The sequence below is a fragment of the Dermacentor albipictus genome, chromosome 7 (genome assembly GCF_038994185.2).
Source record: "Dermacentor albipictus isolate Rhodes 1998 colony chromosome 7, USDA_Dalb.pri_finalv2, whole genome shotgun sequence".
In the NCBI taxonomy this organism is placed as follows: Eukaryota; Metazoa; Arthropoda; class Arachnida; order Ixodida; family Ixodidae; genus Dermacentor; species Dermacentor albipictus.
The window spans coordinates 96,848,287-96,920,375 of NC_091827.1; the positions used below are offsets into that span (position 1 = coordinate 96,848,287).

Consider the following 72,089-nt stretch of genomic DNA (forward strand, 5'->3'; position numbering starts at 1 on the left):
ACCTTGTGTGTATAACCAACCTAGGTTATCTCATATTTGGTTATAGTGATAACGTACAGCTGGCGTTTGCAGGACCTGTTCTTACAGTCCCTGTAGCGTCCCCTTGAAGGACTCCACGGTGGGTGGCTGGCGTTATTGCCGAAAATTCAATCCCTTTATGGCAACCTCTTTCCCTCCACTTCCTGATCGCCCTCACAAAAGAGGGCGCACCGATGAAGTTTTCCAGTTCCTTGGACGTCAAAGACCGAACTTTCCACGTTACCATGTGATCCATTCATAAAAATCCGATAAACAAGTACGAAACATCTCCCCTTTTCTAGTTTCCAAGTCCTTAACTGATGTCCTTGGTCCAGGCTACAAGGTATCAAGGATGGCAAGTGGTGACCTCCTGTTAGAGCTCCATGATCCGAAACAATACGAAAAGTTGCCCAGTCTAGTATCATTTGGGGATATTCCATTGACAGTAACTCCACAGCGCACTCTGAATACCACCCGCGGCGTTGTCTCGGATGATGATCTGCTTCAGCTGACAGAGGCTGAGCTCCTGGAGGGCTTCAGTGAGCAGAATGTTGTCAATGTCCGAAGAATTAAAATGAGAAGGGATGGTAAAGAAATTCAAACGAAGCACCTGATTGTCACATTCGGTTCAAGTATTCTGCCCGAGTCTGTAGAGGCCGGGTACATCAAGCTCCGCGTCAGACCATATGTGCCAAATCCCCTAAGGTGCTTCAAATGCCAGCGTTTCGGCCACAGTTCGCAGAGCTGCTGGGGCCGCCAAACATGTGCAAAATGCAGTGCCCTTGAACACGCCACTGAAGCTTGTGATAACTCTCCCCACTGTGTAAACTGTGGCGGGAATCACGCCGCGTACTCGCGGTCGTGCCCCTCCTGGAAGAAGGAAAAAGAAATTGTAACCATTAAAGTAAAAGAGAACATATCGTTCAAAGAGGCACGAAGGCGAGTAGCATACTTGCCAAAGAAAAGCTTTGCCGAAGTGGCGCGTCAGGGGGCAGCTCCACAACGGCCTCCGGCGGCTATCCGACCCACAAACAGTGAGTCGGCAGTCACGCCATCTGCCCCCGCGGCAGTTGCTGCTAGCGCTGCTCCGTCAACCGAGGAGAAGGGATCATCGACCCCGAAGGTGGGCGCAGCCGAGGCTGCCTCAACCTCCCAGGTCCCCTCCAACGCTGCCAACAGCCGGCGCAGCCAAATCCCTCAGGGAGCCCCATCCGCCTCCGGGCTGGTGGGCGCAGGGGTCTCGCGTTCCGAGGTGAGACTCTCTCGAAAAACTTCTCGCTCTCAAGAGCGCGTGTCCGGCGCCTCACAAGAGGCAATGGACACAACACCTATCCCCACGGCGCCCCAAGCGCCCAAGGAGCGGCGAGGCTCCCTCGAACGCTCCAAAAAAGGCAGAACCCCGGTTACAGGGCCTCGCAAGAGCTCTGTAATCTAAGGCATCACCTCCGTTTCCGTAAACACAGCACAAATTCACTTTAAATATGGATACACAAATTATACAATGGAATGTCAGAGGTCTTCTGAGAAACCTTGATGATGCCCAAGAACTCATCTACCAACACAATCCAAAAGTGCCGTGTTTACAGGAAACGCACCTAAAATCAAAACACACAAACTTTCTCCGACAGTATATAACTTTTCGCAAAGATCGCGATGATGGTGTCGCATCATCGGGCGGCGTTGCCATTATCATCCATAAAAGCATTGCGTGTCAACCTTTACAGCTACAAACGCCTCGTGAAGCAGTGGCGGTTCGAGCTGTCCTTCTAAACAAACTTATCACTATTAGCTCTCTTTACATCCCCCCACATCACAAATTAACGAAACATGAATTCCAATCATTTATAGATCAATTGCCAGAACCTTATGTTGTTCTGGGTGATTTCAATGCACAGAGCAGCTTGTGGGGAGACTCTCGTATCGATGCGCGAGGTCGTCTCGTTGAACAATTCCTTTTTTCGTCCGGTGCGTGTCTGCTGAATAAGAAGGAGCCCACTTATTACTGTCTCGCAAACAGAACCTTTTCTTCAATTGATCTTAGCCTAGTTTCCCCGTCAATACTGTCTGAACTCGAATGGCAAGTTAAAAACAATCCTTACGGAAGCGACCACTTCCCAATACTGCTTAGAACACCCGAAGAAAAGGAATATCCACCACAGGCTCCTAGGTCGAAAATTCACACTGCCGACTGGGAAAAATTTCGAACTCTATCTTATATTTCGTGGGATGACATGTCCTCGCTAGAAATTGACGCTGCTGTCGAATATTTTACAGCCTTCATAATAGATGCCGCATCTAAATGTGTATCACAAGTAAATGGTCTGTCCTGCAAACGGCGTGTCCCGTGGTGGAACGACGATTGTAGGATAGCACGTAAAAATCAGAACAAAGCGTGGGGGTTGATACGCGCCTCCCCCACTGCGGAGAATCTTATTAACTTTAAAAAAGTTAAATCACAAGGCAGGCGAACCCGCCGGCACGCCAGAAGAGAAAGCTGGCAAAAGTTTTTATCGGGCATCAACTCTTATACAGACGAATCGAAAGTCTGAACAGGGTTAACAGGATAAAAGGACGACAAACGTATTCACTCCCCCTGGTAAACCCACAAGGCGATGCCCTGCTTGAACAAGCAGACTCACTTGGGGAGCACTTTGAGAGTGTATCAAGCTCCAACCATTATTCGCAATCATTCCTGAAATGTAAAGAAATAGAAGAATGCAAGCCACTCATCAATAAATGCCGACAGAATGAACCCTATAATTGCCCATTTAGTGCTGCCGAGTTGAAAGCGGCCTTGAGCGCATGCAAGAGTTCCGCACCAGGATCTGATAGAATCATGTATGAAATGCTCAAAAACTTACACAATGACACGCAACTTACACTACTTACACTTTTTAACGCTATCTGGGACGCAGGGTACCTCCCGACCGCATGGAAAGAAGCCATTGTGGTCCCTGTTTTAAAACAAGGCAAAGATCCTTCCTCAGTGGCAAGCTACCGCCCGATAGCCCTAACAAGTTGCATGTGCAAGGTATTTGAAAAAATGATAAATCGGCGACTCATCCATTTCCTTGAACAGAAAAAAATGCTTGATCCCTGTCAGTGTGGCTTCCGAGAAGGGCGCTCCACAACTGACCATCTTGTACGTATTGAAGGAAATATCCGAAACGCGTTTGTACACAAACAGTTCTTCTTATCAATATTCCTCGATATGGAGAAGGCGTACGATACGACCTGGCGCTACGGGATCTTGAGAGATTTGTCAGAAATGGGCATTCATGGTAATATGCTAAACTTAATAAGAAGCTACCTGTCCAATCGCACTTTCCGGGTAAAAGTTGGCAATGTCCTGTCACGTCCTTTTACACAAGAAACTAGTGTACCCCAGGGTGGCGTGCTCAGTTGCACACTCTTTATTGTTAAGATGACAACACTTCGTGCATCTTTACCACCGCCTATATTGTATTCCGTCTATGTGGACGACATTCAAATTGGTTTCAAATCCTGTAACCTCGCAGTGTGCGAGAGACAGGTACAGCATGGTTTGAACAAGGTGTCAGGGTGGGCAGAGAAAAATGGATTCAAAATTAATCCTCATAAGAGTTCTTGTGTTTTGTTTACAAGGAAGAGAGGCCTGGTTCCGGATCCGTGCTTAGAAATGTGTGGACAACAGATACCTGTAAACAAAGAACACAAATTTCTAGGTGTCATACTTGACTACAGACTCACTTTCGTCCCCCACATTAATTATCTTAAAGGAAAATGTCTGAAAACAATGAACATAATGAAACTTCTATCCCAGACTACATGGGGTAGTGACAGGAACTGCTTAATGAATCTCTATAAAAGCCTCATTCGATCGCGACTAGACTATGGCGCCGTGATTTATCACTCTGCCGCCCCGAGCGCACTAAGGATGCTAGACCGAGTCCACCATCTAGGAATCCGATTGGCCACTGGCGCTTTCAGAACGAGTCCCATACAAAGTTTATATGTAGAATCAAATGAGTGGTCACTTCATCTGCAGAGAACATACATCAGCCATACATATTTTCTGAAAGTCCACTCAAACCCCCAACATCCCTGTTTTAATACCATTAATGACATGGCATGTGCTACACTCTTTCGCAATCGTCCGTCCGTAAGACAGCCTTTCTCGCTGCGTGTGAGGGAGCTTAGCGAAGGAATGAACGTTCCACTCCTCGAGCTTCGCCTAATGCATCCAGCCAAGCTGCTACCTCCTTGGGAGTGGCAGCTCATACAATGTGATATATCTTTCGTGGAAGTCACAAAGCATGCTCCAGAGATTGAAATCAAGATGCATTTCCGGGAACTCCAGCACAAATACTCCTGCACGGAGTTCTACACAGACGCATCAAAGTCACACGACGGGGTGTCCTATGCAGCCGTCGGTCCATCCTTCTCGGAATCCGACGTACTGCACCCGGAAACTAGTATCTTTACGGCTGAGGCCTACGCACTGCTGTCGGTCGTAAAGCATATAAATAAATCAAAACTCCAGAAATCAGTTATATATACGGACTCCCTCAGTGTTGTGAAGGCCTTGATGTCTTTCTGCAATCACAAAAATCCAGTATTTAATGAGCTCTACTCCGCACTGTGCAAATCATATACGTCTAACCAACATGTGATCATATGCTGGGTGCCTGGACATAGGGGCATCGAGGGAAACGTTCTAGCCGACCAGATGGCGACATCAATCTCATTACATGCATTCAGTCCTACTGCTTCGGTCCCTGTCACAGACCTGAAGCCTTTCTTAAGAAGGAAACTACGAAGCCACTGGCAACGCATGTGGGACGAAGAAATAAATAATAAACCGCATGTAATAAAACCACAATTAGGTTTCTGGCCTCCTGTAACAAAATCCCGCCGGACAGATGTCCTATTCTGTCGTCTAAGAATAGGACACACTTTTGGCACACATAACTTTTTACTCACGGGAAACGAGCCTCCAACCTGCGGTAGACGCGGGGAGAGGCTGACCGTCCTCCACGTCCTCCTGGAGTGTCGGGACGCCGAATATGAAAGAAAGAAACATTTTCCCTTAGCATACCGACAGCACATCCCCCTTCATCCTGTTATGTTACTCGGCCCAGAGCCTTTATTTGACACCAACGCAGTACTAAGCTTTCTGAAAGATGTTGTCTTGCATGCTTTTAGCCCCACATGTTCGTAGCGGGTCCTCTATTCAGAGGATGCCGCTGCGATAGCTTTTTCGTATCGCACATGCCTCTAGGCCCTTGTGTTTCAAGGGCTCTGGCGAGGCAGCAGTGCTCCAAGTAATTTTAACATCCTATATTTTTCTACTTTGCATCATTATTCTACGATGGATTCTAATGTTCATAGTATTCGCCATTTGTCATCGCCATAATTTTATAACAAGTTAATTTTACGCACTTTACAGCGAATATTTTTAGGCCACTTTACAGCCAAGTCACATCTTCCATAATACATCGTCAACATTACCACTTATCATGGCGCTCTTTGGCCAAACCTGGCCCTTGCGCCACAAAAAACCACACATCATCATCATCCAACGACTAAGAGAGGTATTAAGCTGCCTTACTATGGCTGGCCTGCAGCTTAACGTAAAAAATGCTTGTTTGCTGCACGTAGAAGGCGTGCTTCCAGATGCTGCAAAAGTCCGCGCAGTTGCGGAGTTCCCCAAACCCACCAAGCTGATGACACTACGCAGTTTCGTGGGCCTCTGCTCCTATTTTCACCGCTTTGTAAGAACTTTGATATTATCATCGCCCCTTCGAATCAACTGCTGGCTGGAGAGATCGCCCTATCCGCCCGGTTGAGATCATGCGATAACGCGATCACGACTCTTCGCCATCAGCTCACCTCTCCTCCTATTTTGTGATATTTTGACCCCACTGCCCCAACTGAGGCCCATACATAAGCTAGTAGAGTCGGCCTTGGGGTGGTTCTTGCCCAATGAAAACGTGGTGTTGAGGAAAACGTCGGTGCTTATGCTAGCCACACGCTGACAAAGTCGGAGCTAAACTACTCAGTTACAGAAAAGGAGTGTTTAGCCATACTCTGGGCCCTTACGGAAATTTCGACCTTACTTATACGGCCGCCAATTTGACTTAGTAACGGACCACCATGCACTGTGCTGGCTCTCCTTATTGAAAGACCCCTCTGGGCGCCTCGCGCGCTGAGGGCTCCGTTTGCAAGAGTACGACATCCGGGTCGTGTACCGCCCTGGACGTAAGCACACCGATGCCGATCCTCACTCCCGTTCGCGCATTTCACCTGGCGCGCGCAATCTTTGCCGCCCTCAACTTTGTCCTCTCAGCACTGTCCCATCGATGACATGCGCTCTGAGCTGAGCAAAGACCTGTCGATTTCTTCGCTTTTGGACTTTGTCGCTGATCCTGCCACTGTTACAGCATCTAGGACACTACGGCTGGAGCCGCATCATATTGTTGTTCGCGACGAACTCCTCTACCGTCGCAGTTATCTCCTCGAGGGTCGGCAATGGCTCCTTCTAATACATCCTCACCTTCTGGCTGATTCATACGCATCGTTTCACACGGATACCCAATGTGCACACCGTGGCGTGTTAAAGAACTACACCCGCCTTAGGCTCCGGTATTACCGGCCTGGCATGTACAAGTTCGTTCGCACGTACATCCGCTGCTGCCTTGTACCGGGGCTGGAAACCGCTGGGTTATCGTTGCAGTGGATCATCTCACACGCTATGCCGAAACCGCTGCACTTCCATGTGCCACTGCCCAATACTTTGGATCAATCATACTGCGGCATTTGGTTCTTCGTCGCGGAACCCTTCGGGAACTTCTTAGTGTTAGAGGCCGTGCTTTCGTATCTGAAGTCGTGACGTCGCTTCTGAAGGAGTGTTACATCATCTACAGGACCACTAACGCATACTGTCCGCAAACAGTTTCAGCCATACTCTTGATGACGTGCTCGGCATGTGCGTCGCGTCCGACCATTCACACTGGGACGCTGTGCTTCCGTTCGTCCCGTTCGCCTATAATACTACCACCACTGGTCTTTCTCCATTTTTCTAATGTACGGCCGCGAATCTTCCCGCACCATCGAGACCATTCTACCCTACCAGCTTGATTCATCAGAGTGTGTTCCTGTCTCTCAAGCTGCACAGCATAATGAAGAACGCAGACAATTCACCCGCTCTCATTCCACCGCAGATCATACACACCAGAAGCTTCGTCGTGGTGGCTCAGATCCCCCACGCTTCCCTTCCGATTCATTGGTTTGGCTGTGGGTTCCACCTTTAGCTCTGGGCCTTCCTTCTAAGCTGTGCTCATGATATCGTGGAACGTACCGTGTTATTGCACACACTTCTCCTGTGAACTATGTAGTCGAGCCTGTGTCACCGTCTTCAGATCAGCGTCGTCGCGGTCGCGAAACTGTTCACGTAGATCGGCTCGCCCTTCTACGATCCCTCTATGCTACCTTATGCTTAGATCGCCAGGATGGCGCCTATTTCACCGGGGGAGAAAAGTAACGAAGTAGAAGTGCCGGTTAGTCCGGTGCATCTCCACCGTTTGAAATGTAACGAAAAAGTGCCGTTCAGTCAGGCGCATTACAAGGGCATTACGCACGGGGCCAGTTCGGACTGCTCGCAGGGTTTTGCATACTGCATCGAGTTGGATCTTTGTCCCTAGCTGCTTCCCCTGTCAATAAACACCTTGAAAATCTCTCTCTCTCTCTCCCCCTATATATATATAGATATATATATATATATATATATATATATATATATATATATATATATATATATATATATATATATATGTGTGTGTGTGTGTGTTGTAACAGGCGTGTATTTCTCAGCAACGTGGGCACGGCGTCTCGATAAAGGTCACTAACACAAGCTAACCAAAGCCAGAAAAACCGACAGACCAACATACCCACGAACGTCAACTTCTTTCTCTGTGCTGGCATAGAACTGGCGCTTAAGTGCTCCGGTACAACACTCCCCGGGTAGAAAGGAGCCAACGTGGCGACCTAGGCAGAAAACAGCAAATGTGGGTGGTAGCATGGTTTAAGTCATGCGACATACAATACAATACAATCTTTATTGTGCATAAGGAAAAGAAAGTACATATAGCAGGCCTACCAAAGCCTCAGCGGGCTTGACTGGTAGTGCCTGACTGAAAATTGCACAGGGTTAATAGCGGAGTTAGCTATTAGCGAGTCGGAGCAAAATGTTGAACAGTTATACAAAATGTTACTTCAAACATCGACAATTCTAAGTTGTTTCTCTTCTAACACAGGCGTTGGCAATTTATTAAATATGGCTGGAACATAGTATTGCCGCGTTCTCCTTCCGCACTTTGTCGCAGTCTTGGGGATGACGTAGGGTTCCTTCGGTCTTAAGGAGCGGACAGGCGTATATTGTGTTTTAAAATCGTTATTCCAGAAGTGTTTAATTACAACACTTTCGATAATCAAAGAAGTGAAGTTTGGCAAATTCAACAACCTAAAGACGTCTGTATCTTGCTTTGGACACAAATCGTAAACCACTGTTGACAGCAGGGAACGTAAAATTGAATTAATTCTTGAGCTCCACCTAAAAGTACAGTGGCCATACACAGTCAAGCCATAACGTAGCACACTGTAGACTAAAGCATGCACAATAATTTTTCGAACGAAGATTTGCATAAGACATCGCGTATTGTATAATACACAGGAGACCGCGCGCAGCCTTTTACAGATCAAAAAAAAAATCAAAATCATGTTTATTTTTCCAAAGAACTTTGGAAGGAGGCCCGAACAAAAAGTGGAAGCTAGTCCACTTGACGGGGGTTCGGGCCCCCTTTTACAAGGCACAGCGAAGGTGACAAGTTGACAAATAAACAATATAATCAATTATACATAACAAGATAATAACCAGTTTACAGCACAGGCGCACAGGCAATAGCACAGGCGTACAAATGAAAAGAAAACAATCTGATCAACATATAAGTGAATTTTACATTTTCTTATAAAGTCGTTATTCGACATATACAAAAAAGTTGCGGAGCCTTGTTCTGTTAGTATTTTTTATCGTTAATGTCTGTTTGTGTGGATAATTTATTAGCATAGGAAGAGAACAGCGAAGCATTTGCTCCCCATAGGATGTTCTCGCAAATGGTATTTGCCAGGGTTCCGTGCTACGAGTGTCATGTATCGGCGTTCGAATTGTCAGGTCTGCAAGGGAAGCTAATAAATTTCCAGGATTGTTGATTCTTTGTTTATATCTTATCGCCAGATGATACGAGTAAAGATTGTGAGTAGAAACTAAATTAAAACGATTAAAAAGTGGTTTAGTATGAGCGTGGTAATTTGCATTGGCTATATGTCGAAGAGCTTTCTTTTGGAGTACGAATATGCGATTTAAGTTCGTTGTTGTGGTTTTCCCCCAGACGAGGATACAGTAATTAAGATGAGAAAGGAACAGAGCATTGTAAATTTTTAGTTTAACCTCTTGTGGTAAAAAGAAACGAAACTTTGCTAAAATACCAAGACTTTGCAATACGGGTGATAACGTGATTGATGTGCAGATCCCAGGACATGTTTTTATGAAAATGGACACCAAGTGCCTTAACAGAGTCGACAACTTCTACAATGTCATTACCGAGGAGAAGATTACCTTCTAGCACAGCACGTGATTGTTTGGGTGAAAACAGAATTGCCTTTGTTTTATTAACGTTTATCTCCAATGAATTTAGCTTGCTCCAGGAGTTCAATTTGTCAAGGCAATCGTTTATATCGAGGTGAAGTGTCGTAGTGTTAGAGTTTCGGAACAGTAGTGTCGTGTCATCCGCATAAATAACAAATGTCGGTTTCGAGCTTATCTTAATTATGTCGTTAATGTAAAAGTTAAATAGAAGGGGACCGAGGATGCTCCCTTGGGGAACACCAGCATTCACATTTTTAAATGAGGAAAGAGAATCACCTATCACTACGGCTTGCTTACGAAATTTTAGGTAAGAGGTTAGTAGTCGTAGGGGTGCGCCTCGTATACCATACAGTTCGAGTTTTTTTAGCAACGTTATGTGGTTCAGGCGATCGAAGGCCTTTGAAAAATCTATATATATACCAGCTATAAATTCCTTCTCTTCAAAAGCTTTTAAAATTATTTCCTTTTGGTTTAATAAAGCGAGTTCTGCTGATCTGCCCTTACGAAAGCCGTATTGAGCGTTAGTTATTAAGTTGAAGTTAGAGGCGAAATTTTCGATTCTACCATGTATTATTTTTTCTAGTGCTTTTGAGAACACTGGAAGAATGGAAATAGGGCGATAGTTAGAAAACTGGTTTTTATCCCCTCTTTTGTGAATAACAATTACTTTAGAGAGCTTCATCCGCTCAGGGAAATTTTCAGTACTAATGGCTTGGTTATAAATATGTGCGAGTGGTGCTGCAATTATATCAATGGTGTACTTAACAGGTTTTAATTGTAGGTTATCCAGATCGCAGACATTACTATTTTTGAGCAGGTTAAATGTCATTTTAACCTCATGCGCACTCGTAGGGTTCAGATATATACTATTTTTATTACTCTGGATTTGATTAACAGCCTCAGGATAGTGGGACGTGTTCACTAGATTGACAAAAAAATCATTGAATGCTTCAGCCAATTGGCCGCCCTTTAAAACCAGACCATTTACGCTTATCTCTTGAGCAGTTTGAGCCGCAGGTGAACGATTCAATAATTCATTTATCCTTTTCCATACATCTGCCTTTGCATCACGGTCCAAATTAAAAGATGTAAATAGGTATTCCCTTTTCGCATTACGAAGAAAGGCGGTTGTATTGTTTCTATGTTGCCTAAATTGTTCCCAGTCATCAGGATTTCTCGTGGATAAGAACTTTCTATAAAGTTTGTCTTTCTTTTTTATCAGTTTAAGGCAGAAGTTTGAAATCCAAGGTTTCCGCGATCGGCTGGATTTTTTTATAGTAATTAAAGGAAAAGACTCATGGTAGGCTTCTTTAAACAAACGTAAGAATGTATCGTACGCTTCATCAACTGTATCTGCGTGATATATAGGGTCCCAATCTATCCTTTTTAACTTAGAGCGAAATGTTTCAAGCGTGATTCGATTAATGTTTTGAATTTTCCGATTATCTGAATGTTGTGTGGCAATCTTATGGTGCAGCAACCTAATAAGCAGAATATAGGTAAGTGATCGCTAATATGGGAGGCGAGAACACCACCTATATTATCATGCGGTGCTAAATTGGTAATGAATAGATCGATTAATGTGCTTGTGGCCGATGTAATGCGTGTCGCCGTGTTAACCGTGCAGTGAAAACCATTCGAATCTAAAAGCGTCTGGAACGTGTGCCGCGGGGTGGATGCGTCCAACATATTAATATTAAAATCTCCGCCAAGGACAAGTGTCAGTTCATTTTGGTTTGCATACATGAGCAGATCTTCAAGGTAGGCAAAGAAATTGAGTAAATTCCCATCAGGCGGGCGGTACATGACAGCAAACATATGATCATTGGATCGGACAACAAGACTCTCTACGTCATTCGTCATTAACGAATAGTTTTCCAATAAATCGCATCTGACACTTTTCACATACATAAGCAACCCACCACCATTTCGGTTACTTGTGTTTTTCGAAAAACTGCTGTAATTTTCATGTTTTGGAGTGTCACTTTCTGAAGTAAGCCATGTTTCGGTTAGGAATATGAAGTCAAACTTAAAATTGAAAGAGTTTAACAGAATACCTAACTGATCTTCCTTGTTCCGTAGCGACCTTACATTCAAGTGGAAACATGTGAATCCTTTAATATTTTCTAATACAAATATTTTATTTACGTCATCGGGTGTAACGGCCATTCCTTTGTGAACCGAGCAAAGAAATGCAGTTATGTAGGCTTACTGAATCTTATCAATGTCCCGTGCACATGTCACTCGGACAACTCGGGAGCCTTCATCTTTACGCGCGAAAATATTACCATTTTTGACCCACACGAACTTCCAGTTTGACACTCTCTTTTTCTCAGTGGCCATGCCCAAGAGCCGCTTCAATGGTGGACACAAATGTTCGTTCACAAAAATGGGTTCATTTGAGGAGTGGCCAAGGTCATGCATGGTAAGCCTAGTCTTTTTCGCCTTTTGAAGAAATGCTTCACGCTTGCAACGGCTCTTAAACCGCACGACAATGTTAGATGGCGCCTGATCGTTGCGAGTTTTCACCCTGTGCACGACTTCAATATCATCCGGTTCAACCTTATGCTGAAGCGATGTTCCAATCTGGCACACTGTCTGTACAAGGTCTTCACTTTTGCTCTCCTGCACTCCCTTTATTTCGACGTTGCAGTTCCGGGAGTATTGCTCATTAGCTCTAATCCTGAGCTCTTGCTCCTCTAGTTCCTTCTTAATTTTAGTGCATTCGGTCATGAGAGTGTCATTGGCTTTCTTTAACTCCTGGTTTTCTTTTTGAAGGGTTTCATTCTTTTTCAAGACCTCTTCAAACCTCGCGTTGAAATTGTCAAGGCTTCTCTCAAACTCGCGAAGTTCTTTTCGTACATCGCGTTCAAGCTTACTCTTGAATTCCTTCATTTCCCTTCGGTACTCCTCTCTTATTTCTTCAAAACGCGAAGTCATGGTGTTTCACATACAGCACCGGGCAAACACGATAGAAATTATTGGCAGCAGCGAGTACGACAGGGAAAGAAACAGATTCGGACAAGCTTTGAACTATGAAAACCAACTAACCTGGAGGGCGAAAAAGTAGACACACGCTTAATTCTGCGCTCTCTCCTGTCGTCTCGCTGCAGCCAAGTGACCGCTTCCAACGACGACTACGGCTTTTGTAGCCTCAAGTGGCTCCCGGCGCAGACGCAGAAGCGTTGAGTAAAGGCACACGCCCCCCGCTAAGGCAACGACGGCAGCTCGTTGTGAAGTTCAGCGCAGTCGCAGGTCACAGTGGTCCACGGCTGGATTGCGTTCCGGGCTTCTCTGGAGGGCGAAAAAGTAGACACACGCTTAATTCTGCGCTCTCTCCAGTCGTCTCGCTGCAGCCAAGTGCGGGATAATTGTGAGTTCCGTAAAAGATCACAGTCAAAAAGAAACCCAAGATACTTAACAGAAGATGCATTTTTAACAGGTTGACATGTACATCCAAAACAGTTTGATGTGTGCAAGAATAATGATGTCGTAGGCAGGATTTTTTTCATGTGGTTATGGAAACAGACAAGTCGCGTTTTAGAAGGGTTGATGCTTATTAAATTAGCCGCAAACGAGTCCATAGCTTTAGTTGCCTCATTCTGTAAGGAGCTGATTGCATCAGAGTAATTAGTTGCGCATGATAGAAAACAGTATCATCGGCATATTGATATATATAGTTACCTACTACATTGGACAAATCGTTCACATAAATGTTAAAAAGCAGGGGGCTTAATATTGAGCCCTGAGGGACTCCAGAATGAATACTGGTAAAAGCACTTAAACTATTTCCCGCCTTTACACAATGTCGTCTATCCTGCAGAAAGTTAGTAAATTCAAGAATGACCCACGGAGGCCTAGGAGAGACAGTTTCTGCAACAAAATCTCATGACAAACACTGTCAAATGTCTTAGAGGCATCCATAAAGAGGGCACATGCTACACGTTTACGGTCTAGTGTCAAGTTTAAAAGATCAGAGAAAGCTTCTAACAGTGTTTGTGTACCCTTCCCCAGTACAATTCCATACTGATGTGATGACAATACACTATGCTTTTCTAGAAACTGTGTTACCGTAAGAGCCACATGTTTTTCTAATATTTGAGCTATGCAGGGAATTATCGAAATAGGCCTGTTTTTTAATACTATTGCGTGCACCTTGCTTGTGAAGCGGAATTGCAATTGCGGTTTTCATATCAACTGGAATCACACCAGCATCCAAAACAAAGTTGAAAAGGGATAGCAATACATGTTTAATTGCGTCAAAATTTCTCTGAAGTTCACTGACAGAAATTTAGTCGAAGCCAGGGGATTTGTTCGTCTTAATGACAATGGACCTTAATTCTTCAGACAATGGACCTTAATTCTTCAAGCGATAGTAAAGGAAGATATGCGGAATCTAGCAAGCTATCTATTAAAGTACACACCGATGGTCGCCGTGTCCTCGATCCCGAGGCACTAGAAAAGAACTGATTAAATAAGTTTGCCACAGTTTCGTCGTCAGTAGAAAAATAAGATGAAAGACGCTGTTTAGGCGTTGAAATGCTGCCGCCTCTAAGGTTATTGATTAGGGACCATGTTTTCTTTATGTCAGATCGAGCTTCTTGAAATTTCTGTCTAAAATAAACGCGCTTCGCAAGTCTGATCATTGCATTCACCTTGTTTCTGGCACATTTATATCTTAATCGCGTGTCGTTGCAGTTTGACGACCGCTGGGCTTGGTCCACAAGTCTTTTTCCCTTAGAGCAGCTAGGATTTCGCTGGTCATCCATTTCTGGCTCAGGTTACGTTGCCTGATTTTGACAACGCGTGTTGCCGACTGCCTAAAAGCATCAAACGTAGCTACAAATTCGCGGTACATGTTTTCCGGTGACACACTGCATAAAAAGTTATCTCAATAATTTGTCTGGACTACTTTATCTAAAAGCCTTGGGTGAATTATACAAATTTGCTTGACAGAGTTAATAGCCTCCGATAACAAAGGATTCACAGTCTGTTTCAGTGAACAGCAGATGAAGTAGTGGTCAGAAAGCTTAACCTGTGCAGTGGTACATTTTACTTCCAGATTATGGGCTCAAACATTTACATGATCAATGCAGCATGAAACAAGACGTTGAGATAGGAATTCGTCGCGAGTTGCTGCATGGAGTGTCATTTCAATTCCCCATTTAGTTAGTGTATCTAAATAATCAGCAACTATTGCTACTGTTGGACGTAACGTATCTATATAAATGTCACCTGTGAGGCAAATGCATTCAACCGTTCCTAAACGTGATAACGCGGAGTCGAGCTCAGCCAAAAAAGGACGCCTGTTACCACATGGGAAACGATATACAGAAAGCAAGGTCAATGAAAATCGAGGATTAGATAAGCGGAGAGTAACAGTTTCGGCATGGTCGAAAGGAAAGTGTAGTTCGGAGACCGACCAACTGTCGGTCTCCACGCCTCCACCCTCCCGGACCGGATAAAAAAGGTGAATGACTTATAGTCCGGGTAGTGCGAATCTAGAAAATAGACCTGGCGAGATATTCATCTCGGTGAGTACGATGACATCAAAAACGAGTGGAACAGAAGATAGAATGGCTACTAAATGGTCCCAGCTCCCGACTGTTTCGCGCCATCGGAAACGATTGTCGGGAGCTGGCTCGACCGGCTCGATGACATAGTTTACGGGCGACGTTCGCTCTAGGACTCTGTAAGGACCATAGTATTTGGACAAGAGCTTGGTAGAAAGGCCGAGAGTGGTGGATGGAACCCATAGCGAAACCAGCGTTCCAGGGCAGTAGATGCAGATGCGTCATGGCGAGCCAGGTTTGTGTACGGGCGAGTTGGTATTGCATTGTTTGAAACATTCCTTACAGTGTATACAAGGACAAGGGACCGTCTTCCGTCAAGGGACCGACAAGGGAACGTCTTCCTCGTTCTTTTGCTCCCTTGTGCTTGTACGCGTTGTAAGTGATGTTTGAAACCAAGTCGTGGCGAGTTTTTGGACGACACAAGTTCTGCGTGGTAAACGAACGCGCCAGTTGACAGCACTCTTCTGCATAAGCAGCGGTATCAGACATAGGTTCAGCTTCAGAATCGCCAGGTCGGTATGGCATGATTGTGTGTATGTAGTATCATGGTTCACGTATAGAGAAGAAATACAGGTGAGAAACGAGTGGTAGCTTGGGTGGCAGAGTTATAAGCGTAGGTTATGAATGGAAGTCATCATCGTCATCATCAGCCTGGTTACGCCCACTGCAGGGCAAAGGACTCTCCCACACTTCTCCAACTATCCCGGTCATGTACTAATTGTGGCCATGTCGTCCCTGCAAACTTAATCTCATCCGCCCACCTAACTTTCTGTCGCCCCCTGCTACGTTTCCTTCCCTTGGAATCAAGTCCGTAACCAATGGCCATCGGTTATCTTCCCTCCTGATTACATGTCCTGCCCATGCCCATTTCTTTTTCTTCATTTCAACTAAGATGTCATTACCTCGCGTTTGTTCCCTCACCCAATCTGCTCTTTTCTTATCCTTTAACGTTACACCTATCATTCTTCTTTCCATAGCTCGTTGCGTCGTCCTCAATTTAAGTAGAACGCCGCGACGACTTCCTTCCATAACGTCCTAACCGTTACGTGACCGCCTCAGTGGTGGCAGGCTCTTCGCGGTACCGCGATGAGCAATGGGCAGGGAGCGTTCAAGCAAGTTGTTCTCCGAGACCACTGAAGCCCTTCTTTTAAACGGCCAAACCATCCGCAAAATTAGTGACCAGTTTGCCGGCGTCGCGATCGCTAAACGTTGGAATGTGCAACATCAATTGCTTCAGCGCGTGGAGGCGGCGATGTCCGCGAGCCGAGCCGTTAAAATGCGGCACAACTTGGCGATGTGACGCAAATCCGGCGAGACCTATCACGTCTTGTCGCTCACCGGCTACAGCTCGCGCCACAGGCGAGAGTCCGGGTTGATACTCATCGGCTTCCGATATTGCCTTGGGTAGGGAAGAGCGCATCTTCTTGGAAAAAGAGAGAGCAAACCGGAGAAGCAAGACGCAGAAGATATGGACACACAAATAACGGCCGACAAGAAACGGAGACCAAACAGCGAAAGACACTACAACCGCTACCGCCAAAGTGCCAAAAACCCCAGCTACCAAACGAGAAGCACTGACGCCTATCTTCTGAGAACCATGAGCTGGCCTCATGTTACGGGTGCCAAGTGTGGGCACAGGGCCGTGGATTCAGAAGCAGTGGCGATCTGAGGCTCTCAGAACTGACACAGGGTGCAAGAACCATCCAGATGCCAACCTTTCTGCCCGAAGCCCCTGACCAACTGGGACTGCTTTCGGGTCGCCGTTCCTCGGGTTCTGGCCCCAGGCGGGCTGCGCGTGGCATGGGCGCATGAGGCACGATAGTGGTGATGGTGGCACAGTGGCAATGCTCCCGGCAGCCCCAAAAGATTAACACTGCTAGCTTACATGTGTCCTTTCAATATAATCTCCGGACCCTTGTTTTCTCGCTATTATCATGCGCTATACGATTTTCGGAGTGCTTTGCCGCGAAGTTTGCTGTGAAGTTTGCAGAACGCATACCCGTACTTGGTGAAAACTGACGATGATTTTATTGACGACGTGCAGGTAAAGTTCAGAGTGGAAAGAATAATTGCAGCCTTTGCAATAAATTAGGGATACATGCACTCGGGAGCCTCAACAGCATGTGTTTCATGTGGCGCAGAGTTGAGGCTGGCAGATTATAAATGACAACGAGATCAAATTTGCTGAAACAGGGGAGCACTATAGGCAATGCGTATATGACAATAAAAATTTGTGCACGAGCTAGAGCTTTAGTCGAAAAAAATGGCTTCGGCTCTGTGCGGATGAAAGTATTATACGACCATATTTTGATGAATTTGGTGGTTTTCTGGGTAAAAGAACTTTCCTTACACCGAGCTTAGTTTTCCTAGAAATCGACCGAACAGTGTGTGGAATATTGCTCAATTTTGCTCTTTCGGACTTCTTAGTTAAGGTAAAATGATTAAGGAATTCTGATTGTTTCCATATTTTAAGGCATTATAAGAAGTGCAGAGTGTGTTTCCCTGGTTTCTTGTGCAGAGCGCGGGAGTTCTTCCGATTATTGACTTGTCCTGGTTATATCAGGTTAGAGCTACGTTTACTCGCCGACCAACATATCTTCAGCTTTTAATGCTGCGACAGCACGAGGAGGATCATGCTGTCGTCACGTCGCGCAGAGGAGGAACCGGTAAATTCCGGAGGGGCGTCCAGTAGCGCCCAGAGCTCTTTTGCTAAAGTGGCGTCTTTACTGTGGCGCGTAGAAATGTATGCGAGAGATTGTCGTCACAATATATTCTCCGTGATGTCCGTGGTTCTTTAAAATCAATGGAAAAATGTGAAAGTAGATTTGAGGCACTCCGCCGATATCAGGGACACCACACTAAGTCTACAGAATTCACAACATCGCAAAGTGTTTCTTAGCGGGCGGCAAGCTTCGAACTTTAATGGCTCGCCAGCAACCATTCCATCGCAAAAACACTTTATTTTCAGAACAGAAACAAGAAAATAAAATAAAAATGATGTGTTTCTGGAAGGGCCGAGCAGTTTGCGAGACTGCGAATGTGGTCACCATGGGCCAAAGGTGTTGCACGGCTATCTCGTCGTTATTCGTGTCTTTTTTCTCACAGCTTCTTACGTTTTGAGCAAGGCCGCGCAGGCAAATTGCGGTTCTTGAAGCTCTACAATACACTCTATATTTAAAATATTTATCACTCAGTTCGTTGATAATGACGACGGCCTCGGATGAAAGATACGAGATTTAGGATGAATATTAAAAAAAAAGAATACCTATATTTCTATAGATAACTGCGCGACTGTGTCTTAATCTAGAGCGTAGGAATCAGATGCGAACGGAAAACAAGGTCAGCGCGTCAGTGTTGCTTTGTCTAGTGATGCTTAAGAAAAAAAAGACACGGTAAGTGGTAATTGCATGAAAATACACCGGACGATGAAATCGAATGAAAGATGATTTTTCCATTGGGTCTTGTTGTTGCAGGCCGGTGGCTGTATTTATATTATTTTCGAATCCCGCACCTATTTCTGCACATGCCTTCCGTTGGGAAGCCTTTTCCATAGCAAGTACTGGTTTGAACACGGTAGCATCCGCGGCCATCTTGTTCCGCAAACCACCAGAAAAAGTTGTGTTTTGACGTCGGTTCTGCACATCCACCTTCGGGCTGGGAACATTGGGCGTTACTTTTCCATCTTCCGACTTGATTTGGGTCAGGTGGGCTTGCAGTCACGTAGCCTAAAAAGACAGACGCATGAATCAATAAATATTCAAAAAGAGCAGCGTAAACAACTCAGAGCAGTCCGCTCCGGCCTAAAATCAACAAATTCGCCGGGAACTGCAGCTTTACTTTTCCCCCGATCGATATGTGTGCAGACACGATGGTGGCCTTCTGGCATGGCATATTAACAACCTAACAAAAAAGGCGCGAAAAAAACTTCGAGTGCGGCGGAACAGTACAAGCTCGTGAAATTTTCAGCTGATAATGTGTTCCTGCTGAGCGCCGTCTTCGTCCATTAGAACGCCGTGTGCTGTAGCCTTCACTCTACATATGAAAACGTCATTTGGCTGACCTATATGGCTGCCAACGTTGGTCTGTATTGCTACCATGAGCACATTTTCTCAGGGCGCATACCATCTATACCGAGTCACGGGACAGGTGTTGTGTTAATTTTCCCTATAATCATGATAAATCTCAAGATAAGAAGTCTGCCCTGTCGCCATGACTCGTTAACGATCACGGCTTGGCGGTAAAGCGGGTGGCGTAACGGTGAGGACGAAATGATCGACGCAGCAGTCGGGATTTTCTGCTTTTAATTGCCGTCGCTAAGAATGCTTTAGGATAATGGAGGATTGAACGAGAATTAGCGATTCCTTGGCACTTAGCGCCAAGGAATTGCTAAGTGCCAGAGGGCAGGCTAGCAAAGCATTTCTCTCATGTACTGCTTTCGCGAAGATATCCAGTATGCACCGCATGCTTCTATTTCCCCATGTAAGCGATATGGCTAATTAGACAGAGGGGCTCCGAGAAAAATCTGGGTGTTTGCTGAGTTCCTCTAGCGACAATATTTCTCTAGCAGCACATTGGATTATATGGGTGGCCTTATCTCCAGGTAGCATTCTCTATATGCATCTAGCCGAAAGACATAGCTAAAGATCGCAATAGTAGAGTTATTTGAATGGGAGTCATTCGAGTGTCGACACTGCGTTTTCATCTGACATGTCTGACGATAAATGTTTTTTTTGTATACACATGCTTAAAATCTCTTCCTTTTCGCAAAGAACACACACTACTCTGATAATTTACTGAAGCGGAGGCAGTAGGGTAGGTGCAATGCACATGGGTTATAGGTTGCAGCTGTTGGTAATAATTTTCAAATTAGAAAAGGGCAAAATACACGGTAATAAAAGAACAGCACGAGACACACTCGCGCTCTGTGGGCACATGCTGGAAAGACATGGTAAGTGCGACGCCAGTATGTGAGTCTTCAATTTGTCAAAACTGTGACGCTCACTAGCCTAATTCAAAGCTTTCCTCGCCTCAGTGTGATTCCACATGATCTGCCGATCACAGTCAGCAGGTACTAATGATAAACTAGGTGGGCCTTTTGGAAACTTTCAAAGCAGAAAAAACAGCTCCAATGTAACTGTTACGTTGTCTAGTTGTCGGTTATCGGTTTCAGTTATCTTAGGCTACTGCACATTTTAAGCATGTCATTAGTTAATAAGCCTAATGTAAATGCACCGTCTGCGATATGTATGCTTCATCATCTCAGAAATTTCATCGGATGGCAAGATAGAGGTCACGGGCTCACACATCGCTGTGTACATAGTGATCATCGCCAGGTGTTTCTACGAAATCGGGGTTCTCGAAAGGTGGCGAGGTTCGTCCACATATCTAATGTATTATATGAACTTACCAGTTTCCCATGAGAGAGTCAAGTATAGAAAACCCAAAAGTATTGGCTTTGCTTTGTTCATTATGATGAGGTTACAGAGATTGATCGATGGTTCACGGGTCTAAGAAAGAAGAAAAATGGTGGAACCACATGTCAAAGAAAAAATTATTTAAACGAAATAATGGCACTTTGGGCGTGCCATCATTTATGTGCATTTCTAAATAACGAAACCTATCATTAAACAAACTGTCAAGCACACAATTGGCAGAGCAGCAAATGCCAAATTAGGATTATGCGTTTTGATCGCTACATTTTCACGCTGCCTTGACCTACCTACAGATTGAACGCTCAAGCGTCCCGAGCAAGCTTTCAGAATCTAGCTGTCGTTTGTTGTAGTGAACAGATAATTTTAAAGAGACCTTGATAAAGTTGAGTGATCACGAGCTTCAGTGGTCACGCGGGGTAAGCAAAGAATGAAAATGAGGGCGTTTAATCACTTCCGGTCACAAAAACAATGTGGCCTAGTGCAGTACACTACACTTCTATAGGACTTACTTTGTCAACATTCGTTCGGGCTCTGGCACAGAAACCTCACGTGAGAATGCAGCTGGAAGGACAAAATGTCTTTTACCTCTACAGTAACTCAATTACTCTGCTGCGAACATGAGTTATGGAAAGCATATTCTGATGAGGTGAAGAAAATGTTCTGAACTAATACCCGGATGCACAACCTTTTTCTGGTGACCGAGTGTCATGGTTGGGGAGGCTCACCACTGCTTCTATATAATCATGAGGATAACTGCTTGGATGAGGTGGTTTTTACTTAACATTTTGTTTTTGTGAGAGGCGAAAGGTACGGAAAAAGGAGTGGCTACCGAATATTGAGTTTTGGATATGATGCAGCACGTACGTGCGTAACCTTTTCTTTTTATGCAAGCAAATTTTTGGTGCCGTTGCCGTTGGAAGGAAAAAATATATATATATATATATATATATATATACACACTTATATATATATATATATATATATATATATATATATATATATATATATATATATATATATATATATATATATATATATACTTCAAGGAAAAGTTCTGTAGGTCCGGTGCATAGGTAGTTGCATAAACGAAGGAGCACACTTACGAAAATTCCATTTTTAATGTTGTAACGTTTCGGCCGTGGCACGGCCTTCGTCAGAATACACACAGGTACAAGTGCGCACCCGCTTGTATGGGCGTGCGCACGTGGGCATAATCAGCAGTACATGCACGTGTACACTTGCAAATAATAACAGAAAAAGTACAGCGGTAAGTATAACATAAAACGATAAATTATATGTATGGAATATCATTATGGTATCACGATGATGGTACATGAAGTTACAGAATGATATCAATTGCGACATGGCAAAACTAGGAACAAATTGATTTGGCATGGTTTGTCAACTCAGTACAAGAGTACCCCGCAGGGGCGTCTGCGTCAGAAGGCGTTTGGTGTGTGGCAACACCACGGACCCGAGCACACGAGGGTTGGACCCTCCCGCGTGTAGCCGTGCGCGGCTTAGCCGTGTCTGGGGAAAAGGGGATCCTGGGGGTTGAGCCGATGCTGGGTGTTTGGACCTTTAAGGCCCCCCGGCGGAGGCAACACACCCCTTTGGCCTCTGCTTCACATAGACGGCACCCCCGGACTGACCCACCCGGGGGAAATCGGCAGTCGCCTCTTCCTATCTCTCCCTCTCGAATCTTTGTCTTTATCTCTTACTTTTTTACCTTTCCTGTCTTCTCCTCTCTTCCAGTTACTTCATTCTCCTCGGCGGCAAGGGTTAACCCTGTGTGGTTATCCAACCTTGGGTACACCATATTTGGTTATAGTGACGGCGTACGACTGGCGTCGTGCAGACTTGTATGCAAGCTCTGCCGCGTCCCCTCGTTGGGCTCCGTGGTGGGCGGTCGGCGCTGTTGCCGAATATATACAATTTTTCATGGAAACTTCTTTCCCCTCCCTTGCTGATCGCCCTCAGAAACGAGGGCGCACCGAAGATGTTTTCAAGTTTTTTGGACGTCAAACGCAGAATTTTCCCCGCTTTCACGTTATTCATTCTGAAAAGCCAAACAAAGTAGTCCGAAACATTTCACCATTCCTTGTTTCAAAATCCCTGACTGATGCTTTTGGTCCAGGTTACAAGGTGTCGAGGATGGCAAGCGGCGACCTCCTCTTGGAGCTCCGCGATGTAAAACAATACGAGAAACTACCGCAACTAGTATCATTTGGCGAGACCCCTATAACAGTAACCCCACACCGTACAATGAACACCACCCGTGGCGTTGTGTCAGATGATGATTTACTTGAGCTGACTGAAGCGGAACTCCTGGAGGGCTTCAGCGAACAAAATGTGATCAACGTCAGAAGAATAAAGATGAGGCGGGATGGTAAGGAAATTGCGACCAAACACCTAATTCTCACATTCAATTCAAGTGTCCTGCCCGAATCAATTGAGGCCGGGTACATAAAGCTTCGTGTCAGGCCTTACGTGCCCAATCCACTCCGTTGTTTCAAATGTCAGCGCTTCGGCCACAGCTCGCAGAGCTGCCGCGGCCGCCAAACTTGTGCTAAATGCAGTGCCACAGAACACACCACTGAAACTTGTGAGAACGCTCTCCAGTGTGTAAACTGTGATGGGGAGCACGCCGCGTACTCACGGTCGTGCCCATCCTGGAAGAAAGAAAAAGAAATAGTAACGATCAAAGTGAAAGAAAATATCTCATTCAAGGAGGCGCGCAGGCGGGTTGCATACCTGCCAAAGAAAAGCTTTGCCGAAGTGACGCGTCAGGGGGCAGCGTCACAACGGCGTCCGGCGCCTGTCCGACCCACAAACAGTGAGTCGGCAGCTACGCCGTCTGCCCCCACGGTGGTTGCAGCTAGCGCTGCTCCGCCAACCGAGCAGAAGAGACCTTCTACCCCGAAGTTGGGCGCAGCTGAGGCTGCTCCAACCACCCCGGCCCCTTCCAGCACTGGCAACAGCCGGCGCAGCCAAATTCCCCAGGGAGCCCCATCGACCTCCGGGCCGGTGGGCGCAGGGGTCTTGCCCCCCAAGGCGGGACCCTCTCTAGTTACTTCTCGCTCGCAAGAGCACGTGTCCGGCGCCTCACACGAGGCAATGGACACTACACCTAACCTCAAGGCGCCCCAAGCGCCTAAGGAGCGGCGAGGATCCCTCGAACGCTCCAGAAAGGGCAAAACTCCCGTTACAGGGCCTCGAAAGGGCTCTGTAATTTAATCTCTGTAATTTCGATAATCACTACTTCTGTACACACAGCACCTACTGACCTCCAATATGGATACACAAATAATTCAATGGAACATCAGAGGTCTTCTTAGGAACCTTGATGATGTGCAAGAGCTTATCCAAAAACACAATCCACTAGTGCTGTGTCTACAGGAAACACACCTAAAACCACAACATACAAACTTTCTCCGACCGTATATTAAGTTTCGCAAAGATCGCGATGATGCTGTCGTATCTTCAGGCGGCGTTGCCATTTTGATTCATAAAAGTGTTTCCTGTCAGCGTTTACAGCTACAAACGCCCCTCGAAGCAGTGGCGGTTCGAGCTGTTCTTCTGGATAAACTCGTCACCATTTGCTCGATCCACGTACCCCCATACTACAAATTAAACAAACATGAATTTCAGTCATTTATAGACGAGTTGCCAGAACCCTATGTTGTTCTTGGGGATTTCAATGCGCACAGCTCCCTGTGGGGCGACACTCGTACAGACGCGCGAGGTCGTCTTGTTGAACAGTTCCTTTTTTCTTCAGGTGCTTGCTTGCTCAATAAGAAGGAACCCACGTATTACTCCCTAGCAAACAGAACCTATTCTTCAATAGATCTTACCATAGTTTCCCCGTCCATACTGCCCGAACTCGTATGGGAAGTCACGAACAATCCTTACGGCAGCGACCACTTCCCTATACTGAGAAGAACATCTAAAGAAAATGAATATCCTCCGCAAGCTCCTAGGTGGAAGATAGACACAGCTGACTGGGAGAAATTTCGAACACTTACTAACATCTCGCTGGCTGATATGTCTTCTTTAGAAATCGATGCAGCTGTGGAGTACTTTGCAGCCTTCATCATAGATGCCGCAACTAAATGTATATCACAAGTAAATGGATTGGCAGGCAAACGGCGTGTTCCCTGGTGGAACGATGATTGTAGGATCGCTCGTAAGAAACAAAATAAAGCGTGGGGGTTGCTACGCGCCTCCCCCACTGCGGAGAATCTTATCAATTTTAAAAAAGTTAAATCCCAAGGCAGGCGAACCCGCCGACAGGCCAGAAGAGAGAGCTGGCAGAACTTTTTAACAGGTATCAACTCGTATACAGATGAGGCCAAAGTCTGGAACAGGGTTAGTAGAATAAGAGGGCGACAAACATACTCCCTCCCTTTATTAAACACACAAGGCGAAACCCTGCAAGACCAGGCAGATTCACTAGGGGAGCACTTTGAGCGTGTGTCAAGCTCAATCAATTATTCCCAGTCCTTTCTTAAGCATAAAGAAATAATAGAACGTCAGCCAATCATACGGAAATCCAGGCAGAATGAACAGTATAACCGGCCTTTCGGTATTGCCGAGTTGAGAGCTGCCTTGAACACATGTAAAAGCACTGCACCGGGACAAGACAGAGCCATGTATGACATGATCAGGCACCTACATACTGACGCACAAGTTACACTTCTTACACTATACAATACTATTTGGGCTTCGGGGTACCTCCCATCCACATGGAAAGAAGCGATTGTGGTTCCTTTCCTAAAGCAGGGAAAAGACCCTTCCTTGGCGGCTAGTTACCGTCCGATAGCTCTAACTAATTGTCTGTGTAAGCTTTTTGAAAAAATGATAAATCGCAGACTTATACATTTCCTTGAGCCCAACAATATACTCGATCCTTATCAGTGTGGATTCCGAGAAGGGCGGTCCACAACCGATCATCTCGTGCGCATGGAAGGAAATATCCGCGATGCCTTTATACATAAACAGTTTTTTCTATCGATATTCCTCGATATGGAGAAGGCATATGACACGGCATGGCGTTACGGGATCTTACGAGACCTGTCGGCAATTGGCATCCGTGGAAATATGCTGAACACAATTGAATGCTATTTGTCAAATCGTACCTTCCGAGTAAAAGTCGGCAATGAACTCTCACGTCCCTTTACGCAAGAAACTGGTGTACCCCAGGGAGGCGTGCTCAGCTGCACTCTCTTTATCGTAAAGATGAACACGCTACGTGCTTCACTACCACCTGCCATTTTTTATTCCGTATACGTAGATGATATACAAATAGGCTTCAAATCCTGCAACCTTACAGTATGCGAAAGACAGGTACAGCAGGGCTTGAACAAGGTTTCCAAGTGGGCAGACGAAAACGGATTTAAGGTCAACCCCCACAAAAGTGCCTGTGTTCTCTTCACGAGAAAGAGAGGCCTGGTCCTAGATCCTTATGTAGAACTGGGCGGACACCGAATTCCTGTCAGCAAAGAACACAAATTCCTTGGTGTTATTCTTGACTCTAGGCTCACTTTCATTCCTCACATAAAACATGTTAAAGAAAAATGTCTAAAAACAATGAACCTACTTAAAATCCTATCATACACAACATGGGGTAGTGACAGGAAGTGCCTGTTGAATCTTTACAGGAGCCTAGTTCGGTCGCGAATGGACTATGGAGCCGCAGTGTATCACTCTGCCGCCCCGAGCGCGCTAAAGATGTTAGACCCCGTACACCATCTGGGAATCCGTCTGGCCACTGGGGCATTTAGAACAAGCCCTGTTGAAAGTTTGTATGTTGAGTCCGATGAGTGGTCACTCCATTTTCGGAGAACTTACATCAGCTTCAACTATTTTCTGAAAGTGCGCTCTAATAAGGAACATCCGTGTTTCACAACCGTTAACGACTTGACATGTGAAACACTTTTTCATAACAGACCCTCTGTGAGACGTCCTTTCTCACTGCGTGCAAGAGAACTTAGCACGGAAATGGATGTCCCTATTCTCGACCAACGCCTAATGCCTCCAGCTAAGCTAGTACCACCCTGGGAGTGGCAGCTGATAGAATGTGACACATCCTTTGTACAGGTCACTAAACATGCGTCAGAGACACATATCAAAATGCACTTCTTGGAGCTCCAGTACAAGTACTCGTGCACAGAGTTTTATACGGACGCTTCTAAGTCGCATGCCGGGGTGTCCTACGCAGCCATTGGCCCATCCTTCTCGGAATCCGGTGTACTGCACCCTGAAACAAGCATATTTAGGCTGAGGCCTATGCACTACTGTCGGCTATGAAACATATCAGAAAATCAAATGTTCAAAAAACAATATTATTTACAGACTCCTTAAGCGTGGTAAAAGCCTTGAAGTCACACTGTAAACACAGAAACCCCGTAATTATTGAGCTCTATTCCGTCCTCTGTAGAGCGTATATGTCTAACCAGCATGTCATTATATGCTGGGTGCCTGGACATAGGGGCATCGAGGGTAACGTTCTAGCAGACCAGATGGCCACATCAATTTCATTGCATACAGTCAGTCCTACTGCTTCGGTCCCTGTCACGGACCTGAAGCCTTTCTTAAGAAGGAAACTGCGAAACCACTGGCAACGTAAGTGGGACGTAGAAGTAAATAACAAACTGCACGTGATAAAGCCACAGTTAGGTTCTTGGCCCTCCGTAACAAAATCACGGCGAACAGATGTCCTATTCTGTCGCCTCAGAATAGGACACACATTTGGTACACACAACTTCTTACTCACTGAAAATGATCCTCCAACTTGCGGTAGATGCGGGGAGAGGCTGACCGTCCTCCATGTCCTCCTGGAGTGTCGGAAAGCCGAATCTGACAGAAAGAAACATTTTCCGTTAGCATACCGGCAGCATATTCCCCTTCATCCTGTAATGTTACTCGGCCCAGAACCGCTCTTCGACACTAACGCAGTCCTACGTTATCTGAAAGATGTTGTGTTGCATGTTGTTAGCCCAACATGTTCGTAGCGTCTCCTCTCTTCAGAGGATGGCGCTGCGATAGTTCTTTCGTGTAGCACGTGCCTCTAGGCCCTTGTGTTTGAAGGGCTCTGGCGAGGCAACAGTGCTCCAGGCATTATTACCATCTCATATATTTTCTATTCTGCATCATTCTTTCACGATGGATTTTAGTGTTCATAGTATTCGTCATCTGTCATCGCCATAATTTTATAACAAGTTAATTTTACGCACTCTACAGCGAATATTTTTAGGCCACTTTACAGCCAAGTCACATCTTCCATAATACATCGTCAACATTACAACTTGTCATGGCGCTCTTTGGCCAAACCTGGCCCTTGCGCCACAAAAAACCACACATCATCATCATCAGTACAAGAGTATACACATCAAGATAGGGCAGACAGGCACGACATTTTGCCTGCGCTCTCGTTGATACCGGATGACACAGGGTTAAATTTATGAATGAAAAAGGATTCTCGTACTTCTCGATGGTGGTGCGATTTGAAACCTCATTGTATTACTGTTGCTTTGATGTTGTCAAACGTATGACCTGGCAGTCGAACATGTTTAGACAATGGAAGGTGCGGCAGGCGTTAGCGTGTGCTTTGTGGTTGTTAAATCTGATACGAAAAGATGTTTCGGTCTGACCGATATACTGCATATGGCACACTGAACATTCAAGCAGATGGATGATGTTAGTACTGTCGCAAGTGAAGTCACCGTTGATTTTAACAGAAAAATTAGATGCTTTGCTTCTAGCAGCCATTGATGTGATCATATGTGTACAGACTTTACAACGGGGCTTATTGCAGGGATGACAGCCAGCAGGAGCAATCGGTTTAGTCTTGGATGAGGTTACTATGTCACGCAGATTCCTAGAGCGACGATAGACCACTCTTGGCGATTCCGTGAAAATGTTTTTAAGTCGGTCGCTCTGTGTCAGTAAATTATAATGCTTCATGAGAATGTGCGACACATTAGGAATAGATGCAGAATCTGTTAGGATAAGGTTAGTACGTGAAATTGGCGCCGATCGCTTGTCCGTGCAGATCAGTTGTTTCCGGTCGAGGAAGTCGGCCCTTTTAAGGGCATCGGCCTTTACTTGTGAAGGGTATTTTTGTACGGTTAGTGCGTTGCGAAGCTGGTTACAGTTGCGAACGAATTCACTGTCGTCCGAACAAATTCTTTTGAACCGGATAGCCTGGTCATTCCCTACAACTCATTCCCTCTGACCACGGCTGAAACGTTACAACATTAAAAACGTAATTTTCGTAAGTGTGCTGCTTCGTTTATTCAAATATATATATATATATATATATATATATATATATATATATATATATATATATAATCTATATATATATATATCTATATCTAGATATATCTATATCTATATCTATATATATATATATCTCCAGTTACCTTGTCCTGCGCCGCCCGATCCCATTTAGCGCCCGCGAATTTCCTAATTTAACCACTCCACCTAGTCTTCTGCCGTCCTCAACTGCGTTTCCCTTCTCTTGGTGTCTGTTCTGTAACATCAATGGTCCAACGGTTATCTAACCGGCGCATTACATGACCTGACCAGCTCCATTTTTTTTCTCTTGATGTCAATTAGAATATCGTCTATACCCGTCTGCTCTCTGATCCAAACCGCTTTCCTTCTATATTTTAACGTTATGGCTAGCAATCTTCATTCCATCGCTTTTTGCGCGGTCCTTACTTGTTATCAAGCATCTTTGTCAGTCTCCAAGTCTCTGCCACATATGTCAGCACTGGTAAAATGCACTGATCGTACACCTTACTTTTCAATGGTAATGGTAAGTTCCAGTCAGGAGCTGGCAATGTCTGCCATATACAATCCAAGCCATTTTTATTTTGTGAATTTTCTTCTCATGATCATGCTTCCCTGTGAAATATTGACCTGGGTAAACGTACTCCTTCATGGACTCCAGAGGCCGACTGGCGATCCTGAACTCTTGTACCTTTGCACGACTATTTATCATTATATTTGTCTTCTGCATGTTAATCTTCAACCCGCTATTACACTTACGCTGTTAAGGCCCTCAATCATTTGTTGTAATTCGTCTACATTGTTGCACAATAGAGCAATGTCATCAGCAACCCGAAGGTTGCTGACATATTCGCCGTCGATCCTTACTCCTAAGCCTTCCCAGTTTAACAGCTCGAATACTTCTTCCAAGCACGCAGTGAATAAGTATTGGAACGATTGTCTATCCGTGTGTGACCCATTTTTTAATACATAGTTTCGTGCTTTTTTCTTGTAGGATTAAGGTAGCTGTAGAACCTCTGTAAATATTTTCCAAGGTATTTACGTTAGCGTTCTGTGCTCTTTGATTACGTGATGCCGCTGTGACTGCTTTTATCTCTACTGAATCAAATGTCTTTTCGTAACCTATGAAAGCCATAAAGTGAGGCTTATTATACTCTACGAATTTCTCGATAACCTGATTAATGACATGAATGTGATCCATTGTGGAGTATCCCTTCCTGAAGCCAGCCTGTTCCCTTGGTTGACGAAATTCCAGTGTTGCCCTTATTCTATTGGAGATTATTTTGGTAAATATTTAACACTGGGAGCAAGTTTATGGGCCTATAATTTTTCAATTCTTTAACTTGCCCCTTTATGTGGATTAGTTTAATGTTTGCATTCTTCCAGTTTTCTGCGACACTCGCAGTCGTTAGACACCGCAAAAAGAGCCACCAGTTTTCCAAGCATTATGTCTCCTCCATCTTTAATTAAATCGACTCATTTCACCTTCTACTGCCGCTCTTCATTGTTTCATGTCTTGCAAGGCCCTTGTAACTTCATCGCTAGTTATAGGACGAGTTTCTGTATGCTGTTCATTCCTGTTTCTAATCGAGGTATCCTGACTCCTCTGGGTAGTTTGCAGGTCAGTATTAAATTCTTCCCTTTCCTTTACTATATATTCTAGATTGCTGATGATATCACCCTGCTTATCTTTCAGTGCGAACATCTTGGTTTGTCCTATGCCAAGTTTTTCTCACTGATTTCAGGCTGTATCCACATTTTACGGCTTCTTCACTCTTTCTCACGATATAGTTTCGAATAAACTTCTTTTCGCCTTGTTGATTAGTTTTGACAGTTCCGCGAATTTTATCTTTTGAGTTGAACACTTTCATTCGTTGCCGTTTCTTTGTTAGGTCCTTTGTTACTTGGGAGAACTTGCTTACTGCTTGCCTTGGTGCCTTGCCTCCCACTTCAATTGCTGCCTCCGAAGCCAGCCTAATTACGGTTTCGCTTATTATCCCAACGTCATCTTCATCTCTCTCTTCTAAGGATGCATATGTGTTTGCAAGTACCAGTCTGACATGCTACATGACATTGTATGTGACATGCGGTATATGCAGGTTCTATTGCCTAAGCATTCTATTAGTAATGTCGCTCATACTAGTTCGTACATTCTTGACAAGTTTATTGTTAGAATGGCAGTTGAGAAACAATTGTCATGAAACAAAACACCGAAAATGCGTGGCTTTTATTTTAAATGTCCTCAGACTAAAATATTTGAAGTACGACACAAAGCAGATCTCAAACCTGCGAATAATTTAATGTTATGGGCTCGGCTGTGCACAACCTCCGCGATCGTCCCAGGAAGGAGGTCTGAAATATACCTGATGTGACAAAGTGATGGTGAAGTGCCTAAGAAAGATGTTGAGTTTAATTAATAGAGGAAAATGAAATAAAACACCTCTAAAACAACAGCTCGCTTTTACTTACCTTATGTTTACTTGAATTCACACTGCCGCTACAGCTACAAGTCTTACACTTCGGGGAATTTTCTGATATGTTGCTATTGCATTCATTACTTAGATATTATGATGAAACTGATAATTTTGTCTAATATCACATACGAAAAATATGAAACATGGTTTCGCTTCATTAATATGAATGTCAAAGGCACTCTGAATAACTGTTTTCTGTCTCCCTTATATATACTTTCTCTAGTTTTCCAGAAAGCACGTAGACAAACGGACTTGAAACTCGCTAGAGTTTGATGCCAACGGAACCTCCACAAGGATCATCTTGCACACTCGGAATATGTCAGACGAAAATATAGATGACCTAGATGGATCAGTGTTGAAGTCGTTGTGCCGGCCGTAGGTCTTCACGGACAAAAGTGACCGAAGAAGGGCAGAATAAAACCGGAATGCTGTTGTTGTAGCCATGCCATCAGGAAATGCGGTCTTCCCGCAGGGGCGTCTGCGTCAGCAGGCGTTTGGTGTGTTGCGACACCACGTACCCGAGCACACGAGGGTTGGACCCTCCCGCGTGTAGCCGTGCGCGGCTTAGCCGTGTCTGGGGAAAAGGGGATCCTGGAGGTTGAGCTGATGCTGGGTGTTTGGACCTTTAAGGCCCCCCGGCGGAGGCAACACACCTCTTCGGCCTCGGCTTCACATAGACGGCACCTCCAGGCTGACCTACCTGGAGGAAATCGGCAATCACCTTTTCCTGTCCCCCTCTTCAATCTTCGTCTGTTTCTCTCACTTTCAATCTTTCCTGTCTTCTCTTCGCTTCTTCTTACTTCCAGACTTCCAGGTGGCGAGGGTTAACCTGGTGTAGTTATACAACCTTGGGTATCGTATATTAGGTTATAGCGGCGATGCATGGCTGGCGTCTGCAGGCATTTTCCCTACCTTGTAGCGTCCCCTTGTTGGGCTCGGTGGTGGGTGGCCACCATCGCCGCCGAATTTTCCAATTTTTTATGGCTGAAGCTTTTCCCCTATTACCTGATCGCTCCCTGAAGAGGGGGCGCACCGATGAACCTTTCAGCTTTTTTATGCAACCAAAAGAGTCCTGTCCGAAATTTCACGTTGTTCATAGCCAACACGAAACTAAGACAGTCCGAATGATATCACCTTTTCTTGTAGCCAAATCCCTCACAGCAGCAATAGGCCCAGGTTACAAAGTAACAAAGATGGGAAGCGGTGATCTTCTTCTCGAAGTTCGCGACAAGCCACAATACGACAGACTTTCGAAACTTGTAGCGTTTGGGGACATTCCTGTCTCAGTAGGCCCACACAGGACGATGAATACAGTGCGCGGAGTAATCTCGGAAGATGACCTTCTCGAACTTAGTGAAAGTGAATTACTTGAAGGATGGCAAGAACAGAACGTTGTCAAAGTGCAAAGGATTAAAATAAGACGAGATGACAAAGAAATACCAACGAGGCATATAATCATAACTTTTGGAACCAGCATTCTCCCTGAATCAATCGAGACCGGTTACTGCAAGCTCTGTGTCAGGCCATACATTCCAAACCCGCGTCGATGCTTTAAGTGTCATCGTTTTGGGCACGGGTCCCAAACCTGCAGAGGGCGTGCTACTTGTGCCAAGTGTAGCTCCATTGAACACACTTCTGACGTTTGCAGTTCAGCAACCCACTGTGCCAACTGTGAAGGAGACCACCCTGCTTACTCGCGATCCTGCCCTTCGTGGAAAAAAGAAAAACAAATAATAGAACTCAAGGTGAAACTAAATCTGACTTTCCCAGAGGCACGCAAGCGTTTCTATACCAACAATCAGACCAGTCCTTCTTACACCGATGTGGCGCGCCGGGGGGCAGCACCACATCGTTCGGCGCCCGCCCAAGTCACTCGGAGAGTGACGACGGTCACGCCACCCGCCCCCCTGACTGGGACAGCCAGCGCTGTTCCGTCGCCCGCAAATGAGGGCCAGCAGACCTCCGGGCCTGTTGTACCCAGGGCCACTGCCCGTACAGATCGGCCCACCACTCTCGCGAAAGTGCCTGCTCCGCGGGCAGTATCCACCGCCTCAGACGAGGTGATGGATACAAGCACAAATTCGGCGTCTCAGACGCCCAAGGAACGGCGCAGCTCCCTCGAGCGCGCCGGGAAGAAAGAGAGAACTCGTATCAAGGGGCCTGAAAAGGTCTCGTGAGCTTATATAATCTTTATTTCTTAGACACACAGCACAAAACACATACAATATGGATACACAGATGATACAATGGAACGTCAGGGGTTTACTCCACAACCTAGACGACATTAAGGAACTCTTAAATAAGTATAATCCAAAGATGCTGTGTGTCCAAGAAACACATCTTAATCCTTCACACACAAACTTTCTCCGGCAGTATGCCATATACCGAAAAGACCGCAACGACGCTCATGCCTCGTCTGGCGGTGTGGCAATAATTGTAGATAAGGGTGTTGCTTGCCGGCAATTACAACTTAGAACACCCCTAGAGGCAGTTGCAGTTCGTACGATACTGTTTAATAAACTAGTAACAGTTTCCTCAGTATACATCCCTCCGAACTGCCATCTTTCAAAAACGGAATTCCAAAGCTTTATTAATGAACTGGTCGAACCTTATATTGTCGTCGGAGATTTCAATGCACACAACACCCTTTGGGGAGGTTGTCGTTGTGATGCCAGGGGACGCCTAGTAGAAAGCCTCCTCTTCACTACAGGTGCATGTTTGCTAAATAATAAAGAGCCTACATTCTATAGCGTGGCAAACAAAACATTTTCATCGATCGATTTGAGCATTGCATCTGGTACACTCGTTCCGTATCTAGAGTGGCACGTGCTTAAAAACCCATATGGGAGCGACCATTTTCCAATTATCATAAAATCAACAAAATATGATCAATGCTCCCCATGCGCCCCCCACTGGATAGTCGAGTCAGCCGACTGGAAACGTTATAAAGAACTTACCCGCATGACCTGGGAAGACATCTCTGCACTTTCTATTGATGACGCCGTGGCATATCTGACAGCATTTATAGTAGATGCGGCGTCACTGTGTATCCCTGAATCAAATGGTTCGCCCACTAGGCGACGTGTTCCCTGGTGGAATGCCGAGTGCAAAGAAGCTCGTAAAAATCAAAATAAGGCTTGGAATCACCTTCGCGAATCTCCAACTACCAAAAATCTTATCAATTTCAAGAAAATAAAGTCACTAGGTAGAAGAACACGCCGCCGGGCCAAACGGGAAAGTTGGCAAAAATACATCAGTAGCATCAGTTCATATACAGACGAACGGAAAGCCTGGAATAGGGTCAACAAAATAAAAGGCCGTGAAACTCACCCTCTACTTTTAGTCAACACACAAGGAGACACTATTGAGGACCAAGCTGATTCGCTAGGGGCACATTTACAGTACATCTCGAGCTCATACCATTACTCAGACACATTTCTAAGATATCAGCGACAAGCGGAACGACAGCCTCTGAACCGGAAAGGAAATAAAAATGAACCTTACAACCGGCCATGTAACATGGTGGAATTTCAGGCTGCATTGAACTGTTGCAATAAATCAGCTCCTGGAAGCGATCGAATAGCTTATGAGATGATAGAACACCTACACGCCGAAACACACAAAACACTACTATCACTCTTTAATTCCATATTCTCTGCCAGTTACATTCCATCTGCCTGGAAGCAAGCAGTCGTCATTCCTATTCTCAAAGAGGGCAAGGATCCAACTTCGGTCTGCAGCTACAGGCCTATAGCCCTGACAAGCTGCCTATGCAAACTCTTTGAGAAAATGGTAAACAGACGCCTAATTCATTATCTTGAGAGCAACAAAATACTAGACCCCATGCAGAGTGGTTTTAGGGAGGGTAGATGTACGACAGATCACCTCGTCCGCATGGAGGCGAATATCCGAGATGCATTCGTGCACAAGCAGTTTTTATTAGCCGTATTTTTAGATATGGAAAAGGCATACGACACAACCTGGCGTTTTGGAATTCTTCGTGATCTGGCTAGTATGGGTGTCAGAGGCAATCTTTTGAACCTTATTCAAAGCTACCTCTCTAATCGTACGTTCTGTGTGAGGGTTGGTAAAGTACTATCTCGTCAATTTACGCAGGAAACAGGTGTGCCACAAGGTGGTGTACTGAGCTGCACGCTCTTCATCGTAAAATTGAATTCCCTCTATAGCGTCATACCACGAACAATGTTTTATTCAGTGTATGTGGATGACGTACAGATAGGATTTAAATCATGCAATATTTCTATCTGTGAGCGACATATACAGCTTGTCCTAAACAAAATATCTAAGTGGGCTGACGAGAATGGATTCAAGATAAACCCCCCAAAAAGCACATGCGTTCTATTCTCTAAAAAGAGAGGTATATTACCTGACCCTGTTGTCCATCTTAATGGACAACCGCTATCTGTCAGCCACGAACATAAATTTTTAGGAATCATCTTAGACTCTAAACTAACATTTGTCCCTCACCTTAAGTATCTGAGAGCGAGATGTCTGAAGACAATGAACTTACTAAAGCTCTTGTCCCGCACATCTTGGGGAAGTGACAGGAGATGCCTTTTGAACCTATACAAAAGTCTTATACGGTCCCGCCTCGACTATGGAGCAATAGTATACAGCTCTGCTGCGCCTAGTGCTTTAAAGATGCTAGATCCCATTCACAACATGGGTATACGCCTGGCTACACGTGCTTTTAGGACAAGTCCCGTAGAAAGCCTGTATGTGGAGTGTAATGAATGGTCTTTACATCTCCAAAGGACATATTTAACTTTTTCCTATGCTCTCAAGGCCAAGTCAGATGTTCATCACCCATGTCACTCACTTATTCATGAAGAGTCTACCGCCAGATTATTTCGTAACCGCCCAGCTATTAGACCTCCGTTGAGCATTCGTTTGACAACACTGGCAGAAGAAACAGGTATCTTAGTCCCAGAGAATGTCATAATGGCACCCACTCACATGCTCCCACCATGGGAATGGCAGACCATTGAATGCGACGTCTCTTTCATAGAAATATCTAAGAGGGCACCAGAAGCACACATCCAATTCCATTTTCATGAACTTCAGGAGAAGTACTCCTGTATAGAATATTATACAGACGCTTCCAAGTCCTCTAAAGGTGTTTCCTACGCAGCTCTGGGACCTTCATTTTCAGTATCCGGAGCACTAAATCCACACACAAGTATATTTACAGCTGAAGCCTACGCTGTACTCTCGGCTGTTCAAAACATAAGGCTCACAAAACTTGCTAAGGCTATTGTATTTACAGATTCATTAAGCGTAGTCAGAGCCCTACTTAGACCAAGAAAATATGAAAACTCAGTTTTTAGTGAGCTGTACAGTCTGTTGTGCTCCCTATATATGTGCAATCAAGTGATTGTGATATGCTGGGTACCTGGTCACAAAGGTATAAAAGGCAACGAAGCTGCTGACGAAAGCGCTGGGTCAGTAAATTTTAGCGATGCAGATTCAAATATCCCCATCCCTGCCACAGACCTAAAGCCTTTTCTACGCAGTAAATTGCGGAATCATTGGCAAGGCGAATGGGATAAACAAGCAATAAATAAGCTTCACATGATAAAACCAAAACTGGGGAACTGGATAAATGGGAAAATAGCAAGGTACAAGGAAGTACTCCTTTGCCGTTTAAGGATAGGCCACACATACGGAACCCACTCTCATCTCTTGACTGGGGACGATCCTCCAACTTGTGTTAAGTGCGGCAATAATCTCACTGTTCTCCATACTCTTATTCAGTGCCCTGCATTAGAAACAGAGAGGAAAAAGTATTTCCCTGCTGCATATCGCGAGAATTTACCCCTTCACCATGCATTTTTTCTTAGCGATGAACCTCTTTTTAATCTGCAAACAGTCTTAGAATTTTTAGCCGAAACGGACACCCTGAAGATCATCTGGCCAGGCAACTTTTAAGCAAACGACTAACAGCCCTGCATTCAAGGGCTCTCTTGAAACTCTGGTGTCAGTGTTATGGTTTCATTGCATCATATTTTAACGAAAGCCCGTTGCCATAGCCCACATCACGTCCTAGTCACCGTCATTATTTTACCACCTATGTATTCCACTCCATTTACAGCGTAAGTTTTTTAGGCCCTTTTACAGCCATATCACATCTACCATGATGAGTTCATTGTGCATGTCATCCACAATACATCGTCAACATTACCACATGCCATGGCGCTCTTTGGTCAAACCTGGCCCTTGCGCCATAAAACACCACACATCATCATCAGGAAATGCGGTCTGTTTGAATTTATAGATATTTATTAAACACAGCCATTTTTTTCATAGCTGGAATATTGAGCTTGTGAAGTTCTCGACACTGAAGCTGGAAATAATGATTCGGGAAAGAGGAGCTTGTTTTACCTACTACGTTCTTGGTATAATTTGACATTTGAGAGGGGTCGTGTGTGAATGCATTTCGCTAAAGTTCTTGATGCTAAACACACTGTTGTGTCACTATAACGGGAGAAGCAGAATACGTAGATACATCAAATTTAAGACATCAAGTAAAAGTGTATTCCACACAGTTTCCATCGCAACTGCACAATTTGTGAAACATTTATACAGCCTACATTTTTATACTGTGAATACGCTTCTAGACAAATATAAGCTTTCTTGAATTATAGTAATTACTCAGCCAGTTGGTTCAAGGCTGAAAGCTTGGAAAGCTTATCTGAGGCATGAGAGAAAGGAAAACGCACAAGGATGTCGCCTACTCTTTGACAGATTTCCTCAGAAGGGGGAAAATATGGGAACGATAATCTCTGCAGGCACGTGGCATACATCCACCGATTACTCATCCGAGTTCTTGGGCAACAGCTGGTACTTCTCTGTCTTGGCGCTACGTGTTCAAGAAATACCGAGGCTGAAACGCAGAGCGGCGTCACTACACTCTATCGCGGACGCTCATTTATTGGCAAGACCAAAACAGGTACTGCCAAACGAACCTAAGTGGCGCTGGGAAGACAAGTTGCATCCAAACACCAAATGCATCCAATGAATAGCAGGCCTCGAGAATTATTAGAGGAGAAGTAGACGCCCGCTCACGTGAGAAGCCGTCAGGTCAGCGCAACATAGTGTTTATTTCCTCGGCGCTCGGAACTGAAAAAGCAAAGTCTGGAACTTCGCATGTCAGTAAAACAGGAGGTGTCCGTGATCATAAACAGTGGAGGGTACGGGAGAAAAGCCTGCTAAGCCATGTCCAATAATTTCAAGAGCATCAACCAAGAAGACAGGAAAGACTAAACCCAGTCGGCATGACTTAGCTATAAGCAACAGCAACATAATACAGCTGGATAGCCCTACATGTCCTCATAGACCGAAGATAGATGCCCTTGAGGCGATTGAGCTGCGTAGCTACCTTGCAGCGTGTTTTAGACCATGATTTTGTTATATAATTCGCGGGATTTGTTTTGAAAGTAGAAATAATACGCACGCTAATTTAGCCGACCATAATAATTGACGTCATGTTAAATTCTTTTGCTGGCGAACGTCGTTGCCAGCGCCAGTATGTGCCGCTTACCGCTTACGTTTCTTCATGTGCTATTCCTGCGTGCCTTCCGCCAACTGCGTACCGCATAAGTAGCTGAGACGGCCGGCCTTTGGATGAGTGAATGGTTATGTACAACCACCGCTGCCCGGAATGGCGCACCGCTGTTCTGCTGCGGCCATCACTGTATACTAGACGGCTGGCCATGAGCTCTGGACAACATTGTGCAATTGGTCTTGCGACCTGGAACTGCATACTCTGAATAATTCACTGAAGGTCGAAACAGCATCGGAAGCGAACAACTCGAGATGTACTGGGTTATGTGGGAGGAACTCGGATTGAATCCTTGTACCACACGAAACCCATTCGTTTTTCTGATTAGTAAAGATCTACCATGCCCAAGCGCTCGATTGTCGAAAGGGAGCGGCGCCCTATAAATATTTGCGAAGGCCTCCTGGCACTGCTTTTACTGCCACAGCTTTGGTGAAATAGTAGTGGATGGGCAGTTGTGCCACGCAGACGATTGCTACCGCCGCGGGCCATCGAGTGCAGTCCCGGACCGGTGATCGACAACTAATGGAGGTCCAGACACTTGAAACGAGGCCGACCTATCGGGAAGATGGGGGCATGGGATCTCGAGACTTGTTTTAAAACCAGAGCAATACCCTAATTGTAGAGCATACAACTTGTGAGGGGAACGTACTGGGTGCCACCGGAGTTTTTGATGTGAATAGCATGCTTTGTCTACTTCAGTCCTCTTGAGACTATCTATCTATCTATCTATCTATCTATCTATCTATCTATCTATCTATCTATCTATCTATCTATCTATCTATCTATCTATCTATCTATCTATCTATCTATCTATCTATCTATCTATCTATCTATCTATCTATCTATCTATCTATCTATCTATCTATCTATCCTGTAACGCCGACATAGTGCCCCAGGCTGCCTAACAGCTTCTGCCACTAGGTCTGGCGTTCTGGTTGCGATGCCGTGTGGTCGTTCCATTGTCGTCATCCCAGCTTCGTGATATAACTGTCAACATGCCGTCGTAGTCGTGATACTTTAACCCTGTACCAGTGGCTCAAATTGTCTAACGCTTGTACCACTAATTATGGGCTCGTGGTCGTTCCTTCATAAAGTTATTTCATTATACAGTTATCATAAAACGAGTTCTTCCGTAATTGTTATGATAGGTAGATATTGCCTACAGTATTTTAGTGGGCTGCTTGTGGAGGTTTACGTCTTGAAAGCCGGCCTCGTGAGATGTGTGTTCTGTTTGTACCCCTTGTTAAGCATACACAGCCTTGTGGAAGAAGATCCGCCGTATCTGTGGCAGGCATTTTGGAAATGCCAACGACTACCTACCGCGAAAACAAGTAGAAGTGTGTCCACAGGCAAGTAGTCGGCCACTATGGGACCTCAACGTTTACCAAGCGGTGTTGTCGAAAACCAGAACGCGCTTTGTGAGAAATAGGTGTCATAGCAGCGTCACGAACCTCCCTTTGAGTTGTTGCCTGTTTCGCTCGTATTGGTCCTTGTACAGCAGTCATAGCTGTCTTTGTGAACTTGTTTCATGCAATGCACCCATGGAAAATCGGACGCCTTGGCGGGTGCCTATACCTTATACCTATCACATAAAGTCGCGGGTGTCCGGTGTTATGGAACGAACTACGCACCTTCCGCATTCCGCAGTTTCAAAAACGCAGGCGTCAAGCACTGTCTGCTGCAATATTTTAGGACTGTGGTTCATGCCATGAATACCGCTGCGTGCAGAGTGACGCGAATACACCGATGAGAAAGCTCTTCGCACTCTTTGCATGGAACCGCCGCGTAGAAAAAAATTGTAAAGGTACAGGAAAGCTGACATATGTCCTGCGGAGCCCCTACTCCTTCTTTTGAATTACAGTGAAAAGTCCAAGAGGGCAAAGCCAAAGTCTCCTTTGCGATAATACACCAAATTTAACGAACTAGCTCTCTTACGTTAGCAGTATCGCCGATGTGGCAGACAGAATTTGAGTGCACCGGTCATCATCATCATCATCATCATCAGTCTATTTTAATTCCATTCGAAAGCCTCTTCCTACGATCTCCAATTACCACTGTCCTGGGCCGACCAATTCCAACTTGCGCCGGCAAATTTCCTCATTTCATCGATCCACCTAGCCTTCGGTCGTCCTCGGCTGCACTATGCTACGTGTAATATGTGTGTAATATTAAAAACAAGAACAATTTCCTACACATGGGCAAAAAACAATTAAAAGAAGAGTTCCAACAGCGAAGTGTCACAGACTCTAAATGAATAAAAATCCAAAGAATAAATGAAGTAGTGCTCCACAGAGCACATCATGTTTGCATCTGCAACCACTGCAGCTTAATTGGAGCAAGGTAGGTGAAAATAAATATTTCACCGTGTAACTCAAACCAAGGTGATGCTTTAATGCCAAATGTTCTTGCAAACAGTAATGTCATGCTGAGCTAGAGCCCTATAGCTTAAAACTATTCCAATTTATTTATATTCCAATATCCAGAGGTAAAGTTTGCGTAATCGTCAACGCAAGTATCGGGCGGTCACCCGCAGGGTTATCTAAACAGACCAATCAGACGCACTCCTCGTTCATAGGAGGTCACTTTTGTTGCTTGAAAAACGAATAATATTGCCTGTACTGAGCGGCTTATCTCATCTAATTGGCTGGCAACAGGCGAGGCACAGGACCAAGTGGAGAGGGATTCGATGAGGCCCAGCCACTTCACTGAAAATCGATAACCAGATGAAGAGGGTGGTGCCGGCGTCTGATGATGACGATGGTGTGGGGTGTTTTGTGGCGCGAGGGCCAGGTTTGGCCAAAGAGCGCCATGACACGTGGTAGTGTTAACGATGTATTATGGAAGATGTGACTTGGGTGTAAAGTGGCTAAAATAGTCGCTGTAAAGTGCATAAAATCTACGTGCTATAAAATTATGGCGATGACTAATGACGAATACTATGAACGTTAAAATATATCGTCAAAGAATGATGCATTGTTTAAAATATGCGAGATGTTAAATTGCTTACAGCACTACTGCCTCGCCACAGCCCTTGAACCACAAGGGCCTAGAGGCATGTACTATTCAAAATAATTATCGCAGCGGCATCCTCTGGAGAGAGGAAGCGCTACGAACGTGTGGGGCTAATAACATGCAACACAACATCTTTCAAAAAACCTAGGACGGCGTTGGTGTCAAAGAGTGGTTCTGGACCAAGCAACATAACAGGATGAAGGGGGATGTGGTGCCGGTATGCTAAGAGAAAATGTTTTTTTTTCTCTCGGATTCGGCTTCCCGACACTCCAGTAGGACGTGGAGGACGGTCAGCCTCTTCCCGCATCTACCACAGGTTGGAGGCTCGTTTCCCGTGAGTAAAAGGTTATGTGTGCCAAAAGTGTATCCTATTCTTAGACGGCAGAATAGGACATCTGTCCGGCGGGATTTTGTTACAGGAGGCCAGAAACCTAATTGTGGCCTTATTACATGCAGTTTAATATTTATTTCTTCGTCCCACATGCGTTGCCAGTGGTTTCGTAGTTTCCTTCTTAAGAAAGGCTTCAGGTCTGTGACAGCGACTGAAGCAGTAGGACTGAATGCATGTAATGAGATTGATGTCGCCATCTGGTCGGCTAGAACGTTCCCCTCGATGCCCCTATGTCCAGGCACCCAGCATATGATCACATGATGGTTAGATATATATGCTTTGCACAGTGCGGAGTAGAGTTCATTAAATACTGGATTTTTGTGATTACAGAAAGACATCAAGGCCTTCACAACACTGACGGAGTCCGTATATATAACTGATTTCTGGAGTTGTGATTTATTTATATGGTTTACGGCCGACAGCAGTGCGTAGGCCTCAGCCGTAAAGATAGTAGTTTCCGGATACAGTACGTCGGATTCCGAGAAGGATGGACCGACGGCTGCATAGGACACCCCGTCGTGTGACTTTGATGCGTCTGTGTAGAACTCCGTGCAGGAGTATTTGTGCTGCAGTTCCCGGAAATGCATCTTGATTTCAATCTCTGGAGCATACTTTGTGACTTCCACGAAAGATATATCACATTGTATGAGCTGCCACTCCCAAGGAGGAAGCAGCTTGGCTGGATGCATTAGGCGAAGCGCGAGGAGTGGAACGTGCATTTCTTCACTAAGCTCCCTCACACGCAGCGAGAAAGGCCGTTTTACGGAGGGGCGATTGTGAAAGAGTTTAGCATATGTCATGTCATTAATGGTATTAAAAAGGGATGTTGAGGATTTGAGTGGACTTTCAGAAAATATGTATGGCTGATGTATGTTCTCTGCAGATGAAGGGACCACTCATTCAATTCTACATATAAACTTTGCATGGGACTCGCTCTGAAAGCGCCAGTGGCCAGTCGGATTCCTAGATGGTGGACTGGGTGTAGCATCTTTAGTGCGCTCGGGGCGGCAGAGTGATAAATCATGGCGCCATAGTCTAGTCGTGATCGAATGAGGCTTTTATAGAGATTCATTAAACACTTCCTGTCACTACCCCATGCAGTCTGTGATAGAAGTCTGATTATGTGCATTGTTTTTAGACACTTTTCTTCGAGATGTTTAATGTGGGGGACGAAAGTGAGTCTGTAGTGAAGTATGACACCTAGAAATTTGTGTTCTTTCTTTACAGGTATCTGTAGTCGACACATTTCTAAGCAGGGATCCGGAACCAGGCCTCTCTTCCTTGTAAACAAAACACAAGAACTCTTATGTGGATTGATTTTGAATCCATTTTTCTCTGCCTACCCTGACACCTTGTTCAAACCATGCCGTACCTGTCTCTCGCACACTGCGAGGTTACAGGATTTGAAACCTATTTGAATGTCGTCCACATAGACGGAATACAAAATGGCCGATGGTAAGGAAGCACGAAGTGTTGTCATCTTAACAATAAAGAGTGTGCAACTGTGCACGCCACCCTGGGGTTCACCGGTTTCTTGTGTAAAAGGACGTGACAGCACATCGCCTACTTTCACCCGGAAGGTACGATTGGACAAGTAGCTTTTTATTACGTTTAGCATATTAACGTGTATGCCCATTTCTGACAAATCTCTCAAGATTCCGTTGCGCCAGGTCGTATCGTACGCCTTCTCCATATCGAGGAATATCGATAAGAAGAACTGTTTGTGTACAAACGCGTCACGAATATGTCCTTCAATACGTACAAGATGGTCGGTTGTGCAGCGCCCTTCTCGGAAGCCACACTGATAGGGATCAAGCATTTTGTTTTGTTCGAGGAAATGGATGAGTCGCCGATTTGTCATTTTTTCAAATACCTTACACATGCAGCTTGTGAGGGCTATCGGGCGGTAACTCTCCACTGAAGAAGGGTGTTTCCCTTGTTTCAAAACAGGGACCACAATGGCTTCTTTCCATGCGGTCAGGAGGTACCCTGCGTCCCAGATAGTGTTGAAAAGTGTAAGTAGTGTAACTTGCGTGTCGTTGTGTAAGTTTTTCAGCATTTCGTAGATGATTCTATCAGATCCCGGTGCAGAGCTCTTGCATGCGCTCAAGGCAGCTCTCAACTCTGCAATACGAAAGGGGCAGTTGCACGGTTCATTCTGCCGACCCTTTCTTATGAGTGGCTTGCATTCTTCTATTTGTTTATATTTGAGAAAGGGTTTGGAATAATTGGCTCTGAAAGTGCTCCCCGAGTGAGTCTGCTTGTTCAAGCAGGGTATCGCCTTGTGTGTTTACCAGGGGGAGTGAATAAGTTTGTCGTCCTTTTATCCTGTTAACCCTGTTCCAGACTTTCGCCTCCTCTGTATAAGAGTAGATGCCCGATAAGAACTTCTGCCAGCTTTCTCTTCTGGCCTGTCGGCGGGTTCGCCTGCCTTTTTTAAAGTTGACAAGATTCTCCGCTGTGGGGGAGGCGCGTAGCAACCCCCATGCCTTGTTCAGTTTTTTAAGTGCGATCCTACAGTCGTCGTTCCACCATGGGATACGCCGTTTGCACGACAGGCCATTTGCTTGTGATATACATTTAGATGCGACACCTATTATGAAGGCTGTAACATATTCGACAGCAGCATCAATTGCTAGCGAGGACATGTCATCCCATGAAATACTAGAAAGAGTTCGGAATTCCTCCTAGTCGGCAGTGTCAATTTTTCACCTAGGAGCCTGTGGTGGATATTCCTCTTCTTCAGGTGTTCTAAGCAGTATAGGGCAGTGATCGCTTCCGCAAGGATTGTTGTTAACTTGCCATTCGAGTTCAGACAGTATTGACGGGGAAACTAGGCTAAGATCAATTGGAGAAAAGGTTCTGTTTGCGAGACAGTAATAAGTGGGTTCCTTCTTATTCAGCAGACACGCACCGGACGAGAAAAGGAATTGTTCAACGAGACGACCTCGCGCATCGATACGAGAGTCTCCCCACAAGCTGCTGTGTGCATTGAAATCACCCAGAACAACATAAGGTTCTGGCAATTCATCTATGAAGGATTGGAATTCATGTTTCGGTAATTTGTGATGGGGGGGTTGTAAAGAGAGCTAACAGTGATAGTTTGTTTAGAAGAACATCTCGAACCGCCACAGCTTCAAGAGGCGTTTGTAGCTGCAAAGGTTGACACGCAATGCTTCTATGGATGACAATGGCAACACCGTCCGATGATGCGACACCATTATCGCGATCTTTGAGGAAATTTATATACTGTCGGAGAAAGTTTGTGTGTTTTGATTTTAGGTGTGTTTCCTGTCAGCACAGCACTTTTGGATTGTGTTAGTGGATGAGTTCTTGTACATCATCAAGGTTTCTCAGAAGACCTCTGAGATTCCATTGTATGATTTGTGTATCCATATTTAAAGTGAATTGGTGCTGTGTTTAAGGAAACGGAAGTGATGTCTTATATTACAGAGCTCTTGCGAGGCCCTGTACCCGGAGTTCTGCCTTTTTTGGAGCGTTCGAGGGAGCCTCGCCGCTCCTTAGGCGCTTGGAGCGCCGTGGGGATAGGTGTTGTGTCCATTGCCTCTTGTGAGGCGCTGGACACGCGCTCTTGAGAACGAGAAGTTTTTCAAGAGAGTCTCACCTTGGAAGGCGAGACCCCTGCGCCCACCAGCCCGGAGGTGGATGGGGCTCCCTGAGGGATTTGGCTGCGCCGGCTGTTGGTTGGGTTGGGGGAGCTTCGGCTGAGCCCACCTTCGGGGTCGATGGTCCCTTCTCCTCGGTTGATGGAGCAGCGCTAGCTGCAACCGCCGCGGGGGCAGATGGCGTGACTGCCGACTCACTGTTTGTGGGTCGGATAGCCGCCGGAGGCTGTTGTGGCGCTGCCCCCTGACGCGCCACTTCGGCAAAGCTTTTCTTTGGCAGGTATGCTACCCGCCTTCGTGCCTCTTTCAACGATATGTTCTGTTTTACTTTTATCGTTACAATTTCTTTTTCCTTTTTCCAGGCGGGGCACGACCGCGAGTACGCGGCGTGATCCCCATCGCAGTTTACACAGTGGCAGGAGTTCTTACAAGCTTCAGTGGCGTGTTCGAGGGCACCACATTTCGCACATGTTTGGCGGCCCCGGCCGCTCTGCGAACTGTGGCCGAAACGCTGACATTTGAAACATCTTAGGCGATTCGGCACATATGGTCTGACACGGAGCTTGATGTACCCCGCCTCTACAGACTCGGGAAGAATACTTGAACCAAATGTGAGTATTAGGGGCTGGGTTTGAATTCCTTTTCCATGTCTTCTCATCTTAATTCTTCTCACATTGACAACATTTTGATCACTGAAGCCCTCCAGGAGCTCAGCCTCTGTCAGCTTGAGCAGATCATCATCCGAGATAACGCCGCGGGTGGTGCTGAGAGTGCGCTGTGGAGTTACTGTTAGTGGAACATCTCCAAATGATAGCAGATTGGGCGACTTTTCCTACTGTTTCTTATCATGGAGCTCTAACAGGAGATCACCACTTGCCAGCCTTGATACCTTGTAGCCTGGACCAAGGACATCAGTTAAGGACTTGGCGACTAGAAAAGGGGAAATGTTTCGTACTTGTTTATCCGATATTTCTGAGTGGATCACATGGTAACGTGGGAAATTTGGTCTTTGACGTCCAAGGAACTGAAAAGCTTCATCGGTGCGCCCTCTTTTGAGAGGGCGATCAGGAAGCGGAGGGAAAGAGGTTGCCATAAAGGGATTGAATTTTCGGCAATAACGCCAGCCACCCACCGTGGAGTCCTACAAGGGGACGCTACAGGGACTGTAAGAACAGGTCCTGCAAACGCCAGCTGTACGTTATCACTATAACCAAATATGAGATAACCTAGGTTCGTTATTCACACAAGGTTAACCCTTGCTGCCTGGAAAATTAGAAGTGAGCGGGAGCTAGGAGAAGACAGGAAAGATGGAAAGTGAGAGAAAGACGAAGGTTGGAGGGAGACCGAGAGACAGGAAAAGGCAACTACTGATTTCCCCCGGTTAGGTCAGTCCGGGGGGGGCCGTCTACATGAAGACGAGTCTAAAGGGGTGTGTTGCGGCTGCCGAGGGGCCTTAAAGGTCAAAACACCCGGCATTGGCTGAACCTCCAGGATCCCCCTTTCCCCACACACGGCTAAGCCGCGCACGGCTACACGCGGGAGGTTCCAACCCTTGTGTGCTCGGGTACGTGGTGTCGCAACACTCCAAACGCCTGCTGACGTAGACGCCCCTGCGGGGGCCGGCGTCTCTCATTGGTTTGCTTTGCCTTACTTAGCTTGTGGTGGCCGGTGAAAAATGGCGGCGGCATGGAATGGAAGTTTAAGAATGACGCTAAAACGAATCCTCAGCTAAGAGTACTTGACATAACGAGATTGTAAACGTGCCTAAAGTGCTCGAAAATGTTACGCGGCCACGCAAAAACATTCTTATACACAAATAAACCCTTGCTATCCAGCAGGTGCGAGTAGCGAGTGCCTGAGCGATCGGGAGCAGCCATCTTTTATTCCTTTAGAAGCGGCCAGGGGCGCTATAACGTAAAACTATTCCAAACTTTTCAATTCCAATTTTGCTATCAGCCCTCCGCGATTGGTCAAAAACTTTTTTCGACCACCCCCCACTTCACCTGTCTGTCACGCGACGCTACAAAAACCGCAATACCTCCCCTTCTGATATGATGTGTGCACACTGATTATGCATGATTTGACAGAAAAAAGAAAAACAGTTATTTCTGATTCGACCCCTTTTCGCCACTAGCCCTCGGCTATTGGTAAAAAGTTTTCGGGCTGCACCCACTTCACCTGCCTGTCACGCGACGTCACAAAACCGCACGAACTCACCGCGTCAAAGTGACGTGTACGCGATAAAGATGCATTAATATGCCGAACAAAATTGAATTTTATTCGGAATAGCCGCAGGCTGCCTCGTTCCGAAAGGAACAAAAGATAGCTGCCGCCGATCGCTGAGACGCTGGCTACTCGCACCTGCCGGAGAGCATGGGTGTATTTGCGTATAATAAAACTTCTTGCGTGACCGTGTAACGTTTTCAAGCACTTTCGACACGTTTGCTACCTCATTCTGCCAACTCTTCTTTGCTGAGGGTCAATGTTAGCGTCATTCTTAGGCTTCCGTTGCATGCCGCCGCGATTTTCGACCAGCCACCACAAGCTAAGTAAGGGAAAGTCGACCAATCACAGATGCCGGCACCACCCTCTTCATCCGGTTATAGGTTTTCAGTGCACTGGCTCTGCCCTAGTGAATCCTTCTCCACTTGAGCGTTCTCCTCGCCTCTTGTCAGCCAATTAGATACAACAAGCCGCTCAGTGTAGGCAATGTTATTCGTTTTTCAAGCAAACAAAAGGGACCTCCTATGAACGAGGAGAGCGTTTGATTGGTCTGTTCACACAACCCTATGGGTGACCGCCCGGTGCTTGCGTCGGTGGTTACGCAAATTTGACGTCAGGAAATTGGAATAGAAACATATTGGAATAGTTTTACGTTATAGGGCCCCAGCCTGCGGTTATTCAGAAGAAAATTCAGTTTTGTTCGGCATAATAATGCATCTTCAACGCGCACACGTCCCTTTGACACGGTATGCTTTTACAGATTTGTGACGTCGCGTGACAGGCAGGTGAATTGGGTGCAGCCCAAACCCATTTGACCAATAACCGAGCGCTAATGGCGAAAAGGCGTCGAATCAGAAATAGCTATTTCTCTTTTCTTCAGTTAAATGATGCATAATCAGTGTGTACTCCCCATATCAGATGGGGGCCTCTCACCTTTTTCGTGACGTCGCGTGACAGACAGGTGAAGTGGGAGTGGTCCAGAAAAAGTTTTTCACCAATCTTAGAGGGCTGATTATAGTATACTTTATAGCGCCCCTAAACTAGGCCTCTGTAATGCAAATCTATTTCAGTATGTTTTTATTCAAATCTCCTGGCGGCAAATTTCTGTATCCGCTGACGCAAGCATTGGGCAGTTACCCGCAGGGTTCTCTGAAGAGACGAATCAAACGGTTTCCTCATTTATTGGATTTAAATTTTGCTTGCTTTAATAACGAATAACATTGCCTGCACTGAGCGGCTTATCTCAACTAATTGGCTGACAAAAGGCGAGGAGCACGCTCAAGTGGAGAGGGATTCGATGGGGCCGAGCCACTGCACTGAATATTGATAACCAGAAGAAGATGGTGGTGTCGGCGCCTGTAATTGGTCTGCTATCCCTTACTTAGCTTGCTGTGGCTGGTCGAAAATCGCGGCGGCATGCAATGGAAGTTTAAGAATGCAGCTAAAACAGATCCTCAGCAAAGAAGAGAAAAGTGCAAGAAACCTTAAATGACCGTGCCAAAAGTTTATCGTACGGAAATCAACCATGCTCTCCGGCAGGTGCGAGTAGCCAGTGCTTGAGCGACCGGCGGCAGCCATCCCTTATTCTTTTCGGAACGGGGCAGCCTGCGACTATTCAGAAGAAAAATTTAAGTTTTGGTATAACAAATTAATGCATCTTTATCGCGTACACGCCACTTTCACGCGGTGTGTTTTTGTGGTTTTGTGACGTCGCGTGACAGGCAGGTGAAGTGGGTGCAGCATAAACCTTTTGACCAATAGCCGCGGTTCAATAGCGGAAAGGGTCGTATCCGAAATAAACATATATAGTTCGGTCCAATGATGCATAATCAGCTATCGTGGTTTTCTTGACGTCGCGTGACAGACAGGTGAAGTTGGGGTGATACAAAAAAGGTTTTACCATTCGCGGAGGACTGATTGCAGAATTGCAATAGAAACGTTTGCAATATCATTAGGTTATAGCGCCCTTAGCTTGTGTGAATGGAGTTCCAGTGATCTCTGCTCGGACAGTTGCACTTATCCTTCCCATTGCGTAAACTACAAAGCAGATAACGCATTTATCAGCATCGTTCTCGCCATTGCAGGAACGAGGAAAATATAGCCCTTACAACGAATTAGAATACCTCTGTGTCTGCAGAAAGAAAACGGTTTTGATAGCTATTTAGAAAAAGCTAAAAAAATAATGGATTGCTGGGAAAGTTGGCATCGTCGCATTCTTGGAAGCTGCCCAGGCCTGTGTCGATGTTATTTCGAATCTGCCTTCTTCACTTGCCCTACAACAATGTTGCGCGGTGGGCGGCGCCTTAGAATTCTGTGCAAATCGCTTACAACGATTCTGTAGTGACTCTTACCGCGCCCTTCGTGACACCAGCAAGTTTTGCCTGTGTGATCTTCAATGAAGGCCCTGCTGGCATCGCCTTCATACGATCTCTAGTTACACACTAAACACATAAACGTTAGACACGAGTCCCAGCGCCTACTTCTTGATTCGGCAGATTCTATGTGTGAGTGGTGGAGCTTTATCAAAAACTACGCCAAATCAGCGTAACTCTCTTCAGCGCGACAAAATGAATAAACGTACACTAAATGCAACAAAAAAGCGACCGGTGATCTAAATGGTTCCGTTGTTTTGAAATCTGCTGGTTCTTTTAGAGCCTTATGTTACCTGTATACTTCTAGACCATTTTTGCGGGCAAATAGTCGCACTTTTTGTGCTGTCATCAATGTGCGCTTCAGACGCTGCACTTGTCGAGGCCAAACTCACAACTTAAGAAAGACAAGAGGCATTCTTAAAAGCTTCTTGCCATGAGGCTATTATTTCCAGGATACGAAAGTTGGCCGCCTTAGAAGAGTTTCCCCGCTGTATAAACAAACCACAAACAATGTAGGCGAATGTCAGGGAGAGTTGCTGCAACCACGCAACTCCGTTGTACTGGAACCCAGGAAGTTAAACATAACAACCACTTTAAAACTGCAGACTTCCTTATTCTATTCTTTATATATGTCAGTGTAGGCGCACTTCTCATTTTCCAAAATATAATTATTACCGTCAGAGGTTGAACGTTCAATACAGGAGCTGCCAGAGGCTGTTCCTTTAGTAGTGGATTTTAATGCCCACTGTAACCTACCCTTCCTGGAAGCAAAAAAACGACCGAAGAGAGCAACTTAATAAATATCGTACTGTGTTAAATTCTTTTTTGTTCTTCCTTTTCAACTCTCGCTCTGTAACCTATCTTTCGCCGAGTTTGCGGGCACAAAAAAGCGTAAAAGTAAATTAGAAACCGAAAATTCCTACGCGAAAACGTGGTAGTGAATCGCAAAGAGACGCATTGTCTTGCATATGCTATGTTCCCATCCACCACGCGTATTACAGCAAGGAATTCTCACTGACACTCTGCCCTCTCTGCTTTATATTCTAGTGAAAAGTGACCTTTATTCGTCATACAGCACAAACGCTGTGAATCAAGAGTGCTGCTAGAACACCAGTACAGCAGCAAAAATATGCACGTAGTATTTGTGCAGGTATATGCGTCTAATATGCGAAGGTAATAGATATGCCTTCTATTATCGCTTTTGTTACTCATTCTGCTTTGTCAATAGTTCTTTTAATGTACTAGAATCTCTTGTATAGTCCACTACGTCCGTTTGTCTATGTTTTAACCAGTGAGCGTGTTTCTAAGGCTATAGAACAACTGTTAAAATTAATTGCTCGACGCAAAATTCACCTTTCTTTATCCGAAGCTTGTCGAATGCTATCCCTGGTTTTATTCGTTGTCTCTTGCCACCGAAACTTGTGTAACGAGAGTGTACGCACAACACGAATAATGTAGGACGTTGTCAAAGACACGCTGGTACCAGCTATTACATTGCAAGTTCTGATGAGGAGTGTGTAAATGCCGAGGCACTGACCTGCACATCAAGTTTTAGACGATCACCGACTTTACTCACAGGCACAGCTGCGCTATGAATGCCACCTGCTTTTGGAGACACAAATTATCCTATAAAGGAGCTAGTTTGGTGATGCGAAGCTTTTGCTACAGTGTTTTTTATCGTAACTACAAAATGCAATACCGTGCGATGTATGCGATAATTTTTTTTCTTGTGATTTTTGTTAGCAGCGCGCTTTTCGAACGTCTGTTATGGTGCTTTAGAACCTTTACTGCTTGCTACAGATGGTGTTGCCTGCAGAATGAGGCGAAACCTCCACGAAGCTGTTCCATCTTTATAAACTAATCTTCTTTACATAATGCTAGAAAAAAACTTTTAAATGAATAATTTCTTGATTGATTGTTTATGGGCAATCGATCGGTAGCTTGTATGATCTGTGCAACATTTACGGCTTTTGAAACTATACTATTACTGCGTTTTGGCACATCTTCGACAATATCCCACATTTTTATACCCTGCTAAACATTCGTGAAGGGCCTCCCAGACTGTCCTCAAAATCCAGCAAGAACTGTGTAGTTCATGCGGGGAAGAGCCAGTGCTATATTTGTTTTTCAGCTGAAAGCAATCTGGTTGCCTTCTGCCGTGTAAGTAAAGAATTACACAGTTCATTAGAAATAAGTGGGTTACTCTGCTGAATGTTTCCACTTCATAAATGTATTTGTGCAATTACTCAGAGTCACTTGAATAGATGAACTTGCTACTGGACGAGTTGTTGCATGGCTGTGTTAGGAAGAGTGCCGCGAGTGAAAAAACGAACAAAAGAAAAAAAGGAGGTAGACGACAAGAACTCAGACTATCACCTGATTTCATTCGTTTGACAGCTGCATGTGTGGGAAAAATTAACATTTGACAAAAGGAAGGAAGAGGGAGGAGGAGGAGGACATGACAATTCAAGGCTGCCTCATATCAACGAAACCTGCGCACAATATTGTTTTTCGCATAATTGAAGGTAACAGAAGCGTCACTTACGCAGTCATCGACCTTTGATGCAGAAAGCACCTAAAAGCCTACGGGCTCTTTTCTTCTTTATCCAGTCGAGAAGCTTAATGTTCTTTTCTTTACATGCAATGCAGTGAGCGGGCAAGTGTGCCCCTTCTTCGTGAACTTTCGGGAAATGTACCACGAGCTTGATTTTTAAAATCCCGCACAAATGTGGATGAGTATATGCGGGCCAAACAGGGCGCTGCGTGAATGAACGCGCAGGCGAGCATGCGTTGTCAATTCGCAAATGACAAGGAGCACACTTGCCCGCTCATCGCATTGAATGCAAAGGATGTAAGCCACTGGTCAAGAATCTTAGGATTCTAATGAGGAGCAAAAACAAAAAAAAAACCATGGGCATTTAGAAGCCTTTTACATCAAACAATAGCGCTATGACAGCGTAAGTAGCACTACTGTTACCTTGTATTACGCGGAAAATAACTTTCTGCGCAGGTTTTCTTGTCTTCTCGCCAAGGCTATTCTTTTGTCATTTGTGAACTCTGCTTATATTTGCATCTTCAAAACGAATAAAAACTGTTGGTAGCTTGCTCTCTTTTCATCTACCTCGTTTTATTCCTGTGTTCGTTCTTTTACACGGGCAACTCTTCCTAACATAGCTATGACGAATGGTCTTCCTTCTATGCACTGACTTCTGGTGACGTTTGTTTGAGTGTCGCTATATTATTATTCAAAGATACGTATGTGGCAAATGTAAGCTTTAAAGGATGCCTTTGGATCTGTCGCCCTTCTATTGAGTCTGGCAAAAGTATCGAGTTCTTTTTGTGTTGAAAATTTAAAGACGACGTCCTGGATGTCTTTCGCAGTGTTTTCTTCCGTTCACTCATTTGTCTAGCAAAGATTTGTTTATTTAATAGCCGTAAACAAAGGCTAACCGCTGATTCTGCCTCTGAAATATTTCTACGAAGGAAAGCTTTCAACATTCTTATCAATTATTAGCTCTGTAGACAGAGCTCTCCAGAGAATGCCAATAATGCGGAATGCTAATAAGCCTGGCCACTTCAATATTTAATTGGTCATTTTGGCATATAGGTAATAATCAGTGGCGTAGCCAGAAATTTCGTTCGGGGAAGCTGACGTTTAGCTTGGCCTCCTTTTTATAGCACTTGTAGAGGGATGAAACACTTTAATAGTAGCTGCATTACTATTGCCAAAGATGCTGCGAATGAATTGTTGAACGCTACGCACTGTCAAGACAAGTAAAATATAGATTTTTTTATAAAATAATTTACCCGTATGTCTCAAAGAGTGTGCCCGAAATAAATGATATTAATGGTTCGATGTTTGCTGTCTATTTACTAAAATATCACAAGAACTTTAGAACTATATCAGCTTGAAACCAGCAAACAGTGCATGCCGCTGAAAGTAAAATTGTAAATGCCATGAAATTCATCAGTTGAGGGCAAATATTTTAATGGAATTTTGTCATTCATGAACCTCATTTACATTTTTGTACATCTGCAGCGACCCAGGAAAAATTTTAGTGACGCTCCCCTTTGATAAAATGTGTTGCGCACGAGCGGAGCAGCGGTGGCGTAGAGGTAGAGTATCCGCCTGGGGTGCAAGAGGACCGTGGTTCGAATCCGGGTGCCACGCAATATTCAAATGGATTAAAAAAAATCCGCGTGTTGATGAAATTCAATAAACACGTCGGAGTGCGGCCTGATCCCGGTGACCAGAACCGTTAACACACTCCCTCACCAGAGCAGGATTGGCCACCCTGGTGCAGTACTTGGCCACAACCTTCTATATGAATACAACAATCAAACCCCGGCCCTCAGTTCCCAGCGGCTGCGAAGGAACTGACCACGGCGGCGGTCAGACCTGTAACGCAGCAGAGGGTGCTAAGAATACCTGGATACGAACAGGCCGCCATTGGAATCTCAACTTGGCAACGTTTAACGTTAGAACGTTATCTAGTGCTATTGTGTTATCAGTGCTATTGGAGGAATCAGAGGGCAGTAAATAGGATATAATAGGGCTCAGTGAAGTTAGGAGGAGAAAAGAAGCATATACAGTGCTAAAATGCATCCTGTGCTACCGGGGCTTAGCGGAGAGACAAGAAGTAGGAGTCGGATTCCTGATTAATAAGGATATAGCTATTAACGTACAGGAATTCTATAGCGTTAACGAGGGGGTGGCAGTTCTTGTTGTGAAACTTAATAAGAGGTACAAAATGAAGGTCGCACAGGTCTACGCCCCTACATTCAGTCATGATGATCGGCGCTGGCTAAATTAAACAAATTGCACTATACTGATGAGCGACTTCAATGCCAGGGTAGGCAAGAAGCAGGCTGGAGACACGTCAGTGGGGGAATATGGCATAGGCTATAGAAATAGCAGGGGAGAGTTATTCGTAGAGTTTGCAGAAAAAAATAATATGCTGATAAGGAATGCCTTCTTTCGCAAGCGGGAAAGCCGAAAGTGGACGTGCAGGAGCCGGAGTGGCTAAACTAGAAATGAAATGGACTTCATACTCTGCGCTAACCATGGCATCATCCAAAATGTGGACGTACTCGGCAAGGTGCGCTGCAGTGACCATAGGATGTTAAGAACTCGAACTAGCCTAGACTTGAGGAGGAAACGGAAGAAACTGGCACATAAGAAGCCGATCAATGAGTTAGCGGTAAGAGGCGAAATCCTGGAATTTCGGATCCAGCTACAGGACTGGTATTCGGCTTTTAACTCAAGAGGAGGACCATAGTGGCTGAAGCAATGAGCGACAATCTTCTGGCCATCATTAAGGAGTGTGCAATAAAAGTTGGTGGTAACTCCGTTAGACAGCATACCAGTAAGCTATCGCAGGAGACGAAAGATCTGATCAAGAAACGCCAATGTATGAAAGCCTCTAGCCCTACAGCTAGAATAGAACTGGCAGAACTTTCGAAGTTATTCAACAAGCGTAAGACAGCTGATATAAAGAGGTATAATATGGATAAAGTTGAACATGCTCTCGGGAACGGAGGAAGCCTAAAAGCAGTGAAGAAAGAGCTAGGAATAGGCAAGAATCAGATGTATGCGTTAAGGGACAAAGCCGCCAATATCATTACCAATGTGCATGAGGTAGTTCAAGTGGCTGAGGAGTTCTATAGAGATATATACAGTACATGTGGCACCCACGACGATAATGGAAAAGAGAATAGTCAAGAGAAATTTGAAATCCCACAAGTAACGCTTGAAGAAATAAAGAAAGCCTTGGGAGCTACGCAAAGGGTGAAGGCAGCTGGGGACGACGTGGTAACAGGAAATTTGTTGAAGGATGGTGGGCAGATTTTTCTAGAGAAACTGGCCACCCGGTATACGCAATGCCTCATGACCTGGAGTGTACCGGAATCTTGGAAGAACGCTAACATAATCCTAATCTATAAGAAAGGGGATGCCAAAGACGTGAAACATTATACACCTATCAGCTTACTGTCCATTGTTTACAAAGCATTTACTAAGGCAATCGCAAATAGAATCAGGAACATCTTAAACTTCTGTCAACAAAAGGACCAGGCAGGATTCCCTAAGGCCTACTCAACAATAAACCAGATCCACACTATCAATGTGGAGATAGAGAAATCGGCGGAATATCACCAACCCTTATATATAGCTTTGATTTGTTACGAGAAAGCGTTTGATTCAGTCGAAATCTCAGCAGTGATGAGGCATTACGGAATCAGGGTGTAGACGAGCCGTATGTAAAAATACTGAAAGATATCGATAGCGGTTTCGCAGCCATCGTTGCCTTTCATAAAGAAAGCAACAAAATCCCAATAAAGAAGGGCGTCAGGAATGGGAGATACGACCTCTCCAATGCTATTCACAGCGATTTTACAGGAGCATTCAGAAACCTGGATTGGGAAGAATTGGGGATAAAAGTTAATGGAGAATACCTTAGTAACTTGCGATTCGCTGATGATATTGCCTTGCTTAGCACCTCATGGGACCGATTGCAATGCATGCTCGCTGACGTGGACAGGCAAAGCAGAAGGGTGGGTCTAAAAATTATTCGGCAGAAAACTAAATAATGCTTAAGAGTCTCGGAAAAACAGAGCTGCTTACGATAGATAGCGACGCACTGGAAGTGTTAAGGGAATACATCTACTTAGGGCATTTAGTGACCGCGGATCCGGATCATGAGACTGAAATAATCAGAAGAATAAGAATGGGCTGGGGTGCGTTTGGCAGGCAGTCTCAGATCATGAACAGCAGGTTGCTATTATCCCTCAAGAGAAAAGTGTATATCATCTGTGTCTTACCAGTACTCACATACGGGGCAGAAACGTGGAGGCTTACGTAAAGGGTTCTACTTAAATTGAGGACGAGGCAACGAGCTATGGAAAGAAGAATGATGGGTGTAACCTTAAGGGATAAGAAAAGAGCAGATTGAGTGAGGGAACAACACGACTTCATGACATCTCAGTTGAAATTAAGAAAAAGATATGGATGGGCATGGGCAGGGCATGTAACGAGGAGGGAAGATAACCGATGGTCGTTAAGGGTTACATACTGGATTACAAGGGAAGGGAAGCGTATCAGGCGGCGGCCGAAAGTTAGGTGGGTGGATGAGACTAAGGTGTTTGCAGGGACGGCATGGCCACAACTAGTACATGACCGGGGTAGTTGGAGAACTATGGGAGACGCCTTTGCCCAGCAGTGGGCGTAACCAGGCTGATGATGATGATGATTGCGCAGGAGCAGCTGTCACCAATCGTGCATTGTGAGTAATTGCACCGAAATTATAGTGGCAAGAGAGAGTACATAAAAAATGGCTGTGGCTTAGCAGAGGTTAAGCCCAGGATGCGAAGCATACTAGCCTTTATTTTAGTTGTTGAACCACGGTTTAGCCTGGTGAACTGCTGTTGCTTGGCTATATTTGGTTCGGCTAGACGAAGAAACAACTCATGCGTTACCCTGCTTCGCCTTCAAGAGTGGAACGCGACAGCGTTCCCGTCGACCCGCCAAGGGGTGTAAGACAATGGGCTACGGCGCAGAGACTACGCGCCCCGGATTGGACGCGGTGAGCGTCGAGCAACGCAGCAAAGCTGCGTCGTGGCCTTCGTGATATAGGCGCCTCTGTGGTTGAAGGTGATGCGTACTAGTTTGTTGGTATTGGAGTTTTCAGACGATGGGACCAAATTCTACGGATTTGGAGGACCTGATACGGTACGTAAAAAAGCTGCTAAGGAAACAGTTTCTGCCATGACTAAAGGCAAGTGCACTTCTCGAAAGGAAGGCAGGGTGTACACAGCGCTGTAAGATAGTTTAGTGCTGTGTCCGTTCTGTCTTTCTTTCCGAAATGTGTAATTTGGTGCTGTAGTACCACCTGCAATATCTGTGTTACTCACAATATGAACATGTTTAAGGACAGGCTACTGTTTCTGGGATGAAAACTCCAGTACATTATTCAACGTGGGTGAGTTGAAGCCTAAGGAAGTGAAGAATAAAGAATGAAATAGCTCTGAGCGCTTACCTCTTGCCTGGAATGTGGGCCTCCGTTGTTTGAATCAGCGTATGGAAGTGCCTTTATACGTAAAAGTAAGCACGCACAAACACACCCACGCATGCGTGCGCATATGTATGTACTCGCGCGTGCGTGTGTCTGTTTCTTAGCAAATGTCAAAGTGTGCGTGTTTCTGCGCATTCCGCGCGCGTGGAGAGCAATAATGGCAGCTGTCAATGAAGCGAATAAGAAAAGCTGAGTTCTGGGAAATTCTGTTCGGTTATGGATATGAATGGAAACTAAGTGTCGACGACGCTAAGAAAGACAGTCAACGTCACCAGTCAACGTTCTGTAGCCTTCACTGCATGGGCCCTATAACGTAAAACTTTTCCTATATGTTTTTATTCCAATATTCTGCCGTCAAGTTTACGTAAGCAATGACGCAAGCATTGGGCGGTGACCCGCAGCGTTGCCTGAACAGCGCAATGAAACGCTCCCCTCGTTGACAGGAGGTCACTTTTGTTTGCTTCCAAAACGAATAACATTGCCTACAATGAGCGGTTTTTCTTATCCAATTGGCTGACAAGAGGCTAGGACCACGCTCAAGTGGAGAGGGTATCGATGGCGCCAAGCGAGCGCACTGAAAATAGATAACCGGATGAAGAGCGAGGAGGAGATTCCTAGTGGGAGGGGCGTCGAAAACAGTGGGTAACGCGCAGCTAAATAACTGTCTCTCCGTAGAGGTCTTTGCTTTGCTTCGTGTTGTCGACAAATTCGACTTCGCCCTGCCATCTGCTAGCCGCCTGGTTAGCTCAGAGGGTAGAGCGGCTGCCTCCTGAGTTACGCAAGTCAAACTGAGTTTCGCAAGTCAACACACACAAAAAAAGAAATACACGGGCAGCGGATTGGCAGTAATGAGACCAAGACTAGCCAGCGCTGCTCGGAAAACAGCAAAGTCGTTTTCACCAACCTGAAACAAGTACAAATACACGAAGAATCAGGCAACGTCCTTCTCCCACTGTCACCGCTGCCAGAATTAGTTTCCGCATAGGCAAATTATTTCAACAAGAGGGGAAACTCGGCAAAATGTGGCAACAGGAAATATGTTCACGCTAGAATTAACGCAGACCATTTGATGCCGCGAGCATGGAAAAACAAATGGTAAATGAAGTAAACAGACATTGTTTCATTTTTTTTTATGTTTCTCGGGAAAATTAAAAATATATGCGCATAAATTACATTTTACTTTAGGTTGCCTAGCGAAAGGGGAATGATGCACCAGATGCATGCGTCATTCGTCAGGCACGCCGCCGAACCGAGCGACACCGGCTTTGCAGCTGAGCGTTTGCCTGTTCGGCGACCCGTCTGCCTGTTTTTCTATTTTTCGATTTAGCCTGGTTGGTTGGGCTCCCAGTGAATTCTTGCGTCGCTTCTGCACTTCGACACTGCACCACTGCACTATTGGACTACGGGAAGGTGAGATGGTCTGTTCGACAGTCTGCGACGCATTTCAAGCAATTATGATGTACGGCATGGAACCCAGACTCGTGACGCCGTTATCAAACCAGCACGGCCGTCGTGGCATAGTTAAGTTGAATTAATTACTCTCAAAACGAAATGCTTGCCACGCTCTCCATGAGCCCAACATTATTTGAACTTATTTCGGTAATCTTTCGGCACGCTGGTCGCACAGGGCGCTGTCACGCAGTTTCGCGAGCACTGAATCTTACTGGGTCAAGGTTAGGCGCATTCTCTCACCCCCAACATTATTGTAACTAATGTCTTTACTTTTTAAGTTACTTGTCAAGCGCAGTGGCGGCGCCTGGCGTTGTGAGGTGGTCAGAGAAAAACAGCTCGGTCCTACTACGCAGTCAAGTTTCGCGCTTTAATGCACTGACGAGACAAATTTGTGGCGCCCAACATTGCTGACATTTATTTTCGGTACTTATTTTGTTACTTATGAGGCACGCTCGCCGCGCCTGACCTTGTGGCGCAGTTTGGGAAAAGCAGCTCGGCTGTATGGGTTAGTTTCTTCGCATGTACTGAATCTCACTGGCACGAGTTCTTACAGGGATAGTGGTGGCCACAACACAGGCTGTCAGCGAGACTATGCTACACGCTTGTAGAATTCCTCCTACTCGCGCTCAAAGCAAATGCGACAGAAATATTAAAGGTGCGAAAATACTACAGGCAATCAACCCACGCAAGAGGCCGCGTTTCTAACCAGAATGCTTGCCTTTCGCTGCCAGCGTTTCCCAGTAACCGTGACGATTACTTAAGCTGAAGATGCTGGGAAGCATGAAAAGCTGTCGGGGGTCTTTGAGTCCTATCGCGTTCCAGTATAAAAGGCGAAGCTTAAGCATAGAGTAATATAGCAAACGTAAAGAGCGGACACTCCCGTAGGCGCCTGCGGCCGACTTTGCCCCTCAGCGCACCTAGGAGGCCATGATTTCAGTTTTTTCTTCTATTTATGTTTCTGACCCATACCGTTGCTTTACCCGAGTGCTTTCATGGAGACGCTTGTGCCCCTGTTTATATGTTGCGACGACGAGCGCACAAAGGTGTTTCAGTTTGTGTTAGTTTTATTTAAATGTATATTTGCCGTTGCAAGTTTTAACTTGACGAAAAAAATCATGCAAACTGTTGAGGAAGAAGAAATTTCTCGCTTGTTATATTGTGCGTCTAGTAACTCCAATGCCATTGTACGCCAAAAGGAGTATCGCAAATAAATGTGCCATGTTCGTTCAATATAAATGAACTTGCTGCACGGCGAAGAACACAGAAATAGCGCACAACAGTTTATTGCAGCAAGATTGCAAGATGCAGATACATGGAAACGGGAAGAAACTCTGAAATGCAAGTAATAAGGGTGTCACAAGGCGTACTTTTAATCGCGATCAAGCCCGATCCGATTTGAATTTCTCGGTCGCGATTGGTTCTTTTGCGCAACCTGGGTGAGGGCGCCTATCGCAGTCGAGAATTTAGACCCGGATCGGGCTTGACCGGGATCGAAAGTGCTCGTGTGACATTGGTATAATGGAGAATAGTAGAAAATTAATGGCGTGATGGCAATACATTTACACAAGGAAAACACATAAAGGACGTGCTGCGACTATCCAGATAATGAACAAAAAATCTTCACAGACACGCCTGCAATTAATTTGCTCAAAATGGTATTGTTGTAGAAGGAAAAAATGTGACGCTTTTTATGGTACTTTTGCAAAGGAGGGTCAATAAAAGTAGCAAAATTATGTGAATGGTTACAAAAATAATTGAGCACGCACCAACATCCTCATCTCGAATGTCTAAACCAGGGCGTCCGTCATTAAGCCACTGCAATTAATCTCTTTGCGTTGGGGGTATTCCCCTGCTGTCTTCGAAGCCTTGCAAATCGTCTTATGATACTTGGAACCTTGCCCTTGAATATGCATGATGTCCTTTGGTTGTAGAGTGTATTATGAGAGAATAGCTCAGATTCTTGCAATATGTCCAATGACAGGCAGAAGGTAAGCAATACGGGAGGCTTTTAAGCAATTGAATGTAGATGCTACGCTCGTTTGTATAAGCAGTACTGGCGGAGCCTTCAAAGCTTTAGAATGGATATACTGCACTCCTGCGAGTAATGGACATTTTTCGGATCTAAGGTCAAGGAAGCACTGTTATAAATGCTAAGAAATCAGCTACATTCTACAGTAAGGACTCTATAAACAATTAAAACGTGTGAACACGTAGCCCAATGCAAAACAGCAAACAATTCTAGAGCGCACATGGCCTGCTACAGAGGCTAACAGAGTGCGCATTATTGCCATACTCCAAATATTGCATGTGTACCGCTCTAGAAATAGCTACATTTCATTTGCAAAAGGGGAGCCCCCTACTTTTTTAGAAACCGCTGCACGTAACATAAAGCTCTCTGCACCGAACAGCATGTGTTCATAGGCCGCATTTCTCAACAAACCATTCTCTTTTATTTTCTAACCTCGTCATTGCATAGAACGTCCCAGCTGCATTGCATTGCAGCTGGGACGCTGGCGCGTCGCTGTTATCGCTAGCATCACCACTCACTGCCAAGCATAAAAAAATACTGCGAAATGAGAGTCAGCGTAGTAAATGGACAGTAGCTGTGTATGGATTAAAGGCCGTGGTCACTCGTTAATGCGGCTAACATTGAAATAACAAAATACGAAGATAATAAGTCTTTAACAACGTGCAAAAAACTTCCTGTGGCCTTACCATGAAGCCGCTACGAAGCAGTAATGCCAGACGAAGGCAGAAGAACCCAACAACGATCCTCGGGCGCATTTTACAGAAAGAGCCCGTCGACGGGGCCTGACTAGGCTTCGCATGTGTTGGGTCATGGCGCCTATCAAGCTGCTAGCCGTAGCCGCAGCCACAGCCACACTTTCCTTAATGTGCTCTGCCACCTACTGGAATCGGCGAAGCTCCATAGCTCGGTGGCGAAATGGCTGGAGTGTCCAATCTTGTCGTTTACTATGTCACTCTATGGCTTAGGCGTCCTCGAAATTTTTTCTTGTCGTTGAGAAACATAATTTTAAACTTCTTGTTTTGGAGCTCGTCAGCCTTATCTTTTGCGCTTTCGGGCTTCGCAGGCAACACACTCCCGTGTTATTACTCTTGGCAATTGTTCATCGTGTTTTCCACAATAGTAAGTACCGAAAGAAGGTATATGTTGTTGCGGGGCTACAAAAAAGCGTCACAAACTTGTCCCACTGAGACTCAGTCGAGGCAAAATTAAATGCATCATAAGGTCGAGCTGCTGTTCGCTAACTGCGTCACAAAGCCGGGTGCGGCGAGCGTGGCGAAATTCTACCGAAATATGTTACAATAATGTTGGGCCCTATGGAAGCGCCACAAACATCCCACAGCACTAGTCATTACCTCAAACTAACTGCGCCAGGACGATGGAGCTGTGTTTCGCTAACTGCATCGCAAGTGTTGGTTTTGTGCCGTGGAGCCTACCTTCGCTTGAAATGCGTCAGAGACTGTCAGTTTCTAAGCTTGCGTTGTACGATAGTGCAATGGTGCCGTGTCGAAGTGCAGAAGGAACGTGAGAATACATTGCGAGCCTAACAAAGCAGGGTACTTTGAAAAATGTTTTTTAAAAATAAGAAAGTGACGGGTCGCCGAACAGGCGAATTTCAGATGCGCTGCCGGCCTTCCTCGCTTTGGTGGCGTGTCTAGCGCGTGAAGCATGCATCTAGAGCGTCTGGCGTGTCGTTAGCTTGTGTCGAGGTAACTGAACAAAAGTATGTCGCGAAGTATAGGTTTATATATACGCAAAATCTTTTAGTGTCAGTGCGAATGAACTTGAAGAAAGCAACGGAAGGAACTTGCTGAATTGATGACGAGGGCGGTAGGCAGACAACGACGCGCGTGTGTGTTCTGTGTGACATCCGCTCGTGGGAACATCACCGTGCCCCACATCACCTGCCTCCCCGGGCCGCCTCAGTTTGCAGTTGGACTTTTATATATATATATATATATATATATATATATATATATATATATATATATATATATATATATATATATATATATATATATTTACGGTGCGACCAACAGTGGCCCCAAATTCAGAAGACCAGGACTTGCCTTCGCGAGGTGCACTCGGTCTTTCCAGACATCTGGCTGTGGATGGCTGCATTTCTTGCGAATGTTGTAAATACATCTTCACATATGACTTGAGCAACATAAGACACTTGTGGAGGTGTGCGTAAGCAATCAGAGATAAGAACGGAGCGTCGATGTGACCATCAGGTAGGACTGGACGTGACAGAAAAAACAGGACGCGTACAACCCCTATGGCTGTCCTGACTCAGCTGCCGGATCCAGGAACGCTTAGCGGCAACGACCGCCTTGAAGTTGATGACTGTATCGCCATTTATGAGCATGTCAGGGCCTGTAACAAATGGGATCAAATAATTAGGTTGGCAAACTTGGTGTTCTACCCACAACGCTCGCGAAAAGTGTGGTATCATAACAACCAGTAAGAGTTTAGCGACTGAGGCACGTGTAAAAAAAGCTGAGGAACTTGTCTGACCAGCTCGCCTGGCGGAAGAGCGCCACTGAGAAACACCTCGGGATCCGCATCCACAGAATCACATATCTCTTACATCCAGGACATGTTGGCTCAGTGCCGCAAAGCCGTCACCGATATGGGTGAGTGAGACAATGTTGGGCATGTACCCAAGGGGATTGCTGACGATGCTGTCCACCTGGTGATGTGCGAAAATTGTGAGCGAGTACAGCACACCATAAATGAAGGTCAACGCCTTGAGGGGGCCAAGAGCCGCCGCATTGCAACGCCGTTCTCACGTCTGTCGAACACAGCTGTGGCAGCTTCTTCTGCCGACAGGCTAGGAATGCAGCGACCATCATTATCAGATGACCTGACGCGGCTAGTCGGCGAGAACTTGAAGCTGTGTTTCCTGCAGCTTTTCTTTCCAGCCCAATTGAGCCGAAGAAATTGCCGACGGCACCATTTGTGCAGGGTATGGTCGGCGAAGAACTCGCTAAATTTGGAGTTCCTTGTTTAAGTGCGGTTGCCACTTCACAGCACTCTAATGACCCTTGTAGGCAAAGTTGGCTCTAATGCTTCTTATACCAACGTTTATTAAGGCAGTCGATACCATGACAATCGGTGGGACGAAAATTCAATGGCAGCAATATTCATGGCGCCATGACGGATGGTCAAACCCTCAATAATTTGTGGTAGTCTGCTTAAAATATGCAAGAAATATGAGTTCGAAAGCTTAAAAATGCAGAGTTGTGCCACCGTGGCATGAACTTTAGGATAAGTTAATGAAACACATGGCAGAAGATAGCAAATACAGTCCACCACCTGCTTCTTTACGTCAAAACGTGCTGTAAATATTCTTGACTGCTCTGACGCAGTGAAGGTGCTCCCATGCTTCAGTGGCACTCTACAATAAAGGGCTTGAAAAGAAGCTTTCAACTAAATGTCACTGCGATGTCCTACTTGAAACCTGAAAAGAACGCACGGTACGCTTCGACGAACAAAGGTATTTGCCGCGCGATGCATCAAGCACGATGATTTAAAAACGTCACGTAGACACGCACATGTTCAGCCGTTTCTTTCGTTGCTATTATTCGTATCCATATTGCCTCGAAATATTCTGGTTTATTAACGCGCAGCAACTAGCCCGTAAAGAAGTTTCGTTAGCCTATATTGAATTTAGCCCATTTTCGCATGTTTCGTCCGATATTGTCACGAACCAACAGTACGAAATCATTGTCTCTGAATTGTTTGCCGGGCACTAAAAAGGTCGATTGGCTGGCCTCATTGTTGTTATGAAATGTAGTATACACAGTTAACTATTGAAAGTGCTGCTTAAAATATGGAAGAAATGCGATTGAGAAAACTTCAAAAAATGTGGAATTCTGCAACGCGTAACGAACTTTCATCATCGTCATCATCATCATCGTCAGCCTGGTTACGCCCACTGCAGGGCAAAGGCCTCTGCCATATTTCTCCAACAACCCCGGTCATGTACTAATTCTGGCCATGCCGTCCCTGCAAACTTCTTAATCTCATCCGCCCACCTAACTTTCTGCCGTCCCCTGCTACGCTTCCCTTCCCTTGGAATCCAGTCCATAACCCTTAATGACCATCGGTTATCTTCCCTCCTCATTACATGTCCTGCCCATGCCCATTTCTTTTTCTTGATTTCAACTAAGATGCCATTAGCTCGCGTTTGTTCCCTCACCCAATCTGCTCTTTTCTTATCCCTTAACGTTACACCTATCATTCTTCCTTCCATAGCTCGTTGCGTCGTCCTTAATTTGAGTAGAACCCTTTTCGTAAGCCTCCAGGTTTCTGCCCCGTAGGTGAGTACTGGTGAGACACAGCTATTATACAATTTTCTCTTGAGGGATAATGGCAACCTGCTGTTTATGATCTGAGAATGCCTGCCAAACGCACCCCAGCCCATTCTTATTCTTCTGATTATTTCCGTCTCAGGATACGGATCCGCAGTCACTACCTGCCCTAAGTAGAGGTATTCCCTTACGACTTCCAGTGCCGCGCTGCCTGTTGTAAATTGCTGTTCTCTTCCCAGACTGTTTAACATTACTTATGTTTTCTGCAGATTAATTTTTAGACCCACTCTACTACTTTGCCTCTCCAGGTCAGTGAGCATGCATTGCAGTTAGTCCCCTGAGTTACTAAGCAAGGCAATATCGTCAGCGAATCGCAAGTTACTAAGGTATTCTCCATTAACATTTATCCCCATTTCTTCCCAATCCAGGTTTCTGAATAGCATTGGAGAGATCGTATCTCCCTGCCTGACGCCTTTCTTTATTGGGATTTTGTTGCTTTCTTTATGGAGGTCTATGGTGGCTGTGGAGCCGCTATAGATATCTTTCAGTATTTTTACATACGGCTCGTATACACCCTGATTCCGTAATGCCCCCGTGACTGCTGAGGTTTGAACTTTAGGAACTTCAGGAACTTTAGGATAAGGTTAATACAGATGGCGGATGATAGCGAAAACCATCCACCACCTGCTTCTTTAGGTCAACACGTGATGAAAATATTCTTGATGTTATGACGCAGAGAAGGTGCTTCGTTGTTTCAGCGGCATTCCAAAATAAACGGTTACAAACGAAGCCTTCAGCTGAATGTCAGTGCGATCTCCTACGTAAAACCGAAAAAGGACACATCATACGCTTTGACGAACAAAGATTTAGCCTCCCGAAGCATCAAGCAAACGGATTCCAAAAAGGTCTCGAAGACTCGCACATGTGGGCCCGTTTCTTTCATTGCTATTATTTGTGTCCGTATTTCCTCTTCATATTCTGGTATAATGTGCTGCCATATTAACGCGCAGGAACTAGCCCCTAAGGGAGTTTCGTTAGCCTATATTGAATTTATTCGATATTTACTTGTTTCCTCCAATATTGCCATGAAACAACAATATGAAAACATTGTCTCTGAATGAATTGCCGTGTACTTATCATAGGTATCCACTTGTTAAAAGTGGATCGTCATACATAAACTACGGACACGTTTTTAATTATTCTGCAGAGACAATTAGGACTGCTTGCCTGTGAAAATGTGAAGCTATATAACCCATTTGCTGAAATGCTTTCTTTCCGCGGGTACCTAGTCCTCGGATGTTCTAGGCTGCGTTCTAACCGCGTCTTCGTAAGACAAAATCAAATGCGCTAAGCATCTCAATGCGCTCGCTTGCCCCACAGGAGTAGATAATTCGAAGGACCGCACAGCGCCGTTCAGTTGGGCTTTAAGGTTCTTTTTATCTTACACACTCATAAAGTCATGACGTGGCTCCACCTCCTCGCCAATGCCTGCGCTGTCACGTCCGCAATAACGCACGCAGAAGGAACACCTTTTGTGAACCAGAACCGTGTAGTGACCGTTAAGCTGGGGAAGCGTGCTTGTGTCGCACGCCGCAGACCCGGGTTCGATTCCCACTCAGACCGACATTTACCGAGCTTTCCCTTCTAAAAATGTATTAAATTTCTTTACTGAGACCTCTCTGAGTAATTTGAAGTCAATTAAAGCATTTTCAGAACACATTTCTTAGGCGTCCGTTCCAAGGCGATCTAAACCGAGCGAACAAGCACAGCGAGAGATGAAAGAGCGAATGCGGAGTCGGATATCAAAGACGCGAGCTCTGAATGGCAGACCTTAGTGAGAACGGCCCCCTCCGATACGTGCGCGTGGGAAACTGTGTCATGCGGACCTACCCAAGCGTTCGATGCGTACTTGTAGCTTGTCTTAGCCGGACCACTCCTGTCGTACTATCGTCTGCTCGTGTGTGCTTTCGCTCGCGCTTATTTTGTTTGTTATTGCATGCGAATGTTTTCTAGGCTGATTACATGCGCAACGCGAATTGTGTAGTACAATCTGGAAGCAAAGCGGCAGCTGCGATAATACTGGAACCTTCAACGAGTCATTTATACATGCTAACGCGTTTGATTGCCAGATTTTGCTTTCAGTGATCGCCAGCTCTCCTACACGTCTCTTAAATTTTGGCATCCAGCGAGTACGTGCTGCTAAAGAACGTTTACATCACTCGTGGACGTGCTGTCACATTACATTGACATGTCGGAGAATACTTTCCGCACAGTACACTGCATACAGGGTGGCACTTCAAGAAACAACAAACTTTACACTATCCTAGTTAAAAATTAACGGCGACGCTGAAGGAAATGCTTGTTCACGTCACTGTTGAATAATTTATTAAACATCAATAGTTCTCGGCATCAGAAATGTTTATCCCATTCCTCTATTTTCCACGTAGCTATACCTTCCAAATATCTGCATCACGCCTAGAGTATGCGTTTTCTTTTTTTTTTGAGACACTATTTGAGGTAATCGTCTAACCTGGAAACAAACGACGAGACAGAAGTAAAATTACTTGCAAAGCTGAGGAAAATCAACCAATTTATCGGAGGCTCAGTTTTATAAAGTTTTATAAATTGGGAGCTGTCGGTTATTGCGTGGTCATGTGATATTTCGCCAAGTTTGTAGAAGAGTGGAGCAGTAGGGGAGGAGGAGTAAATATTTATAGCAGTCTTTTTCTGTAGTCGAAGTAGAGTGTCCACTGTCCTTGATGGCCGAAGCGGGTAGCAGCATTTTAAATTGTGAAAAACGTTGATTTGTAGATACTCAATCGAACTTCAGTACGCAAAGTACGCCTATAGCCTACGTACAAAGGTTACAGCGTCCATGTACAATACTGGGCCGAGGTAAACATATGTCGGCTTGAAAAAGACAAGTCCAATTTTCAAAACGTTCGCTTCCCCTGTAACCTTGTTCTCGTTTGCTCGTAATCACCTGGGTGGCAAGATCACGGGATAATGTGAATGTTCTGTGGCCGAGACGGGAGCTTAATCATTTTATTATGTGGAAGATATTGTTCGGAAGAGCGAGTGGTTTTGCCGTTTTGGTCTTCGGCCCTATTGGGATGCCCTTCAACAATTCATCGGTGCGTTGGGGAAACTTCATTATTGGTTCCTTCTGGACGGAAAGAGGTAGTAATTGCCTAACTTGCTAGTTGCATTCTCAAAAATCCGTTTGAAGTTTCCTCGGTGTTAACGTTTTCCCTGGTGTGTTGTAGTTAGAGGGTAGAGAGATTTCTGTTTTCTTGTTTAGCCATATTCCTTGTATGGTGTTACACTTTGCGGGTACCAGCTTTCCTCATTATCTGTTGAAATGCCACCCATGAGGTGAATAATTCTGAATGTTGGCTTATGGAAAATAGCAAAAATGAACTTTTTTAATGGCTCAGAATTCCTTCGCGAGCTCTCCAGTTCGGTCATGCCAAAAATATTATGCCTCGTATTTGTACAAAAATGTTAATATGGATTTAAGACGTATAGTAGTTCGATAGTGTAGATGACATATACATTTTAAGCGATAAGGACCATTTTGAAGGCTAAAAGTAAACTAAAAAGAGGATATCCAATAGATACACAGGGCGCCATGGAAAATGGATGAGGAAGCTTATATTAGCAGTGTGCTAACTGAAGCTTGGAGGCTGGCCAAACAAAATTTGCAAGCGGGCGTAGTTTAATCTTAGGGTGGGCCAACTTGAAATTTGAACGTGGACGAATGGAACTTAGGGGGTGGGCTAAGTGGAAATCGGGTGTTAGGCCAGCATAAACTTGGTGCTTGGCCAACTTGAAATTTGTGGGTGGTGTACATAAATTTTGGAGTGGGCGGATTTTTTTTGGGAGTGGACCAATTGGAAGTTTTATTTTTGGGTCAACTTTAATTTGGGGTTGGGCATCTATGATATCTAGGGGTGGGCCAAGTTTAATTTGGCGGTGAGCCAACTGGAAAGATGGGAGCGCAGCGGGAATTTGGGGGTGGGCCGAGTTGAAATTTGAGGAGGGCCACCGTAAATTAGTGGTTGGCCAACATGAAATTTGTGGGTGGCCCAACTAAAATTTTGTGGTGGGTCAACATAACCATGCCCATGAGTAAACTGAAATTTCGGGGTGGGCGAACTTGAAATATTAGCGTGGGTCAACTTAATTTTGGGGCTGGGCCACCTTAATATCTTGGGGAGGGTGAATTTAAATTTTTAAGTGAGCCAAGTTGTAGTATGGGGGTAGGCCGAGTAGAAATATGGGGGTGGGCCAACTTCAGCTTGGGGATGGCACAAGTAGAAGGTCTAGGGACAGCCTACCTGTATTTGGGGACGGGCATACTAGAAGTACTCACCTACGGGGCAGAAACTTGGAGGCTTACGAAAAGGGTTCTACTCAAATTGAGCATGACGCAACGGGCTATGGAAAGAAAAATGATGGGTGTAACGTTAAGGGATAAGAAAAGAGCAGATTGGGTGAGGGAACAAACGCGTGTTAATGACATCTTAGTTGAAATCAAGAAAAAGAAATGGGCATGGGCAGGACATGTAATGAGGAGGGAAGATAAGCGATGGTCATTAAGGGTTACGGACTGGATTAAAAGGGAAGGGAAGCGTAGCATGGGGCGGCAGAAACTTAGGTGGGCGGATGAGATTAAGAAGTTTGCAGGGACGACATGGCCAAAATTAGTACATGACCGGGGAAGTATGGAGAAGTATGGAGAAGTATGGGAGAGGCCTTTGCCCTGCAGTGGGCGTAACCAGGCTGATGATGATGATCACACTTGAAGCTTATGTTTGGATCAATTTGATATTTTATATCTCCCAATGTTCATTTCAATGCCGTTCGGCGTCTTTAGAAATATGGGCACTTCGTGGGTACGTGAACGCGATGATGAAACACTTGGCGCGTTTCCAATCGGCCTTACCGAGGTGCAGTCAGAACGGAGGCGAAAGCTTGTGTGGACAAGTGATGCTCGCAGAAGATAGGCTTGCGAGAGCAACAGCAAGGGTCACATTGCATCGCAGCTATGCACTCTACCCTCAAGCAACGCCTCAAGACTCCTTCAGACTACGTGCCGAACGTACGGATCATGCGCACGAATAGTAAACGTAAACTCACAAGGCGCAATAGTTTGTTGACACTACTGCCAGATTTATCCCAAAGTACGCAACATTCACAAGGCTGGGCGTTAATGTTGCAGCACCCGCTACTTTAACAAGCACAGATACGACTGTTACGACGCCGCCAATGACGAAGTAGTTTCGGTTTTTAACTTCTGGTCACGGTGCTTCCGGCCTGTACAGATTCATCGATTAGAAAACCGGCGAGTCGATGACACCATCGGACACTGCTGCGTAGTTGCCTGTGATTTTGTGTTGGTGCACGTGTCTGCTTCTGCGTGTGCTTTTGAGAATTCAAGGTGGTTTGTGTTAAGAGCAAGGGATCTCCGGCATAGGAGTGTTTCGTGTTACCTACATGTGTTCTGATAACGCAAAGTGTTATTTGTTAAGTGCAGATGA

The 72,089-nt window shown here is 45.3% G+C and overlaps 1 long non-coding RNA gene across 1 annotated transcript; it reads right to left on the reverse strand.

Moving 5' to 3' along the window:
- Positions 1-18,311: 18,311 nt before the first annotated feature.
- Positions 18,312-58,735, reverse strand: LOC135897106 (uncharacterized). The gene is made up of 4 exons (XR_011507210.1): positions 58,717-58,735; positions 27,481-27,563; positions 20,681-20,780; positions 18,312-18,998 (listed from the first exon to the last, which is right to left on the reverse strand). It is a non-coding gene; the product is annotated as an uncharacterized lncRNA (long non-coding RNA).
- Positions 58,736-72,089: the final 13,354 nt, after the last annotated feature.